A 72089-nucleotide genomic window follows, 5' to 3' on the forward strand; every position below is an offset into this window, starting at 1 on the left:
GTGTAAATGATAAATTGGAGAGGGGGGGGGGCGTTATTGTCAGTACTCGTAAAATATTCAAATCTTAATGTAAGTATCTAGAATAAACAAATTAATTATGCTCCATCTATGTTTTTTTTGTTTTTGTAAAGCTGTTTTGACTGCGAGGTTCAATTCAGCAATATTTTGAGTTTTTTAAAAAAGATATTGCCTCACGCCATTGCGACTATAAACACGTACATATGATTTGAAATGTGCGAGTATAATTAGTTGAGATTTGGGGCAGCACCATTTCTAAATCTCTTTTGAGTGTTGGTGGTGGTTATGAAAAGAACCAGTGGTTGACTACTCAATGTTTTAATCAGTATGCTCCGATCGTCTGTATTCTCTGACGATCAGAGCATACTGATCGAAAAGTCAAGTTGTCAGCCCCCAGTTCCTTTTCATATTATGCCTGTCATAGGAATGTGTGGTGTTGTTTATAATGTACATTGTTTGTAAATATATAACGTGGTGTATATAATGGATTATTTACATCAATCAAGGTACCCTAAGGAGTCAAACATTATGGGCCCAATTTTTAGTTTAATCATGACATTTAGAAAATATGGTTGATTGTTTTTGTTTTGTTGTTTTGTTGGTAACGTTATTAGAGTGGCATCTTATGTTATTTAAAGTCACCTGGAAATATAATTTTTTTTCTTTCAAATATAAGAGTATATGCTTACGAACAATAAAACAATTTTTTTAGTAATTATTTGTCACGATTTATATGGTTAAAAAAATATATAAAGTTGTTTGGGGGGCTGACTCCGCCTACCCCTTTTGTGACGTCAATCGAGGCAGACTTTGCCTGCAATGGGTATAGTAAACACACGTGCAAAGTACATGTACGTCCAAGTCGTGAGTTGGTACATTTCAAAAAGTGTTTTTCTGCGTTCAGTAGCAATACACCCGGTCAGCATTGCCAGAAAAAAACAAAAGTTTTTTTTTGAAACGTACAAACTCACGATTTGGTCCGTACATGTACTTTGCAGTTGTGTTTACTCTACGCATTACAGGCAAAGTCTGCCATGATTGACGTCAGGAACAGCGCCCTCTCGGGTCGGGGTCTACTCTTAAATTTGTAAATAACATAAGAACTGATGTTTTTAAAACCTTAGTTAACTGTTTATTCACATTCCACTCATCAAAACACATCTATTAGTGACAAAAGCTTTATTTTGAAAAAATACCACTTCCAGGTGACTTTAAGTGTTTTTTTTTACTTTATGGACATGGTCATTTATTATAGGAATCAAGATCTGTGACAATCATTATTGAACTGCATGAAAAGTGTTAGAACATTTTCCCATTTTAGAAAGTTGTGATCACTGATCAGAAGTGTTTGTCGTAATGTTACAACCTCCAGCCAACTCCACATGCACATGCGCAACACGGTAGGGATTGGGTTTGTTGGGTCTTGCTAATGTCCTATTATTCTTTGGTCCAAGTTGAACAAAGAAACATTGTGGGGTCCATTGGTCTGATTTGGAAGAACCTACATGGACCCTCCTGTAAACTAAGGACCTATCTTTGTTCTCCAATTGTTTGGACTTTATACCTCTTAAGATTTTGCAAAATTGAAGGGGTTGAAAATGCAAGTGATAATGATAACTCTATTGAAAAAAAAAAAGTCAAATTAGAATATTCTAGTATTTAATTCCCACAATCATATTAAGCAGATAATGATGTAAATAGATATAGAAATGTAAACAACGATGTATTTTCAAAAACCATGTATAGTTGATTTTTATTACTTGAAAAATAAACATAACCAGTAAAATGAATAAATGTCTTCAATGGCCGTCATTGTTTTAAAAAAGTGCACAATTCTGTGCACTACCTTTGGAGCTACAATGGTAGTCTGGTGGGTGTCTTGTCTCACCTTCCACCTATGGGACCCCGGTTCAAATGGTTGGTTTTCCCTGGAATAATCATTATCTGGGGTTTTCCTCTCACATCTAAACAAAACTGAAATTTCTTCATTGTCTTCTCTTCTTGTTTGACTCCAATAACAGCGTTGAGAATTCACATCCAGATATAAAATATTCTGTCCGAACATCCAAGGAAATGATACATGACTTATTGTTTATGCCTTTTCCTTTGTAGATGTACCCTTTTTAGCCTGTGTTAATCACTAATTGATTAGTTTTTCTCCCTCTTCCAACAACTGATGATTTTGTCTTTTGTGCTTCCAAACTTTTGTGGTTAAAGGCAGTGGACACTATTGGTAATTACTCAATATAAGGATTGGCATAAAACCTTTCTTGGTGACGAGTAATGGGGAGAGGTTGATGGTATAAAACATTGTGAGAAATGGCTCCCTCTGAAGTGCCATAGTTTTCGAGAAAGAAGTAATTTTCCACGAATTTGATTTCAAGACCTCAGATTTAGAATTTGAGGTCTCGAAATCAAGCATCTGAAAGCTCACAACTCTGTGTGACAAGGGTGTTTTTTCTTTCATTATTATCTTCCAACTTCGACGACCAATTGAGCTCAAATTTTCACAGGTTTGTTATTTTGTGCATATGTTGAGATACACCAAGTGAGAAGATTGGTCTTTGACAATTACCAATAGTGTCCAGATTCTTTTAAGAGCCAATAAAGGATGATCTCAATATGTCAACTATTACCTTTTTATGGCCAAATAGACATCGTAGATACCGGTTAATAACCATTTTACTCTCAAAATTTGCATTTAGTAACAAATAACGAGTCAAAAATGCACCAGGCCGCGTGGCTTTTTCAGCCGAGAGTCAAAAACGGCTTATCAATTATGATGACCTCTTGACGCCAGTGACGATATTCCCCTAATTGGTTGTGAACACACTTCTCCAGCTTTGGCAAACTGAGGGCGCTATTTTCCACACCAAATAGCCGCCACTGACGTCACGATTCCTTTGTCGCGCATGTTTGTTCGACCCCACGTTTTTCAGAAATTTGGCTAGCAGCGTTCTGTAGAAAAACCCTTTTTACCATGTTTTAACGTGAGGTAAGAGACTCGTTATATTTTTGTTATGTTTCCTATGGACTCCAGCTATTAGAAAATATGTAATATCTATATATTTGAGATCATCCTTTATTGGCTGTTTAAACCAGCACCATCCTTTGCTTTTTCTATGTACTTTCCGTCTCTCCCTCTTTATCCCTCTCTCTCTTTCCACTTGACCGTTTCTCTTACACCAATACTTGTTGTGTCAAGGCCTGGAGTTTCATCTTTGAACATGTTGAAAGGGCAAGGCCATTTTAATTTTGCAAAGGGCATTTCCATTTGAAAATATTAAAAGTCAGTGGGAAACTTTTGACAGGCACCAAGGCCAAGACCAGGGGCAAAGGGGGCCATGGCCTTCCTGGCCTGCATGTCATTCCTGGCCTGTGTGTTGTCATTTAGCAATCGAGAAAGACTCTGCTAGGGTCCAATAGTCAGGCCATTAATATTTTTTGCAAAACAGTTTATTTTATTTATTTTTTAGTAAGGAGACAAATCACAAGACACAATTTTTGGCTTCATCTCAGATTTTTATTTCCTTCCAGAAAAATTGTGTCTTCAAATATTTACAAATTGCCCACATAAGAATATGCCTATATTCCTTGCAGTTAACAAATATACACACACAAAAAGAATAATGTCCATTTAAAATGAACAAGTTCAACAGTATCTAAGGTGTCGCTTGCAAATTTGTAAAGCTACGTCTGAAACCATTCTTCCTAAGTTGAACTAAAAGACAAGTTTGAAAACAATTTAAAAATGTTCATTTAATAGTCAAGTTTAAAAAAAAAACAAGTTTACACAGCGAGTGTATTTGTTCCCACTGAACATGTTGAATTTGTTGTACATGTAGATACTAAACCAATTTGAAATTAAACAAACGGTTGGCCTTGGGCCAAATTCAGTTCGTGAATGGCGATCAAAATTCCCTCCTGTCGAAATGGAATCTCCCTAGAGATAAATTCTCCTCAGTTGCCCCGGAGACGTGATCATGTTGCATTGTGGGCATAATTTCTTGGCTCCCTGTAGGGGAGCGGGGAAAAAAAGGAAAACAAAGAATGGTCATGAATGATGGCACTACTGGTGACACAATAGTGTAAAAACGCAACCACAATTCCAAAAAGGGAACCAATACGTTAGGTAATCACTCTTAAAAGACAATGGACACTATTGGTAATTGTTGTAAACCAGTCTTCTTACTTGGTGTATCTCAACATAATGCACACGAAAATAAATCTGTGAAAAATTGAGCTCAATTGGTCGTCAAAGCTGCGAGATAATAATGAAAGAAAAAAAAACACCCTTGTCACACCAAGTTGTGTGCAATTAGATGGTTGATTTCGAGACCTCAAATTCTAAACTTGAGGTCTCGAAATCAAATTCATGGATAATTACTTCTTTCTCGAAAACCATGGCACTTCAGAGGGAGCCGTTTCTCACAATGTTTTAGACTACCAACCTCTCCCCATTACTCAAGTAAGGTTTTATGCTAATAATTATTTTGAGTAGTTACCAATAGTGTCCACTGCCTTTAAGACATGAACGATGGATTAATCAAAACTTTTGGTTAGACGCCTGCACCAGGTTTCGATAGTATAAAGCATTTTGAAAATCGTTTCATTTCAAAGTAACGTGGTTATTGAAAAACATTAGTTTTTACGTGTCTCTCAGATTGTGTATTCCATATTCAAATATTCTTCCTGCGTGGACATAATCACTCCTGTTTTCGGCAGTAGAGAGGTTTCGCAGAGTCACCGATACTCTTACGTGAATGGATACGTCATAATACGTCATCACTTTTTGAGGTCCATGTGACGTATAACCGTTGTACACAAGTTAGAATAGTCACTCAAAACGGGAATCTGTCGCCATACACGTAAGTAAACAACGAGTATATTTTGTTCATGTTTTTGTAGCGAATTGTTGTTTTTTAATGTACCAGGTTTTCACCATATCTATTAGAGGTATCATACATGGATGTAGTTGGAAATTTGTTAACCACCATGCTTCAGAAAAATAGAAATGGCGATTGTCCATGGGTGCAGCCATTTGGTTAATAGTGCCCTCTTAAGCCTCAAGTTGAGCGTATTCGTTAGAATTTTGCGAAACAAAACTACACAGCTCACTTGACGCGAACGCATACGGTTCGATATCTGTATGCGTATTCGTATACGCGACTCTGCGAAACTTCTCTTATAACTCAAAAACACGACAGTACCTTGAAATAAGATTAAAACAATAAAACGGTTCCAAATACCACATTTGATCTGTGATGGAATCTTACCAGTGTGCGGAGCCAGCATTGTTGACAGTGTACGTGCCAACATTGGATGGACACTAACGGAACACTAAATGAATCCTGTAACATCAAACAGATATTTTATATTTTATTGACCAAACCAACAGCGGACGAGCCGCCAATTACAGGAAAGGATAAAAAACTATTAGAAATATTCATATAGCCTATATAAATGTACAAATTTAACAATTAAAATAGAATCATCTTAGGAAAGAAAATTAAAGCATACATTGAAGATTAAATAAAATAAAATAGGGAACAGAAACAGACCACCATGAATGACTGTGAAAATATATTTAAAATAAATTTTAAAAGCAAAAGCCTACACTAAATTATAAAATAGAATAAACAATAAAAGACAAGATAATAAATTTAAAATCAAATAAAATATAAACAAAAATATAAACAAATCGATGTAAACAATACCGAATAAAATAAAACAAAACACTGTAAATACATGTATACATTAGTTACTGGAAGAGGATATGGCACGCAAAACCCGACCATGAAAGGAATTAAGAGAAGGGGCTTCGAACACATCACAAGTACCATGGATACTATTATATGTGGAGGAAATCCTTGACAAAAAGCCACGCTTTGTCACATCTACCCGATTCCTTGGCACATATAAGATGTGTTTAATAGACTGTCTAGTATCAATGTTATTAGTTTTTGAGTTTGACAAATCCTTGAAGATGGTGCCTTGTCAAGATATTTTCACTGACTTGAACCATTCCACTGTTCTTCTAAGGAAACGAAACAATTACAATTAATGAGAGCACTAACAAAATGGCAGGATAGCGCGATACGTCATGTAGGTTGAGCGCTGGCATGTTAATCCAGAGTTCGTTGATTTAAATTCTGCTTTAGTCAATTTATCTTTGTTCAACCCCAAGATCATTTTGGCAACCCATTGTTGGTCCCAACGCGGAGTCCCATATTTTTGACTCCCATAAATGGCCGACCGTGTTAGTTTGCGACGTAAAAGGAAAACCGTGCAATTTTGAGTGATACTTGTGTGGATCATTATATCTACTTTTAAAACATCTTTCTAGCCATATGCATTTTATAACAAAAGGTTTTCAAACGCTTTTTATAGACCAACTCGTCCGATCCAAGGCAACGTGTTCCTTTGAGGGTAGTTCAAACAACAAAAACCAGCAAAATTTATCCACATATTTAGTAGTTATTAAAAAAAGTATAAAGCTGCAGCCGTTTTCAAGAAGTGCTAGGATTAATCTTATCTTGAGTTAGGATGGGTTCAATGCATTCTTATGTCTTCAGATACGGAACTTAACTCGTCCTAAGTCCTAAGATTAATCCTAAGTTAGGAAGAGTTGGGTGAAATTGACGACTAGTACTTCCACTCACGCCCCTCGGCTACTCCGAGGGCTAATTAAAACGTATGATGTCAATGATGAGTAAGCAATACTCACCATACATATAAGGCATTTGATTCTCGACGCAGCAGCAGAATCCACTTGTTCTTGTAGCTCTCGGACTCTCGTCTTTAAACAATCGATGATCGTCTCTGATTGGGCTGACATGCTGCCTGTATTCATTGTTCTGTTATGAGAAGAATACGATGTACATATAGATGTTAAAGCCAGTGGACACTATTGGTAATTGTCAAAGACTAGCCTTCACAGTTGGTGTATCTCAACATATGCATAAAATAACAAACCTGTGAAAATTTGAGCTCAATCGGTCATCAAACTTGCGAGATAATAATGAAAGAAAAAATACCCTTGTCACACGATGTTGTGTGCGTTTAGATGGTTGAAATCAAATTCTTGGAAAATTATTTCTTTCTCAAAAACTATGGCACTTCAGAGGGAGCCATTTCTCACAATGTTTTATACCATCAACCTCTCCCCATTACTCGTCACCAAGAAAGGTTTTTTGCTAATAATTATTTTGAGTAATAACCAATAGTGTCCACTGCCTTTAAAGGGTTGGGGTACTTTTTTATACGACACAAAATAATACGAACATCCATGAAAAATAATGATGGTCGAAAGCTTCCCTTAAATTATTACTTGATGAGGTGCTGTGGTTTTTGAGAAATTAGTTAAACAATGTCACAAAATAATTGTTGTATCAGAGAGACGAAAATTGTTTTAGCATGAACAAACGTGAATTATTTCACTTCAAAGCAATATGGTTAAGTAAAACATTTTTTTTCCCCCAACAAATTTGAATCTGAGAAGCTTTTCTGTCATAAAATGTTCTCAGTTTGTGTATTCCGATTATTGGTTATTCTTTCTGCAGGCCATAAACGCTTTAATATGTTCACAAGTTAGTTTTGTTGTAATATCTACATTTATACGTAGGATTAAAACGAGCGAATTGTTTAAGAAAACAGAGGTATTCATTCGCATTAAATTAAATAATATAATGGCATGAAAAGAAATCAATACAAAAGTTATGGATGATTTAAAAAAATTAAAAAAAATCAACGCTGGAAATCAACAAATGCTATTACAAACCATCGACTGTTTGAAATGCAAAATCTTTTTAACAGGTAGGCTACCTGAGCATTTCGAAACAAACTAGAAATACTTCTGCTGTTGACAGTTCGTGTAAAATGACAAAATAGTTTAATGTCATGTGTGGGGAGTTTGCTTTGTTTTACCTCAATGCCGCAACAAAGTCGCTATACAAATTGGAGCTCCCACATATGACGTACCATGAGTGATGACATAACGGGAATTTTCGCAAATCTTTCTGGAAAGCACTGTATGAGTGTATTCAAAATTATTGTTTGTTTACACAATTAAAGACACTGGACACTATTGGTATTTGACAAAGACCAGTCTTCTCACTTTGTGGATCTCAACATATGCATAAAGTAACAAACCTGTGAAAATTTGAGCTCAATCGGTCGTCGAAGTTGCATGATAATAATGAAAAAAGAAGGGAAAAAAAAGCATTGTCACACAAAGTTGTGTGCTTTCAGATGCTTGACTTCGAGACCTCAAATTATAAATCTGAGTTCTCGAAATCAAATTCGTGGAAAAAAAACTTCTTTCTCGAAAACTACGTTGCGAGTGGGTCTTTACAGGTTTTTTTATCATGAGTTCATGAAGGGTGGTCTCTTACCTGTTTGGTAATTTGCTGTCGCTTGACTGCTCACTACTGGTGGAAGGCAACCAGGGATCTAAAAACAGAACAAATTAACATTTTTCAATCGTGAGTGAATTTTCTCTCAAGAAATGCATGACAGGGATAGCATGTTTCAACATGGTATAAGAGCATTTGTAAATATTTATCTGACTTGAGTCAGTGTGAATTGAAGCTGCGACACCCAGGTTGACATGCCGGTGTGGTGAGATTAGCGCCCTCTATTGAATCAAACTCCTTCAGCCAAGCCTCTGTTAATTTCCCAGACGGGGGACAGATTAAGTTACGACACCAGGGCCCAATTTCATAGAGCTGCTAAGCAGACAAATTTGCTTAGCATGAAATGTTTTCCTTGACAAAAACAGGATTACCAACTAAATTTCCATGTGATTTTCAGAATAAGCAAACAACAGCTGAATACCAGTAACAAGCAATATGCATCAAATGGAAATTTGGTTGGTAATCCTGTTTTCATCAAGGAAGAAATTTCATGCTAAGCAAATTTTTGTGCTTAGCAGCGCTATGAAATTGAGCCCATCGCTCTACCAACTGAGCTACCTAGCCATAATGTTGACAGTCTCCCTTATTTGTCAATATCGTTGTTTTAGGGTGCCATTTATCCATGTAACTGCCATATAGCTAGGGGTCAAACCTGGGGAGTGGCAGGAGAGGGAGCACCTTAAGGTGATAAGACTTCAAATATCAAGTAATAAACCACAAGGGAAACCGACTGCTAATTGGTAAATACATTTTGGTTGAACAAAGAAAAACATAATAACTAGATTAGGACTTGAACATGGGTTATCTGTGAATATATCTTGGGAATTCAAACTCAAAATTGCGGAAGATTTTTTACTGCAATATGCCCATGACTTGTACTGTCATGAATTTACCAAACAAAATTGCCCAAACCCATCGGACTATCTGCTATAAAGAGCAAAATCTTGATTTTCATTCCGAGTCAGTTTTGATGCTTACCTGGAACTGAATCCAGGGGGCTAGTTCTCCCATCATTACTAAAAAAGGAAAATCAAACAAAATAAAACAAACTTAATGCATACTTGAAATGGAACTTTTACATTTGATGTTTTTGCAAAGGTCGTGGATTCGAATCCCACCCCAGTAATATGCCTGTGATTTTTTGTTCACACAGAATTCGGGTAAGTACCGAGTATACAGTGATAACACACATCGGTGTATATGGGGAAAAAAACACAAATAATATTCTTTATCCCCGATGCAAATTTAACATCTTTTTATAACCGTTTGCAGTACCCGCTCCAAAAACATAGGAATCAAACTGCCTCTGGCTACCGGGAAATCTCAGTGGTCTAGTTGGTATGATTGGTGATGTACAGTGTAGTTTGTCAGCTTGCACTTTCCATGGTCTGCATGCAGCGTGTGTTTGTACATGCATGTATAGTTTTTTATTCACTATGTAATATGTATACCTGCCAACATGAATGTGAGTTGAATTTCCTTCCATGGTTGGCAAAATTCTTGATTGTTTACAAGTAACCGGAAACGGAGGTCAAGTCTTTTTGTCAGGTTTTCTTTGTTGACTTGTAAACTTTGCGTTAATTACTTTCATATATAACAAAGCTACCCTCTGATATGATATCATTTTTACAGCCATAAACAATGTTAAACTAAAGTATTTGAAGAAACAGAATCGCACACACTTAAAACTGAATTTGGTTGGGACCAACTTAGTCCCGGAAGTTTGAATCCTCACGAGACTTGCACAGTCTACTACACTATTCCCTCACCCTACAACAGCGTCCCTTAAAGCTTGTCGTTGCTTATCTTCGGTGGAATCGTCTGACGGACACGGGATGATGTCGGCCTCCGTAAACTGCTCTGGTCCAAACTCTGCCGTGTCGTCATCGTCAACATTCAATTCTGTGTCACAGTCGGTTTCTTTACGACCAACTTCGAAGCCCGCTTCTGATGAGTAAAAAGTGAAATTTGAAATTTTCAGAGTACAGTAATAATCCAGTGAGAACTTTATCATGGTGAAGCAATACTGGGTCAAATTTTCATAATCCATCTGCTTAAAGGAACCGGACATCTTTGGTAAATGTCAAAGACCAGTTTTCTCAATTGGTGTATCCCAAAATATGCATAAAATCAAAATCTGTGAAAATGTTGACTCACTTGGTCATCGAAGTTGCAAGAAAAAAATTTGAAGAAAAACTACCCTTTAGATGGATCTTTTTCAGATTCAAATATTTTAGTGAGGAATTACTTCTTTCTCAAAAACTACGTTACTCCAGAGGGGGTCATATCTCACAATAGTTATGTTATCAACAGCTTTCGGTTGCTCGTTACAAAAGAAAATCTTATGCTAATATATGTTTTGAGTAACTGCCAAACGTGTCCAATGCCTCTATAGTTAATGATTAAGAACCTACCACTGAATCTTGAGTCAAGCATTGATGTAGCACGTACTCTGGTTTGGCCGCACCACGTATACTCCTCAAACCCTTCCTCCTCCTCCTCCCCATCAACATCGATGTCTTCATCAACGTCTTCCTGACCTGGGTTGACCTGCCAACAATAACAAAGACAAATAACAATAATAATAAAACAGTATTTATATTGACCCATTTCACCTGACGTCATCATAAAAAAAAATCTTGAATGCGCCATACTGGTGGGCAATTTCACTGTACGTTTTTATATATAACTCTATGATGTGCGTTATGCAGCGAAAGTGCGCGTTTTAGGCAACGCGGCATTAATACACGTAAACTTTACTGGCCCAGAACAAAATGAAAGGGGTGTAAGTCATTGCTGACAAAAAGGTCCGAAAACCAAGCTCCAAATGTCAGACATGAAAAGTTCTGAGTTCCTATAAAATATTGAAACTTCTCATTCCTGAATATAAAAAGCCTTTACCTTCCTGAGACAGGCCACAGCGTGTGTGTTCCTATCCTCCGCCGACCCAGTCAAGACCTCATGGCATATTGGACATAGTGCAACGCTGCTCGCAATCTCATCTGACGATCTCTTTAGGCCCTTGCGACATCGACCAAGACGCGCTGTGATGCAAGGCAGGATAAAGTGATCGTTAAATAATAACACATATAGCACTTTCCACACCCAAAGGGCATCTTAAGGGCAAAGTACACATTTGGTTTTTTAGAACGGGTACTTGTTTACAATCAAATTAACCTTTGAAAAATCATTTAAAAAGGTGGTAAAAAGGAATACACAGTCTATTCTTAGTATTCTAGTTTTGAGGGATAAAAAAAAAAATAATATCTTTTTCCATAACCGTGGTACTTCAAACTGAAATGTTTCTCAAAATGCTTTGTACTATCCAACGCTGCTGTACGCCTCACCGCATATGTTATGTCTTTAAAGTGCTTACCACTACTTTTTAAAAATATTTCTTAAGTTTTTCTAAAAAATAAATAATTACCGTTCAACCGTTCTAGTCTGTTGCGCTTCACTCTTTTATGCTCCTGCAATGAAAATGAAAAAGTGAAAACATAAAATTGAAAAAAGTGACATACTACAGTACAGAGGGCTTGAATGTTGGGGTCAATATCCACTCAATTAGCTCAAAATTCTTTCCTTACCAACATTTTTTTATGCAAGACCTGAGCCCAATCTCATAGAGCTGCTAAGCACAAAAATTTGCTTAGCATGAAATTTCTTCTTTGATAAAAACAGGATTACCGACCAAATTTCTACTCGTTGCATATTGCTTGTTACTGGTATTAAGCTGACATTTTTTGCTTATCCTGAGTATCACATTGAAAGTTGGTTGGTAGTCCTGTTTTTTTATCAAGGAAGAAAGTTCATGCTTAGCAAATTTGTATGCTTAGCAGCTCTATGAAATTGGGCCCAGAATATACCTCGGTTACGATTGTCCTTACCTCGTGCCTACTCTCTCTGCTTTCAAGAACGTCGTCATTACTTTCCCGCCTCCTCTTCGTGGACGATGCACTTGGGGTAACCTACAAGAACGATTGGATTGCAATTGTTTAGTTGGAAAGATTTAAAATATGAGCTTCGGGGACAATATCCCAAGGTCTAAAAGTAGATTTTTGGGCCCAATTAAAGGCAATGGACCTGTTTTGGAACTGCCAAAGACCAGGGCCCAATTTCATAGAGCTGCTTAGCACAACAACTTGCTTAGCATGAAATTTCTACCTTGATAAAAACAGGATAACCAACAAAATGTCCACGTGATTTTCAGGATAATCACACAACAGCTGAGTACCAGTAACAAGCAATATGCAACAAATGGAAATTTGGCTGGTAATCCTGTTTTTATCAAGGAAGAAATTTCTTGCTAAGCAAATTTTTGTGTTTAGCAGCTCTATGAAATTGGGCCCAGGCCTCATTGTCACAAAGCAATCAAATCCATCATTGGACAAATTGTCAGTTCAATATCACCAAAGTGATTTGTATTGTGACATCACACTTTAATTCAGCAGCTACGACTGATTTGCAGTTACGATCAATCTTTAGATCTTGGGAAATCAACCCCAGGCATGACATCTTAGTAAGCAGTATCATTTAATCAGTACAACAGCTGACCTGCATGTATAATAATGAATGGTGTAAGCTTCAAAGACACTGGACACTATTGGTAATTACTCAAAATAATTATTAGCATAAAACCTTACTTGGTAATGAGTAATGGGGAGAGGTTGATGGTATAAAACATTGTGAGAAACGGCTCTCTCTGAAGTGACGTAGTTTTCATTATTATCTCGCAACTTCGACAACCAATTGAGCTCAAATTTTCACAGGTTTATTATTTTATGCATATAGATCAACTGTAAAGACTATTCTTTGACAATTACCAATAGTGTCCAGTGTCTTTAAGAGACTTTTCAGAGTATCAAATCACAAAATAAAACAATTGGATTTGAGGCATTGCATAGTAAGGTATCCATGTATATTTGGTTTGCAGTAACACTTAATGGGTAGATTATGTATATACACAGCAAGTACATGTTTCCAAAAACCAAATGTATTGTTCTTGTCAAACACAAAGACGACCCTTTTAGCTTCTGCTGAAAGTTCTTTGAATAGATTAATTAGAAATACCTTTCTCGATTGACTTGAAGTTTCCCTGCTACTCTTTACTGATCTAAAAGGAGCAACAAAAAACACCAAAAAAATACAAAAGCGGTGAAATCTATAATCATAAGAAATCTATTGGTGAAAACTTTCATTTTCTTGTCATTATTATTTTTGAAATAGCACAATGATGGACTGGCTAGGCACCAGTCTAATTCAAGAATCAAGCCTCACTTTGCATTCCATAGTCTTGTATTTACGACACTTGAAAGTCTGGTAACTAACCTTGTTATCTTATTGAGTTTCTCTATTTCAATGGCAAAATGAGCAGGGAGTTCCACCGGCCGTACTGTTACTCCGCAAATCGTACAAACAGATCCGACCAGATTATTGGCTTTACGCTTTCCTGAAATAACAAAAACACAAAAATCAATGATTGTTCACGACATTTCCACCCTGTCCGGTGTTAGTAATACACTAAATAGGAAAACCGATTCCAAATCTTTAATCAACTTCTGCGGTGCAAACAATTTCGGAAAAACCTAATTCCGGTGCCAAAATAGAGAATACTTGTGACGCCCGAGACCCCTTGAGACAAAATACTAACTTCATCTCTGTGTTATTTTCCCGCCGAGCTGCGGATAATGTACACATCAAAAGCAGCGGCAGGGTTTGCTAACGACACCCATGGGGTACCCCAGGAAGTGGTTTTGTTAATTGAGCCATTTCTTGGCAAGTTGACATAGGCCTACTTCACACTCAGCATACCACGATTCTTGTGAAAATCAGAGAAATTGATGATGTGACTTTGGAAGATGTAGCTCGGTCGAAAAGGAAAGTTCCATTTGTTAATATTTGGCCGATAAATTTACCACACTACAGTACATTTGACAAAGCCATCACAAAACCTGTTGTGTTTATTTCTCATGCTTATTTCTGCTTTTGTTATAATGCTTATTTTGTTTTTACATGTGTTTTTCTTTGTTTTTGGTGCTGTTGCCCTGGTTTACTATAGTCTTTACAGGACAACAGCACCATGCACTTAGAAACGTAGTATTAAACGTGGTATAAATTTGTGTTGTTATTATAAACCTTTAGAACAATATTTTATATGGTCAGTCTGTTTAAGTACCAGTTGATTGTTTAAATAACCATAACTGGCCAGATGCTTTGTTTTAAAAGGGCAAGGGCACCAAGGCATATTATTGTATTCTCCTTCGTAAAGTAAACAGCATCTTTATGAGGACACTTTTAATATTTTATTGGAACATTTCAAGGGGCACCAAATCCTGTGTGTTTTAGCAAGACCAATTTTAGTCATTTAGTGGTGGGCTTTAAATCCAATTCAATCCACCGAGGGTAAGCGGTTTAACAAAATTGTTCATGTTTAGGTCTGGGTCCATCATTGCTGAAGTGCAATCAGGGGGGAATCTTTGCTGGGCAGCACAGTGTATTTTGCTCAGAGTGCTGGACAAAATTTGTAAGTTCTGGGCAGGCCCCCCCCGGCACCGCCCACCGTGGCTAAAACACTGACCAAGGCAATGACCAGGAGCAACTGAGGTAATTGCCTCCATGAAGTACCAGGCCACTGCTGATAAAGGCATCAACTTATTGAGCTAATTTGGAAACACAATTGGCTATTCGGAAACAACAACTGTACATGTACGTGTTAATAAAACCTAATATGTCACCAGCACAAGCAAAATCTACACTTTTGAATTACACACTGTGGAATCCGATTAACGTGCAAATTACAACCAATTATGGCCGTATCATCAGGAGTCACTCCCAGGAGACTGGAGTCGTTTACCCAACACCATCTTCATTTACGGAATCTTCACTCGCCTGGAGCAAGCGGCTGTAATGGAGGCAATGCCCATGTGGGTTAGCTCAAGATGCCCCATGGCGTCCAGGACGGTAATTGCCAGAATATTCAGAGTTCCCCCCCCCCTTCTTTTAAACTGGTCATGGCTTTCAAAGACTAAATAGTTGCATCTACAAACGGGAATCGGTTTTAAGGCAAAGTGTCACGGTTGTGGTATGATTGGTCGTAGACAAACCTGTCCATTAGTTCACGTCACGTTCACCTAGCCTATTACGAGAATGGTTTTAACGCTGGAGGTGGTGTCGCTGTCGTAACAAAAGAACTGATCCAATGAATCATGGGACCTACTGTATGTACACGGATTCCTAAAAGAGAATAGTTTTTAATTTGCTGTTCCTTGCCTCCCAAGACTAGGGCCCAATTTCATAGAGCTGCTAAGCACAAAAATTTGCTGAGCACAAAATTTCTTCCTTGATAAAAACAGGATTACCAACCAAATGTCAATTTTTTGCATGTTGTTTGTTACTGGTATTCAGCTGTTGTTTGCTTATCTTGAAAATCATGTGGACATTTGGTTGGTAATCCTGTTTTTAATAAGGAAGAAATTTCATGCTAAGCAAATTTTTTTGCTTAGCATCTCTATGAAATTGGGCCTTGGTCCTCACCACACCCCCCTTTCACCCAATCATACAATACCTCAAATGACTAAACAATAAGGTTTTTCTGTATAATACTGCCTTCATTTGACTTACTAGTGATTGGTACGTCTGCCATATGATTGCTCTACGGTCTTGAGGATGGATACTTGATAGACCATTCAAGTGGAAGTGTCGTGGCCAAGCAGTTAAGAGCACCGACTTCAAACTCTGTTGTTTCTGATCAGCAGAGTGTGGGTTCGAATCCCCAGCCATGACACTGTGTTCTTGAGCAAGACACTTAACCATTGCTTCGTCCTTCGGATGTGACGTAAAGCTGTGGTCCCATGTATGTGTAACGCATGTAAAACAACCCAGTGCACTTTTTTAAAAGAGAAGGGGTTCAACCCCCGAGTTCCTGGCTGTGGCTGCTGTATGCGCCGAAGCACCTTGTTAACCCTTATAAGGTGCTAAAATAATGGTGTCTCAGAGTTCATCACTGCAATAACCTATCCTCCTATCTCAGTGCCTTGGGTACCTTGTTTGGTACTACAGGGGTATACCTACGCTATAAAAGACTTTATTATTATTCAACTTTTGAATACAAAAAGAGTGACCTATATGTAAATTCATTTCAGATTTGCTCTACAGGCAAGATACGTATACATATTACTACCGCAGCGACCCGAATGTAACCATAGCTGTAGCCGCCATTTTGGACACTGCCTTACATGTAAATTTTACCTCACACAGAAAATCCCACAGACACTTTAGGGATGGAAGGATGACATTTTTTATTTGTTCACTGAAAACATTTACACAAAGTTACCAATTACAATGTTAACATTAAGCTTGGGCGATATTGAATTATTTTATTCACGGTATATCGCCGACAATATATCGCGATATTCGATATAATGTAATCGCGATTAATTAAATTTGACATCATCAAAAACTCCCAGTGAAAGTTGTAGAAGAGACAGTCATAGCATAAGAGAGGTGTTATAATGACCTATTCTTCTGGTTTTACTCCAAACCTATGGGGTGCAAGATGTCTCAGCTAGGAAATACATCGCGATATTGCGATACGTAATCGATATCGCGATATATCACAATATATCGCGATATATCGATACTTTGATAAAAACCAAATCGAACCGATATCGAAATCGTTTCCAAATTAATATCGCGATATTCGATAATGTCGTGATAGCACCCAAGCTTAGTTAACATTAAAACAAAATTGAGTGAAAAGTGTTTTGTTTCTTTGGACGAACTTAGCGAATCTTTGAATGAAACAGAAGGTCTGAAAAATTCAATATTAATATTATTATTGTATACTTTTGTTTCTTCCCAAAAAAAATGTACAGACTCCATTCCGGTCTGAAGGAGTACAAAATTGCCTGAGGGCTAACTATGTAACAATCTCTACTTTGCTGTTCCAGAGCACCGTAATATGGCCACAGGGACGCATTTATGAAACAAAATCCTGCATTTATTTAAGACGTATCTCACTACTGAGGTTCAATGACCACGACGAGGTCCCACGAGGACTCACTTTACTTTAAGTCGGCGAGCTTATTTATTCCTTCGCCATTTTCTCAATTTGAAAACAGAGAAACTTGACGGCTTCTTTTTAAGTTGGGAAGCCGCTAATGAGCGACATGGGGGCCATGTCTCGGCTTTTTAAGCGAATTCCTGGATTGTTTATGGGCTGTGTTTTTGACACATTTAAAATTGAAGCAATTTATTAGTATTTCTGTTACAACACACAGTGTGCATACACAAGGCCCTTCCATGGTAAAAAAACCTAAATCAAAAGATGACATTTTGAGAAAAGCGAGAAAAGTTGTTTTGCCATAAAAGGGATGAAAGTGTAAAAAGAAGCCGATAGGACATTCAAAACCATCAGTTATCATGCCTATTGAAAGTTTGAAATGAAAAAAAAAAAACCTCAACTTACCCAAAAATTATCTTGCATAATTTAAGATTCATTGTTTTTGTTTTTTAAAAGGACCGCAATAGCTCTGATATTTCACTTTAGGCAATCAACTTCATGGAACTTGCCACTCGCCTTGCAGCCCCTAGTAGAAAAAAACTGTCTTGCCCAAACAAAGTGTCAAGTCTGTGTACACTTACATGTACCTGTAGGATATGAACAGGATCACTTGCAATTTAAAATGCATTTTGCTTAATAAATCACAGCTATAAATGACTGTAAGGCACTTTGTTGGGCCCTCGTCTTGGCTTGAAAAAAACCCAATAATCATGGACACATTATTAAAAAAAATACGCTGATACCATAGACTTTCCACAGACTTTCCACGCCTATGTTAGTACTAGAAACTTGTACATGTACCCAACGTGTTAGCTAGTGAGCCTGCACGCCGTGTTAGCACGGCCAGTTGGGCTGAAAACACGGGCAAAAATTTGATGCACGGCTTGAGTGAAGCCGTGCTGTCTAATAATTTCAGTGAAAATTACTGAACTTCTTTTATTATTTTGTTGTTGTTGAACAGTTTAAAAACAGCAGTGAGTAAAATTAGATTTGGTTTTACCAGATTTCCTTCTTCTTTTTGAATCAAAATTTCAACAACGCAACCATAAAACAATCGCTCGAAGTTGCCTCGAAAACGCTGACCACATTGCGACCACACAAAACACAACGCACAAACAGTCAGTCGTCGTCACCGACCGTCATCAGCAGGCAGCATGAACCCCATGCACGCTTGGTATGATAGAGGCAAATTCACACGCGTTTTCGTTCAGATTATTTTAGGTACCAATCTCATCTCCACGATCGTACAAACCATCGCGCACTGGATTTTTCTACTATGACGTCAGTATCGGTAAGTGAGTGACACGCGGTGCAGTGAACCTTTTACCGCATACATTCTGCAGTTGCTTTGTAGATTGGTTCCGCAGTTTTTCCCAACTCGACGGCGGCAAACATGACGATCTTTTTTCCTTCTAGAAATTCAAGGGCACATCGTTTGTTCGTTGTAGAGTTTGTTTGAAACATCAAGACTTTTTTGGATTTCAATGTTTGCATCTCTTGGGTGTTAATGCAGTTGACAAAACGATGTTTATTTTCCGCTCAAAAGGTTTAAAAACTGGTTCATGTTTCTTTACAAATCTCAAGTCGGTTTTGCTGTAGACCTCCCAAATTTATTTTTCAATGCATGGTACGTTTTTTTGCCCAGTTGAACTACTTAAATGGCACTGTCTTTCGTAACTGTTTGTTCTTTATTCTCCGCAGACTGTTTACAAATTGCCTTTGACCCAGTTTCAACAATTAAACAACCTATAAGACTTAAACGTTATGAAACCTAAACAAATACTAAGGAAAATATTAATTACCATGATCAGTCAGTTTAAATTAAGCAAACAATTATGGTACATGTAAATCACTCTTGGCATTTTGATTGGTTGCAAATACTTGTGTGAATCATTATTTTACATTAACTAATTGATTTGTTTAAAATAAATACAAAAACTATTATCAGCTTCTTGACCTTAGGCCTATAGTTCTTAAATCGAATGGACAAGAATGGATAGAAAATTTACATTGCCCATTGACACTGTCCAGTGCCCATGATACAATTTGATGGACAAATCAGTTTCTTCAAGCAAATACAATGTATGAACTTAAATAGATTACAGCTCTCCTTTCCAAAGTTTCCAAATGTTTAAGGCATTTAAAGCATACCTGGACCACATTTTTGTTTGCTTTCAACTGGTGAGCTGTAAAATGAGCAAAATAGTAAGCATTTCAGCAGACAAAAAGTATTTTTAAAACCACATTACTTGTAGCTTTAAAAGTCAAAGGAGAAACATTACTTACGTTTCGATAATCTTTTATCTTCGGTAACTTCTTCGGCAGCTAAATGTGAATGGAAAGGTTGACTTCCATTCGTTGGCGTCAACGTGTTTGCAAATTGTTCTGTGTTGCGATGGATGGCGAGTGGTTGGACAGGATGGAACGCACCTGTCCCGGGTATATGTCCGCTCAACCTCCGCGCTCCTTCTAGACGGGACCCGCCCGCTAGGGAGTGTGACGATCTCAGTATCGGTTTACCGTAATTGGAAATGGCAAAGGCTGGTTCTCGGTCTTGTCGGGTGGAGAAGAAGGGACTGTTGGTTGAGGTGGTGAGAGGTCGGTGGTGGGATTCTAGGGGTTGGTGCTGGGAGGGGAGGAGCGTTGCTGAATCCATGTCCTGATGCTTGACAGAGTTTGACGGTGCCCCTTCCATCAGAAGATAAAAAGGCTCTTCTTTCAAAATATTTCCATCCGTCAAGGTGAGTCACTTGATTCTCTGTGAATTGTAGAGAGTATACATATAAAATTTGTTTTTATATTGCACGAGACACAGGCACACAATTCTTCCCATATAAGGTTTATCGCGATTCTGAAACGCAATGCATTGTCGGAAGGAATATGGGGCGGTTTCTATGCTGTTTCTACGACTCGCGCACGCACCGCCTATACCTTTGTGTGGGTTCAACAGCGCCCTCTCTTGATATTTTGCTATTCGCGATTAACCTTAAATGCTTCAGTTCCCTTACAGTTTACATGGCGATATGCACAACATTCTGCCAATACAACAAATATTACGTCTATTTTTTATGATATAATAAAAGTAATTTTTTTTCCGTATGGCACCACCACTTTTTCACTCATTTTTACAAAAAGGGATATCTCATGATATTATCGAATGATACAAAAACTTTCCCAAACTTTCCTTGATTTGTTAAGGAAACCTTTATGATGTTAATAACCAAACACTTTTCTAATCATGGAGGATGATAGGTCTAATGACAATGTTGTAGATGGAGGAAGGAAATTACAGCTCAGCTGACCTAGTTTTACTTAGGGATTCCTTACTTAGTTAGTTAAATTACTTAACTGAATCACAATTTCACATAAAATATTTCTGCAAGTCATAATCCTCAATCATACTCATAAGTTGTAGAGAAGACATTCTACCTCCATCTGAAGCTTTGCAGAGTTCCTAAGTTATTGGGAAGATCATAAGCATCAACAACAACAACAACAACCTATCAATCATGCTCCACGGCCCGCAATACCGTTTTCAACTACCTACTCAAAAAAGTAACTCATCATTGATGTTCATTACTCACCGATTACTTCAATGTCTCTCTTTGACTGCAAATAAAGAACTCAGGAAGCTCCCTCAAGTTTCCATGACTCAATACAACCACGGCCTGAAGTAAAAGAAGAGCGATCGCTTCGATCGGTTACGATGCAAATGACAACAAATTATGAGAATCAAGAACTCACCGTCACAATTTTTGGACCCCGGTAAATAACACTGGCGAGATTGTGTCAATTGGTGGCGCAATTCTACCACTTTTTGCAGTTTTCTTCTTATTTTTTTTCCCAGCAACTTCATTGGTGGCGCCATTTATGAGACCACAAATTTTGGGTGAAACTTTTCGTTCATTTTTACCGTCTGCTAATTTTCCACCGCAAAGACACACACATCGGCCAGCAGGTTGCTGCTTTTGCTGCAAAATGACGAGAATTCTGGTGTCTCCTGTCACTTGAGAGTAAGTATTTATGTTACCTGTATGTAGCCTTAGCGAGTGGTATTGTGGGAATAAAGAACGTTTTCGTTTTTGAAGAGTAACTGAGTGTCTGTAGTGTAAGTTTAATTTGTTTTCTCTCGGTCACTTTTCTGTTGTTGTCACACTGACCGTGCGTGAAAAACTGTAGTCACTTCTGTATGTCACTCAGCTCTCTGTCTGAGAGACTTTAGCGGGGAGATACAACATGTTGTCAGAACATAGTTGTGTATAATCTTTTTGTTTAGAATTAGAGAGTGTGAATGTACATATTCAATTTGTAATTTGCCACGGACTGGTTGAGTTAACAGATAAGACTCTTTTAATTTAGTCTTACTTACTTTCTTAGAGTCTTACGCTACGGGGCCACTACACTAGGCCTAATTATTCGACAATTTATCCCTCTGCTGGTCAATGAAAATGATGGCATCAAGAACATATTGTAATGAATTGTTTTACTAGTTAGCTATAGGCCTACTTACTAGGGGTTAAAGTACGTATTCTGTTTTGTATGCACTTATTTTCCATTTGAGATAGAATCCTCATGAAATAGGAAATTTAACCTAGTCCTAGGCTTAACTGTTCATATGTAGTATTCCTGATCAAACTGAAGTGGAAATACTGGAATTTGAATTGAAGTGAAAACTATATTTTACTTTTTAGCTCTGCAGTCAAAATTAACTTTGGATTATAACATTTTTTGTTCATAGTTTTAGTGGCCTTTTCAAACTAAAACATTTAGTATGTTATCAAATATTTCTCAGTGACCTGTTACGTTAGGTTTATTTTGTTGTTGAACCTGCACTGTAAATATTTCTTTCATCAAGTTTTATAATCAATATTTTACTGATAGCTAGACAATATCAATAAAAGCTTATTTTGTGAAATTAAAAAACAAAACTTGCATTTTCAATCAGAAATTATGGTTAAAGGAATGTTTGCAGAGAAACGTTTGTTGCGCTGGTTGAATAAAGACAATTATGTGATGATGTCATTGTTGTTTTTCTTCGAAGTCTTCTCCACAGATTGATTTTAAAATAAAAAATACAAATATTTGTACCTCCCTGAGTAATGTTTTCTTGTCCATTAGTAATAATCTCCAATTCTATTTTTGTCAATTGTTTAGACACTCATAAAAAAATGGAAGAAGACCAAACTCCAGAACACAACACATCATTGCCTTCATTGTCACCAAATCTCACCGTCATCCCATCTTGCCGAACACAACCAACAGTTCACCCAGTCTCAGATGCACCTCTTTGTGCCCAATGCAGAGACCTTCAACTTGCCTTCTTTGACCCCCAGTGCCCTGGATGTTGGTCCCTAGCACAGGATACTAAGAGGAGTGTTGGAGAACTCTTTGCTATCGTCAGACAATGGGTGCCCCAAGTGCAGAGGAGTTTATGTGCAATTAGTCAGGAGGTAAGGTCAACTTTTAGCCAGGATCAGGTCAACTCACACTGGCAAAAACTAAAGGATGACCAGCCCTTGGTAGAGTGTTTGGTTCGAGGCCCAGTCTTGACACTTGTGTGACATTTGTGTCCTTTTAAAGCAAGACACTTAACTATTGCTTCCTCCTTCGTAGGGGACTTCAAGCCGTTGGTCCTATGTGTTGTGTAAACGCATGTAAAAGAACCAGTACACTTTTCGAAAAAGAGAAGGGGTTCACCCCGGTGTTCCCGGCTGGATTGGCAGTATATTGCACCACAGCACTTTCGTTTTTTTTACATGGTGCTTCAAAGGGTTAGGTCTCATAATTCAAACTTTGTCCCACTCACCTCACATGCAGTAAATACTTTGCACTTTGTATCCTTTGGAAAAAGGCGCGTTATAAATACGTTTATTATTTGGTACGAAACAGAAGCTGGTAGGTATTTATAATCTGGCCCCCTTTTTTCCAAAAACTGAAGCATCAGGCCTGCCATTACCAATTATACTGTCTAAAATACATCTGGTAATCATTCTTAAAGGCAGTGGACACTATTGGTAATTACTCAAAAAATTATTAGCATAAAACCTTTCTTGATTACCAGTAATGGGGAGAGGTTGATAGTATAAAACATTGTGAGAAATAGCTCCCTCTGAAGTGACGTAGTTTTCTAGAAAGAAGTAACTTTCCACGATTTTGATTTTGAGACCTCAAGTTTAGAACTTGAGGTCTCGAAATCAAGCATGAGAAAGCACACAACTTTGTGTATCAAGGGTGTTTTTTTCTTTCATTATTATCTCGCAACTTCTACAACCGATTGAGCTCAAATCTACACAGGTTTGTTATTGTATGCATATGTTGAGATACACCAAGTGAGAAGATTGGTCTTTGACAATTTACCGATAGTGTCCACTGTCTTTAAAATGAATGGCAATGAACAAATTTTTATTAGAAGCCTACAATGTACATCAGCTTTTTAAAGTTTATATCATTTTTAATTTTGTTATACTCCGAAGTAATGTGGCTATGTAAGAAATTAAAAAATATATTATAAATAATTTTTTTTTTATTAAACCTTTTGAAATAAAATGTTCTCATAATGAGTTTTATTGTATGACATCTGCATATGTATCTGACTAAAACAATCAAATTGTTCAAAAAAACCAAAGGTACACTTTGCCTTTAATCCTGACAGTTTTATTCCAGACGTCCGTTATTTACAAAATACCAAATCAAGACAACGAAAACATCTCCAGGCGAGCGGGTTTCCCAATCTTCCAGTAGGGGGCCAACCAGCAACTAGCTCCACCGCGGAGCCGTGCTGGCGTCCTCTACTGGCTGATTGGCACGAATGTTACAGTATACATCTGGTTATTATCACTCTTAAAATTAATGACAATGAACAAATTTTGGTTAGAAGCCTGGGTAGACAGTTGAGTTTACAGAAGCTTTTTAAAGTGTATAAAGCATTTTGAGAAAAGGTAATGTGGCTATGTAAGAAATTCACAATCATATTTTAAATAAACTTTTTAAAATTAAACCTTTTAAAATTAAATTTTCACATAATGTGAGTTTCATTGTATACATCTGCATTTATATAGGACTAAAACAATGGAATGGTTAAAAAAAAAAAAGTTACACTTTGCCTTTAATCCTACAGATATTTAAGCGTGACTTCCATGTGGATGATCGTGACGGCTTAACGGATATGACGCTCCTTCACTATGCCTCGAAAGCAGGATCTGAAGGTATTAGTGACAGATTGGGGACCCTCCAGCTCATACAAACACTTCTAGATAACGGAGCCACGCCAGAGTTACAATGTCGCTGGACGCACATGACAGCTTTACACTACGCAGCATTTTTCGATGTGGTTCCAGCGATCCGACTTCTTTTGAAGGCGACAGAGGTTAAAGGTGAGAGCTGACTCTTTGGAACACTTTTTTTTAAGCTCCAGCATGACACAATGATGAAAGTTAGAAGATTTTAACTACAGTTAATAAACTCAAAACTGTTTGAGGCTGACTGTTTTAAACCGGATTCCCAACGTCGTATAAAAAAGCCTCAAATGATGGCAAATTCAATATTATCAAAGAATCTTTTAGATAGGCACTGGCAGTGGCCACAATAGTTGACAAAAATAGTGTCTGAAACTCTCATCACTTCAAGACAGTGGACACTATTGGTAATTATCAAAGACCAGTCTTCTCACTTGGTGTATCTGAACATATGCATCAAATAACCAACCTGTGAAAAATTTAGCTCAACTGGTCATCAAAGTTGCGAGATAACTGTGAAAAAAAAACCTTTACAGACGAAGTTGGGTGCTTTCAGATGCTTGATTTCGAGACCTCAAATTCAAAATCTGAGGTCTTGAAATCAAATTCGTATTATTATTATCTAAAGTAATCGCACAAGATCGATAAACAGTATTGTCCAAAGGCCCACACTTCGTGTATCAAAACTTATATATAAATAACAAACCTGTGAAAATTTATGCTCAATCGGTCATCGAAGTTGGGAGAAAATAACGGGAAAACCCACCCTTGTTTCCGCACGTTTCGCCGTGTCATGACAATGTGTTTTAAATAAATCCATTATTCTCGATATATCGAGAATTGATAATTGTTTTAATGTTTTCTCAAAAAGTAAAGCATTTCATGGAATAATATTTCAAGGGAAGTCTTTCACCATTACCTTCTATAAATCCTGTAAGTTATTTGTAAATCTGTGAACTTTGAATTTTTGAAGGTGTCCGATGGCTTTAACCTTCCACAGATATAGAGAATAAATGCAGTGAGTTTGACAATGGCACGGCACTCCATATAGCTGCATCCAATGGTTGCCTTGAGTCAGTTAGATGTCTCCTACAGCTCGGAGCTAACTGTCGAGCCAAGGATGACCAAGGTCGTATTCCACTCCTCTGCGTTCCTGACTCAAACGATTTCATGAAGTCTGGTTGGGAAGTAACCGCTGGTAAACTAAGGCAACTGCTTCATCCAGACTCGACGTTTGAGAGACCAAAGTATGCACCGCAGACTTACGATGATGTGCCGAGTAAAGTTCTGCTGTCCTCGCAGGGTCTCAGAATAGGAGATCGAGTGTATGTAGGTGACAGTAAGGTAAGACACATGGTTCAATATCTCCTGTCTTATGAGTTCTGGGGTGGATTTCACAAAGAGTTAGGACTAGTCTTATCTCGTGTTAGGACCAGTTACTCGTCCTAACTTAGGACTATCCATGCAATTTGTATATCTCCTAGGACTAGTCCTAAGTTAGGACTGGTCCTAACTCTTTGTGAAATCGACCCCTGTGTCCCTTATCCAATGAGGCTGAAGGTCGAGTTGGATATGGGACACAGACGCGCTATATTTTCCGTTTTTCCATGAGCGCGTGTGATAGCATATTTATCTTCAAGCAAACTTGGCGTGTGACACAGAACACACAAGACGCAGGTAGTGATATTAGCCGTGCAATATAGGTTTTTCTCACCAAGCTCCATTCTGCAATTCTGATTGGTGGATTAGCGCGTACTTGAAGATAAATGGTATTCTGATTGGTGGATTAGCGCGTACTTAAATGGTATTTGAGGCATTTCATTTGTGGTAACACCATGAGTGTATCTACTTGCCAGACTGTAGATTATGTTCTTATATTATGACAACTTGTCTTGCTTTATATTCGACTACTGCGGAGTAGATTTTGAGAATTCGGGAGTCTTCTCATTTCTGAAAAAAAAAACTGTCCTGCTTTTTTACTTCCACCTGGGCAGAAGGTAGCAAATTGGCAGGGACATCTCCTTTTTAGTCTTTTTATATTTGAGTGAGAAACTTCCCCTTTCTATTACCAAGCAAGTTTTTATACTAACACTTACTTTGAATAATTACCAATATAATAGTGCCCATCCCAGTTCCTTTAAACAGTATTATTAGCTTAAGCTCTATAAAATTTGCCCCAGCTTGAATCCGGTGCTCTAAACCTCCCAGCCACTACACCCCACATTATATGACCCTAAAGTTTGTGCGTGACCCCCAACTTGAATGTAAGGTCAGTTGTTTAGCGTCCTGCCTTTTTGAAAAAAGGAAGGAGGAGGGCCTTTTTTTTCTTTTTCTTTTTCCAAAGACAAGTGGCTGGGCTATCCAAAGACAAGTGGCTGGGGTATTTAAGAAAAGAAAAAAAAAATATATATATATATATATTTTTTTTTCCCTTATTTATATCTTTGTTGTTGCCAAATTTTGTTCTGTGTAGATTGGTACGCTACAGTTCTGTGGGACGACACATTTTGCTTCAGGATTATGGGCTGGAGTTGCTCTTGACGAACCAGACGGGAAGAATAATGGCTCAGTTGCAGGAATCTCCTACTTTGAATGTCCTTCAAATCACGGTACTGTGTACAAACCTTATACAATCACATTTCCATTTCTAGTAGTGTGTTCAGTAATTATGATAGTTGCCAGCGGTTAGGCTGCAGTTTGTCTGCATTTGGGAGGATGGGTGGCGCTGTTTCTTTTGATTCGCATTGTTAATCTCCATATTTTAGCGCAGTGAATATTTTTTTTCTAGATACCAGAGCTTTATAAGATTTATTATTATTATTATTTAATATTTTGTGTGGTTGGCTGTTAGGATGTTTTAATTCCTCTTTGATCTTTTGTAATAAGTAATAGGCCTTTTGTTAATTGTTTTCCCTTTTTACTGGCCTTCTGACAAACTTTTTGTGTTAATTTATTTTGGACATATTTTTTATATATTTTGAGGGCCCTAGCTAGCTGTGCTGAATGGGTCACTCTGGTTAAATATTATTTTAAATAAATAAAAATATGGTTAGTTTGTGAGGTTTTCTTGTGCAGTGATTGTTATGTACATTGTTATATTATGTCATGTATAGTTATGTAACAACCCCAGCCAGGCTTGACCGTGGTTGGGCGACAGTACAACTGTTTGCAACTGTGTGTTTACCATGCGACTGTGTTTAATACTTATAAATATTTACCAGCAGGTACACTCCAGATGTTCGCATGGTAAAACTTTTGCTGTGTAATTTTCGTACGATATTTGTTACTGTTTATGCAACCTCGAACAGGCTGGTCCTGGAGAGAGAGCAATATTGTACAAATAGAACATGGTTTGAGGGTGACTAGTCGTAGCTTCCCGAGGTATTTGAAGTTGACAAACTTTGCCTCGGGAACTAGTCAACTTCCGAGGGGAGCTCATCGACTAGTCACCCGAAATAAACCATGTTATATTTGTTTTACTATACTTCATACATATTCAGTTAGCGGAACATGAGTTTTGAGCAAGAGAAAATGATTACTGTGAAACAAAATGCACATGATAAGTTTGTTCATGTGTTGGATGGCGCTTAGAGAGTGCTGTTCGTGCGTGTATACAAAACGGTGCCACGATGGATAGCGCCGGGGGATGACGTCGCACAATGGTAGTGCCCATGATAAGTAGAATAGCTCCCGGGGAACTATTACTTATCATGCGCATTTACCACTTGCGTGAATACTCACGTGCGTGCTTGGTAGTTAAAATTAACACCTGGCACGCGATGATGAATGGACCAATGAGAACTCGACTCTCTGTCATGAATATGTATGAGGTACAGTAATAGTTAATATAGTACACTTAAGAGAATTCCCCCCTAGTGCAGGAATTTTTATTTACATTGAATTATGTTATGTAATAGACCAGCCAGGCATGGCTGTGGTTGGGCAGCAGACTCCGTTGCCGCCGTGAAGTGTCAGGCCTGACCTGGTAATTTTTTCATGTGGGTCATTATTTGACATTGTAAATTTGATCCCACAGGTATCTTTGCACCTCTGTCCAAAATCAGCAAGGACGGTACCCTATGTGTTTGTTCAACCCCAACTCTTAAAAAAATAAATTACCCAGTCAGTTTTTCCATATGGTGACATTTGATGCATGTATTTCACATTTAATATTTTATTCCACAGGTATCTTCGCACCTCTGTCTAAAATCAGCAAGGACGGTAGCCCTCGACCTGGTACCCCTAAGGCTGATTCAGGAGTCCCTCTTGCTGTCATTCACCGCAAGATTGATGTCTCACATGTTTCCCCGCGTGTTGATACTGGTAAGCCAACTAGTTATTATTTATCAACTTGTGGGATGTCGTGGCTGAGCACCGAACTCACTAACTCTGGTGTGTTTTTTGTTCAGCAGAGTGTGGATTCGAGTCCCGTTCATGACATTTTGTGTCCCTCATCAGCAAGACGCTTAAATATAATCGCTTCTCTCTAGCCAGTGGTAAATGGGTGCAGTGAGGGCAGAGATGGTTTAGATTGATTTAGCTTAGTGCGCTACATATCTGATAGCACAGGCTGTATATACTCCCAGGGGAGCTGAGATGATTTAAAGGAACACGTTGCCTTGGATCGGACGAGTTGGTCTATAAAAAGCGTAAAATGCAAATGGCTAGAAAGATGTTTTAAAAGTAGAACACAATGATCCACACAAATTTGCCTCGAAATTGCGTGGTTTTCCATTTACTGTGCGAACTAACACGGTCGGCCATTTATGGGAGTAAAAAATTTGACTCCCATAAATGGCCGACCGTGTTAGTCGACGAGGTAAAAGGAAAACCGTGCAATTTCTAGGCATGTTTGTGTGGATCATTGTATTCTACTTTTACAACATCTTTCTAACCCATATGCATTTTATAACGAACGGTTACAAACGCTTTTCAAAGACCAACTCGACCGATCCAAGGCAATGTGTTCCTTTAAGGAATGAACTAAATGGTCCAGTGATAGGGAAAACAATGTTTGAAGAACTTTAAATTATAAATCCAAACCAGTTTGATGAACTTGTGGCATGTCCTGGCCTAGCAAATCAGAACAAGGGACTCAAGCTCTGGTGTTTTCAGCAGAGTATAGTTTGGAGTTCCAATACACTTGTGTTATAGTTTAATTAGTATTATCATTTGCATTGTGAAAGTTGATGTCAGTTGCAAATTTACAAATACTATCTGCTTTTGTTTAATATAGGTCTTCGTACAAGGCTGTTTTCCTCAATCAACAGAATGGACGATATTGAAATAGGAGATAGGGTTACAGTAGCTGGTCAGGAACCTAGACACGGCACTGTAAGATACAGTGGACACACTCAATTCGCTTCAGGTACCAGATTCTTTCCCAAAAGAATTTATGTCCTTTTGGTCATCTGCGATTGCAATAATTTTCAAAACCACTTTGGAGACAAACTTTTACACAGATTAAATGTTGATATTTCCTTATTCTTTCACACCTTCACCAAACCAAGTATAAAAACAAAATAATTGTGGAACCACCATGGCCTAATTTCACAAAGCAGTAAATCAGAAGAAAAAAATACTTTGCAAATTGTATTGCCAAAGCCGCAATCACGTTCGGCAATAATGTAGCCAAACGGGCTGTAGTGGGCGTAGTTGTAACTTTTTACGGTCTGTTTACAAATTTTATGGAGGGACTCGGGCGGTTTTGATCGCGATGGTGTTCCGGATATCCGGGGACCCTAGCTACTTTTATTAACAATATGAATGTTGTTTTTTCAGGATGGTGGTTTGGTATTGAGTTGGATAAGCCACACGGTAAGAATGATGGCTCAGTGGCAGGTGTTCGCTACTTTACCTGCAGTTTACTTCATGGAGTCTTCGCTCATCCTTCCAAGATAACAAGGTAGGGTGTTTCATTCTGATGTTTATGATTACTGATGAAAGGACTTTAATACAATGGTTATTATTAATATTCTGATAACACACCACAGGGCACTTTTGGGATAATTTATTATAGGTTTTTCCACTGACCACCTTATTAAGTCCTTGAGTGAACACTGCACTAAAAGTCTGCCATATGGCTGGGCACAGTCTTAGGACCACTAGTGTAAACTAAGCCAGGGTTCAGTAGCTGGTCAGAAACCTAAACACGGCACTGTAAGACTGCACTAAAAGGTGCCATCTTAGGACTGAGTGTGTGCCGCAGGGCACTCTCATAGGACCATATGTACAGTGCTACAGAGACCATCTTCAGAGTATAGAGTATGTACAGTAAAGAGTATGCAGAATATCCTCCTCTTAGGGCCGCTCCTGTACAGGGTGCCATATTGTTTGGTACCATCTTGGGACCACTTCTGTAAGCTAAGCCATTGGGCACATTTTTGCCACCGCATGTTATATCAGGGCCTCATTTGCACAGTGTGCCACAGGGCACCATCTTAGGATCACTTGTGCATACTAAGCTATTGGGCACATTTATAGGGCCATGATTAAAAAGACTACTGGTGCTGGTACCAACTAAGGGCAAAGAGGGTACAATGTATAATTGCCGCAGAATGTCATTATCAGGGCCTTTTAACCCAGCTACCTGCACAGTGTGTCACAGGGCATCATCTTAGAACCAGGTATACTTCGCCTCAGGGCACCATCTTAGGACCCCTTTTGTATTTGCCATTGAGCACATCCATAGGGCCATACCTAAAATAGCTCCATTGTGACGACCTAGGGCAAAGAGTGTTTGCCTCAGAAGGTCATACATGTATCAGCGCACCATCTTAGGACGACTTGTACATACTGCCCCACAGGGCACCATCTTTGGACCACTTTTGTATACTGCGCCACAGGGCACATTGATAGAGCCTTTAAATAGTATTAATGTGACCATGTTAGGGCAAAGAGTGTGTTATTTTTGCTGCAGAATGTCATCAGGGCCATACCTGTAAAGTGTGCCACAGGGCACCATCTTAGGACCACTTGTGTACAGTGTGCCATAGGGCTCCATCGTATGACCACTTGTGTTCAGTTTGCCACAGGGCACCATCATAGGACCACTTCTGTAACTAGTAGTTAAGGTGGACTTAGTGGACGAGTGTGTTATGTTTGCTGCAGAATGTCATTAGGGCAGCAGGGCCACACCTTTACAGTGTGCCAAAGTGCACCATTTTAGGACCACTTGTGTAATTTATTTCATAGGATACATTCATAGGACCGTAAAATAGTACTAAAGGAACCACCCAGAGACAAATTATGTACCAGTTAAGGTCCACAACTGAAAATTCAGCCAGAGGATGCAGCACATTTTTAGTGTCTTAGTTATTTGTGTACTTGGCTGTAGGCACCATCTTATTTCGTGTATTTGTAATTTGTGCCATACTAGTTATGCCATACGCTACAGTTTTAGGACCACAACTTGAATATTTAGCTGCAGCGCACTACACATCTTAAGGCTTACCAAGTGTTGCATTAGAGGACTTTGTCTTAGGGACACTTTTTGTTAGTTGTGTCACACCTTAGTGCATAACGCTGAATATTGTGCATAGGATACTGCTTGTAACGTAAGGTTTTCAAAAATGTGTTGTGACATAGGGCACAGTCTTAAGGATATTTGTGTTTTAGGATTTTGCTTTAAGTGTATCTTAAGGGATTTGTTGTGTATTGACCCAAACGGGACTATCTATAGAACACAGTGTATTGCAATATGGCGCTATCTTACATTAACAAGTGAAGATGATTGTGCACATGGGAGCCATTCATGACCCTTTTGTGCAACAAGGTGCCATATTAGGGTCATATGTTAGGGTACCATTTCTGAACATGCTTTTTTATTTTGCCGTAGAGATCTTTGAAAGGGCCATGGGCATCATATTTTTTAGGGACAGGCTAAGCTAACACATGCACAAATTACATCAAACATTTATCATTTTAGCTTTTAGTGACTGATTTATACACACAACAATACAAGCTACATATGAACAAACATCATGAAGGGCCTATTTCTTTGATAAAATGTTTACCCAATTGTTTTTGCCCAAATGTATTTTCAGATGCAATCTATCTCTAAGGGATTCTTGTGAAAGTTCGGTGTCTTGTGAAGGCCTTGAGAAAAAGGCTGCCATCGAGAAATAAATAAAACTTGCAAGTTATTCAACTCTCACCAAAAGTATTCGTATGTTTACTACTTGTAGATTTTATTATTTATTTTTAGAAACAAACTGAAATGTAAATTATCTTGACACATAATATGCAACTCAAAAAGAATATAATCATGATTAAGAATAAATATTTATTAAACTGAGCGCATGCAATAGATTAATATCTGCACGAATAGTATACACATAATGAATGTTTATGAGTGCAATGGTGCGAATATGTTCATGAGTTGAAAGATGGAATGTTCTATTCAACGAGGCGGAGCCGAGTTGAATGGAACATTCCAGCTTTCAACGAATGAACATATTCGCACCATTGCACGAATGAAAAACATTCATTATTTGTTTTATATAACATCCAAGTAGAACTTTGTCATTTTGATTGAAAGAAACAACTTTCAAAACAAACAATTTCAACTGTAGAAGCCGAATGCTAGTAATTTTACTATGCCTTCTTGCAGTAACACCTGCTGCGTTACCAAAGACACGCGCACGCAGTGCTGTTTTTACTCAGCTTTTTCGTTCCATCCGAAAAGTACCATTGCACGCTGGCAGTGCCAGCGTGCAATGGTACTTTTCGGATGGAACGAAAAAGCACGGCGAGTGACTCAGCGTGCAATGGTACTTTTATTTGCTATCACGTGACGGAAAATCCTCCAATCAAATGGCAAGGATCTGCTTGGGTGTTATATAATATTCAATTCATGTCTGTACTATGGAAAGCAGTTCACTTTCAAAAGACTGGCTATTATGGACGTTTGATTTTATCTTGACTTTATTCTCGTCGATCTAGTATTCATGGTTTTGGAGAAAACGTTAAGTGTGTATTTCTTGAAACATTGTGTGAATGTTTTCAGGAACATTTTTACTGAATTGCCAAATTCTTGAGTTCAAACTGCAAACCTCTGTAATGTATAGGCCTACGGTGCAACAGGCTGTCATATTATTAGCTACACTGCCATTTTTACTGGAGTTTAACTGCAAACCTCCCTAATATATACTGTGCAACAGGCTGTCATATTCACTATGTGGCAATTTTTACTGAAGTTGAACTGCAACCCTCTGTAGTTTATACTGTGCAACAGGCTGACATATTATTAGCTACATGGCAATTTTTACTGAAGTTCAACTGAAAACTTCCCTAATTTATACTGTGCAACAGGCTGCCATATTATGGTTATATTTAGAAGTTCAGGGCACCATCTTTTGAACGTGTCGCAGAGATCTATTTTAGGGCCATATGAGAATTGTGTTTAGGGTGTGATACCACCTGTTTAGTTGTTGCTACAAGGAGTAGGGGTCTGGTAACAAGACCAAGGGTTCATGATAAAGGAAGGCTGGAGAGGACACAAAAGTCGTCATGTTAGTTATGGATTGTAGGAAAGTAGAATGTAAGAATTTATTGCCTAGAAACAGTTAAAGAAAAGTGACAGAATTGGCCCTTGCTAACAAAACCGTTGCTGGCAGTGTAAGCACTGACAAACCTGTAGAAGTTTGAGATCGACCAGCTGGGTCACAAGAAAATAGTGAAAAACGATTACACATTTTGCATGACATGCATCGATTGAAAAGAAATTAATAAAACGCTCAGTGAGCGATAAAATCCAAACAGTAACTTCGTTGTTTATTTCTCATTAAATAAGAAATTTCTTCTACTATCACCATCATAAAACCGTGTAAGTTTTATGTAAATCTGTGATCTTATACGAGTGGACACATAACAAAAATACACACTCATAAACATTCACTATTTGTATATGCGAAGTGAATAATACAACAATGCTTTATGTTGGCCTAAACACCATCATGCATACGCTGCATGCAGACGATGGAAAGTACAAGCTGACATCACATCATCTCGGACTAATCATAACGCAGACATGGAAAGCTTATAGTCACAATCACTGCATTGCCCTTGCGGATAAAGACAGGGTTCCAGGCTAGCTAGAGAATGCAATTTTGTTTCGTGAAAAAAAATAACAACCCATAGATATAAAAAGAACCCCCATAATAACTCTCCAAATTAATTAGTTGGAAACAATGCCACTGCTTCTAAGAAAGTAATAGGGGAGATTATTGACTGTCACGCACACGGAGGCCTTTATAAGAGCGCGAGATGTTGGTGCTGCACTAACTTAGCTCCAAGACGACATGTTGAAGATGGTTGAATACAGTTAAGAAGAAGATGACAGATCTAAGAATAAGTATCGCCGTTCGGCCGTGGGCCTTGTTGGCTTTAGCTTGCATCGCTGCCTTCATTAACCAGCATGCAGGTGAGTTCAATTGAATTAATGCATTTTTTCCTCAATGTTGGTATCTTAAAGTTGTATCCGTATCTCTAGAGATATTAAATATTGTTTTAATTTGTCTGCTTTTAAAACTCTTTTCTTTTTCTTTTCGTAGAGTCTTTTCGTACAATATTAACATGAGATTGAAATCAAGTAACTGTAACTGGTATAAATATCAGCAAATGTGATTAATTATAAGACGTTTTATTATTATTTTTATATATTTTGTGTTGACCATGTTTGGCAATTTAAGGGCTGCTTGAAAATCTGCAGCGTATAGGGGGAGGCACACGAGACCCCCCCCCCCCCTTGATCTTCAAGTACACCCGAGATCCCCCACGAATAAACCCAGAAACATAATTATGCTCAGTGCCTTAAAAACGGTGAAAACATGACACTGGCACCTTAAAAAGCATTTAGACGGGTTCATTTTTAACTGCATTTTCTAACAATGTTTGTGTCATTTTCCAAATTTTACGGCTATAAGATTTTCAATTTTGTCCGAAAATTGCTATCGAAAAAAGGATTTTAAAGCAACAAATTTGTCTTTTACCATTATCCTTCAAATTGTGTGTAAAACATAATGGTTGTCCCTGGTCTTGTCTGTGGATCTTTCTTTGCTATTTCGAGCCTTTACTATAATAACTCAGTATATTCTGTTTAAACGTGTATATATTATTATTGTATCACTTTGTCTATGGAAACAGTTATCATCCCTTAGAAAATGATGTGAATCGAAATTATTTTTTGAAATTATACTGGTCCTCGTCAAATGCCATTAGAAACGTACTTGTGTATTTGATGCTATGATTGTTTTTGGCAGTCGGAGAATACAGAGTGTTTATTTTTGGTTTACCCAATAAAGTTATGATTATTGTTTATCCACTGCTTTCAAGTCATGCGAATACAATCCCAAGCTGTTTGGTCGAGAAACGAACCCATGACCAAGCAGTGCCCAATTTCATGGCTCTGCTTACCGCCGAATTATCTGCTTACGATCACGATTCCCTGCTTACGTGCAAGCGCCGAATTTCTGTGCTAGCCTTGTAAGCGTAGAATGCCTATTGACGTGGAGTACGCACGCGCAGAAGCCAAAATTCGCTGCTAACCCGTGAAATACGCTTGCCGTAAGCACAGAATTCCCTGCTTCCGTAAGCGCCGATTCTGTGCTCACAGTAAGCAGAGCCATGAAATTGGGCCCAGATCGCACCTATAGATCACCGAGCGTCCCCGGTGACGACGGGGGAGTCCATGCCCAGAATTGGCGGCGAGTACAAGAGTGAACATTCACTCTTTTGTCCGACTGGTGTCATCCTCGCTCTTGAATGAAAGTAAATCTGTGTCACTCTTTTTGAGTGAAATTGGAACGAACTTCACTCTAAATCGAGTTGAGGGTACCGGCGTCTTTCGTCCTAAGAGTTGCCCGCCATATGAATCTGTGCAAGATAGTATGGCGGTAAAACGAGTGTTTTGACACTATACATTTAAGGCACGGTACACTATTGGTAATTACTTAAAATAAGTGTTGACATAACAACTTACTTGGTAAAGAGCGATGGAGATAGTATACACAAAATGAATGTTTATGAGTGCAATGGTGCAAATATGTTCATGAGTTGAAAGATGGAATGTTCTATTCAACGAGGCGGAGCCGAGTTGAATGGAACATTCCAGCTTTCAACGAATGAACATATTCGCACCATTGCACGAATGAAAAACATTCATTATTTGTTTTATATAACATCCAAGTAGATCTTTGTCATTTTGATTGAAAGATACAACTTTCAAAACAAACAAAGCGTAGGCCTCCAATTTTTAATTGTAGAAGACGAATGCTAGTAATTTTACTAATATGCCTTGCTGCGTTACCGAAGACAACGCGCACGCAGGGAGTGATGTTTTTACTCAGCTTTTTCGTTCCATCCGAAAAGTACCATTGCACGCTGGCAGCGTGCAATGGTACTTTTCGGATGGAACGAAAAAGCACGGTGAGTGACTCAGCGTGCAATGGTACTTTTATTTGCTATCACGTGACGGACAATCCTCCAATCCAATGGCAAGGATCTGCTTGGGTGTTATATAATATGTAATAGTATAAAACACTGCGAGAAATTGCTCAAGTAACGTAGTTTTCGAGAAAGGGGTAATTTCTCACTTAAGTTATAAAACGACTTGAGCTGAAGCCTTTTATTATGAATCTGAAAGCACAGAACGTAATGCAACAATGATATTTTGCTTTCATTATTCTCTTGCAAAATCGATGACTACATTGAGCCAAAATTTCCACGGGTTTGTTATTTTATGCATATGTTGAGATACACCAAATGAGAACACTGGTCTTTTACCAAATGTGTCAAACAAAATAACTGGCGTAATGACTACATATTATATTGATGTGCCCGATGCTGTCATATTTTGCCCCACATTAATACTAATTTTGCGATTGTCTAAAGTAATTGGGAGTGTTTGTTTCTCTATGGAAGGACTCAATAAGCGATTTGGGGAAAATCTTGTTTTAGTATCGAAGCGGTACTGAAATTAACTGTTGTTGTAGAATTGCAAAGGTCGTGGGTTCGAATCCCACTTGAGTAATATGCATGTGATTTATTCACATAGCTCGGGAAAGTACCGAGTACAAAGTGCTCACACACAAAGGTGTATAAATGGGTTAAACCTAAATCAATATTTTTATCCCCGATGCAATTTAACATCAGTATGAATATTATACTTTGGCAGATATGTATTTGCAACTGCCAGTCTTAGTGATATGAACAAAACAACAAACCTGTGAAAATTTGAACTCAATATTGGTCGCCGAAGTTGCGAGATAGGAGTACAAGAAGAAAAAAAACCTTGTCACACGAAGTTGTTTGCTTTCAGATTGGTTTTCGGGACCTCAACATCTAATGCTGAGGTCTCGATATCAAATTCGTGGAAAATTACTTCTTTCTCGAAAACTACATTATTTCAGAGAGGGCTGTTTCTCACAATGTTTTATACTATCAATAGCTCTCCATTGCTTGTTACCAAGTAAGTTTTTATTCTAACAATTATTTTGAGTAATTACCAATAGTGTCAAGTGCCTTTAAAACGTGTTCTGAATGTGGAAAACAGCATCATCTGGACCCAAATTTCACAGAGCTGCTTTCTATAATGGGTAAAACCGAAATAAATATTCTTTATCCTCGATGCAAATTACAGCCTGTTATATTATGTTGTAGCTTATTTACGATTTAATACTTTTTGTTCACTTCTCCCTTTTTTTCCCAGTTCGGTCGACAGAGATTGCATCGGGGGAATGTGATGTGCGGGTTACGCATTGTGGCCCACTATTATGCTCTCCCATAGTGTCAATCCAACCAGATTTGAATACAAACGACACCCGGGTAAATTGCCGTTGCGATCGAAGGTGCGCCTTGTACGGCGATTGCTGCGTTGATTATTCAGAGCACTGTGTTAACGAGACGCATCCACCTGTAGTGAGTTCCAGATTCTCTTCGTATTTTAAATGCGTCACCCCTTTGGATGAAAGCAATATCCTAGAGAGTGTTGTTGTTGTTGGAAGTTGCCCAGCCGAATGGCCAAGGGATACCGTCCGCAACAACTGCGAGAACGAAAGTTTGGCGAGGTCTCAGAAATTTTTGACGATGCTTGTAAACGGGCCAGATGAAATCGTCTTCAAGAATGTGTTCTGTGCAGTTTGTCACGGCATCCCGGATGACCAACTCGACCCATGGCATCTTAGTTTATCACGTTGTTTCAAATTAGCAGGTACCACACTGTTCAATTTCGACCGCTGTGCTTCCTTTATAATGTCTCCTCCATCTTCAGTGAGCAGTTCACCTCACCATTGCTACCCGAACGTTATCGACAGCTGTTCCCCCAACGCTACGGAGTCCCAAACGGCACTATGCGAGAATTCTACTTCGCGTGTTTTCAAAATAATTGAGGGTGAGGCGATATCGTACAAAAATCGCCATTGTGTAGCATGTAATGTGAATCTTGGTAAACAGATCATAATATGCCGAGTCCACTGGAGACCGTTATTCGACCCGTCATTTTCTTTCACTCTGCTGTTTGATTTCACAGAACTGACAGTCATGGTGGAGCAGTCTTTTATTCCGGGACAACAACCTCAGATCCTGGGATCATGCAGCTTTTGGCAGATCTATGACCCTTTCCTGAATGTTTGCAGAGACCTGCGTTGCCCCATCGGCGGCACCAGACTAAATACCGGTGTGTGCGTCAACGCAGCGGTAAAAGAGATACCGAACATCAACCACTCGTCACAGACCTGTCTGCAACATTTCCTTTCGCAAGTCTACACCCTCGATTCTGCACACAACTTCACATCCAATGATATCGTCCAGGGAAACATTATTGAGGCGTACTCAATCGAGATCCATGTTAATTTTTTGGTTGCTGCATACTTTCAATGGTCTCTTGAACAGATTATTTTCGACAACGACACTTGTTTTCCGTGCAATGCTACGTCACTTTCGGTGCTAGCCTTCTCTCGAGTCGGCACTAACGACTCTTGGTTGCCAACTCTTGGTTGTGAGGGAGTTACTGTAGACAACATCAAAATTGATGAAATAACCCTATCAGATGGTGTTTACTACTACAACAGCAGTGGCGTCGTCTACCATTACCAAGCAATGGAACTCGTGCATCTTACAATGTATAACCAAACGGCAAATAGAGGATCTATTGAAACATCCAGGCAAAGTTATTTAAGATTGTGTAGTCCTTTTGGTAATAGTTGTCCTGTGGCAGTTTTCAATCGGAACGAATTCGTTGTTTTAGGTTCTGGGCAAGATACCGTTTTTGTACACAAAGCCACGGAGAAGTCTTTCCATTCGGATGACGTATGGCAGTTACCCGATCAAACCTTACGTATATGTGAGTTCCTATTGGACAACGAGTCTCCTCCAACATGGCTGACTAAACTCGCTACAGTAAGTTTCATCGGCAGTGTCTGCTCGTTGATTTCTCTGTCTTTATCTCTGCTGACATTCGTCATCTTCCCTGTCCTGCAAAACCAACCAGGAAAAATCATAATGAATCTGATGGTGGCTTTCATCCTAGCGCAGGCTGTCCTAATGGTTGGTAAAGTGTCCGTGCACTGCCTATGTGTCATGCGGGCTGCTCTGCTTCATTTCTCGTGGCTGGCTGTCTTCGTCTGGATGACTGTGATGGCGTCTGATTTGGCGAAGAGCATCACATCCAAATCGCCTCCTAACCAGCGCAGTGGGTCCAACTTGAAAGTTGTGAAGCTGGGTATAGTGGCTTGGGGTACCCCAACCATCTTTGTCTGTGCCTGTTACTTGATCTCCAGGTTGAGTGAAGACCAATCATGGGGGTGGCTTGAATATGGTGGCGATCAATGCTGGATTGTAGACTCCTTCCATTCCCTCCTTGCATTCGGTGTGCCCGTAGCGGTTCTTCTGATCATCAACTGCATGTTGGCTGTGTTCATGATCTACAAGGTTTCTTCGAATCGGAGAAGGCTTGCTGCTGCACAGATTTCGTGCAATTCGAAAACAGAACTTCTGTTGTGTTTTAAGGTAAGAAATGTACCCTTCAAGCTTTCCTTGTAGCTACAGGAACTCGTCCCTCCCTAACTTTAGGCTCGCGGTCTAGTTAATGAAGCGAGTTGATCATATTTTACTAAATAGTGTACGAAAAAGAAAGAACACACTTAAAAACACAACTACTTTTGTCACGATGCACTTGCAATTTGCAACCATTCTTCCAGGCCAAGTGAGTTCTACGGGCCTTAATTTGTGTTGGTTGCCTTAATTTGTGCAACACAAATTAAGGCCCTTAGAACTCACTGATCGGGTACCTTTCTGTTCACCTTTATATAGGTTGTCATGACCGAGTGGTTTTAACTGAGCACAGAATTCAAGTTCTGGTGGCTAAGTCATCAGGGTGTGGGTTCCGATCCCGGCCATGACACTTGTGTCCTTGAGCAAGACACTTTACTGTAAACTGCTTCTATTCACCTAGGAGTAAATGGGTATGTGGGGGCTGATTTAGCTTCAGTGTGATGTGCTACATAATTTGGCAACACAGACTGTATCTTCCAGGGAGCTGAGACGGCGAAATGACCAGGGGTCGGTTTCACAAAGAATTAGGACTAGTCCTAACTTAGGACTAGTCCTAGGAGATATTTAAAACTTAAGGATAGTCCTAAGTTAGGACCATTAACTCGTCCTAACTCGAGATATGTCTAGTCTTAACTTCTTCTGAAATCCACTCCCGGGGTAATGTACGAGCACAATGAACGTCACTCAGTGATGCCGGATTCGAGTGCCGTGTTATAAGAAGCCACATTTATATACTTATTTAAAGTTTGCCAGATCTCAATCTTGCTCATTCTCTTTAGCTCATCGTCATTACTGGAGTCACGTGGTCACTTTTCTTTGCTGCTAACTTGGTGAACAGCCCCATCCTCTGGTACATCGTGGTTGTTGTGAATTCCCTACAGGGCGCCCTCATCGGCATGTTGTTCTTACTGAAGAAGAGGATGATGACGCTTTGGAGGAATAAGTTAACCGTTATTTTCTGCATCTCATGTCGACGTCGTCACCGAACAAAGAAAGGGGCAGAACCGTCCCCCGTGAATCTAGTCAGCGTCACAGTAACGCCAGGAGATGCGCCACAGATGCAAGATGAGCGACCGGAAATTGATAAGCTTAAGTAGAATAAACTCGTGGGTTGAAATCTATAGCGTATCGGTCTAAACGGCATTTGCTAAAGCCTTGCCTGGACCCTTAAAGGCAGTGGACACTATTGGTAATTACTCAAAATAATTATTAGCATAAAACCTGTCTTGGTGACGAGTAATGGGGAGAGGTTGATGGTATAAAACATCGTGAGAAACGGCTCCCTCTGAAGTGCCAGAGTTTTCGAGATGAGTAATTTTCCACGAATTTGATTTCGATACCTCCGATTTAGAACTTGAGGTCTCGAAATCGAGCATCTAAACGCACACAACTTCGTGTGACAATGGTGTTTTTTTCGCAAGTTCGATGACCGATTAAGCTCAAATTTTCACAGGTTTGTTATTTTGTGCATATGTTGAGATACACCAACTGTAAAGGCTAGTCTTTGACAATTATCAAAAGTGTCCACTGCCTTGAACCCACTGTCGGACTTCATTTGGCTAATTAAACACGTTGTAATTGCTCTGTGTACAGTATGAATTGAGTTAAAATCCTTTTTTTTCCTGACTTCTAAGAGAATACGCCTGAGAAATATAATTTTAAGTTTGGCTGGCCCGGGCAAGGTAGTTTACCCGCCGGATTGTTTACAACATAGAGTGGTCCGCTGTCGAGTTAGATGTTACAAAAGTGTTTCATCTGGAGTTTAGTAAAAAGTTTGGTGACTTGGTAGTCTTCGACTAAACATTCGATTAATTAAAAGTGTGTTCATGTCATGTACTGTATTTATGTACGGCAATGTGAACAAAGACTACATAGTTTCAGTCGTTGACGCTGAAAAAGCGTAGTTTAGTTGGAACTTCAATTGTCTGTATTGTAAAATGGAGTAATGCCGTACCTTTTGTTTGTAACTTATGGCAAGTTGTTGAGGGTAAAGTCATCAACACTCATTGTATGTGGGGTTTTAATCAACACTCATTGTATGTGGGGTTTTAATCAACACTCATTGTATGTGGGGTTTTAATCAACACTAATTGTATGTGGGGTTTTAATCAACACTCATTGTATGTGGGGTTTTCTTTGTGTGGTCTGTTTGCAATTGTTTTTTGACTTGTCGGTCCATCCATAAATCGAAGCATTTAACTCTTTTTCATTAACTTTAGACCAGTCTCTGCAAGGAGCGCTGTCCTCTAACTCACTTTGGTTCAAATGAACAGGGAGAAATAACACGATTAAGTTTCGTAATTTGCCGATAATTCAGTCTGTTCCACCCTTTTAGTAAACCACTCCAGAAGTAACCATAGTGATTAGTAGACCATGTATAAACGATACCCCTGAAGATAATGGGCCATAAGGGACGTCCGTACCGGTAATTTGGTCCCGATTGCTTGGATGTACAAGGCTGGATTTAATTTAGCTTTTCCAGAGTTATTATAAATCGAAAGTACTTTACGAAAGTTCAATGTTCGCAAGAGATTTATAGGATTATTTTAAAGTTATTTACCTCACGAATACTTCTTGTAAATAGTATGCAAGTACAGTTATGGTAAATCTTTATCTTGCTGCCACCATCTTGGTTGTGTTATCTGTGTTCAGTAACAGTAATGGATGCTTATATTCATCGTACACAACAGGAATCAGACTATTTTTCTCCCAGCCTCGGTTTGGTTACGTTGGGTTGTATATGGGAGAAAATCAAGATGGCTGCGCGATGATAACACAGTGATCGCTTCTTCTAAAATAAATAGCACTTGGTTTTATTCCATGTCATAGTGCTATTGTATGTGTAGTAACTATTCCATGATATGTTGTATTTTTGTTTGCACTGACAGATAACACTCGGAAAGGATTGATTGAATAACCTGTATGAAAATCTTACTTGTTTCAATTCTCTCTTGTTTCAAGAAATGTAATCATCAATCATCAATCATGGAAGTGTCGTGGCCGAGTGGTTAAGAGGACCCAACTCAAACTCTGGTGTTTCTGATCAGCAGAGTGTGGGTTCAATCCCAAGCCGTGACACTTGTGTCCTTAAGCAAGACACTTCACCATTGCTTCGTCCTTCGGATGGGACGTTAAGCTGTCGGTCCAATGTGTTATGTAACGCATGTAAAAGAACCCAGTGCACTTATCGAAAAGAGAAGGTGTGCGCCCCGGTGTTCCTGGTCCGATTGGCAGCAAATTGCGCCACAGCACCTTGTGAAGCATTACATGGTGCTATCAGAATTAGGTCTCATAATTCAAACATAGTCCCACATCTTGCAGGAAATACTGTATGTTACAGCGCCAGGAGCGTCACTGGGTGACGGACATGTGCGCTATATAAGAAGCCACAATTATTGTTATTATTATCAAATTTCAAGAACGCAATTTATCTATTTCTTTCAAAACGTAATCACCGGCTGATTGAATTTGCATTTTGTTGTACATGTATGCATGAAGTAAAAGCATAACCCCTCGCACTTACTAGGGAATCCACTTTTTTTCTTTTTTTTTTAAAGCTGAAAACCATGCACAAACACCCAACTGTATATTTAACTATTATTGGTTTTATGCCTCTGAAGAAGGTCCGGTTTGGATCGAAAGCTAAGGCCATCTATCCTACTTATTATACTATTAAATATATTAATATAAATCAAATATTACTATTTGTGGTTAAGTTCATCCTCATATCGACGCAAACAAAAAGGACAAATTAGTAATCCTACCCTTTCATGTCTCCCTGCATTGTTGTCAAACAATACATTTACCACTTTTATGGTCCAGTAACCCTTCCTTTCATTCTAAACATCCTTTGTCCTCGCCACTTCACTCCTATTGGTTCATAGCCACCAATATTGTTTCTGAAATAGAAACTTTGATTGGCTGTTATTTTCCCGCTTCTTTCTGGATCCTTTCCTTAATCCCTTTCCCCCTCTCTTTTTCTATAAATGGATATGTATTTGTTTGTACTTGTTTTATGCCTCTGAAGAAGGTCCGGATTGGATCGAAAGCTAAGGCCATCTACCCTATTCATTATATATATATATATAGAGACATACATCAATTCGGTTAACTCCGAGGTTCTTAATGCCCCCAGTACCCCTACTCCCAATAACCTCCCCCAAGATGAGCGGCACGCCCTTACACAACTCCGCCAATCACCAGATATAGTGATTAAACGGGCTGACAAGGGGTCCGCAGTTGTAGTCATGAACACACATGACTACATTGCTGAGGGCCTTAGACAGCTCAGTAACACTGACCATTACATTGAATGTGCTTCTGATCCTACTGAATCTTTCTCCCAAGATATCAGTGACACCCTGGTTAGGATTTATAACGCCAATGGTATTGAGAAAGACACATTTAACTATCTCCTCCCACATGACCCCCGTACAGCAAGGTTCTACCTTCTACCTAAGATACACAAGCCCAATAACCCGGGGAGACCTATTGTATCTGGGAATGGTAGCCCCACAGAGCGCATTTCTGAGTTTGTCGATAGCTTCCTCAAACCCTTAGTCTGCCGTATTCCTTCCTTCATCAAAGACTTTCTCCAAAAACTAGATGAGGTCAAGCACCAAATACCTGACTCTGCTATTTTGGTTACTTTCGATGTTTCATCACTGTATACTAACATACCCCATCATGAAGGCATGAGTGCATGTGTCTCTGCCCTCAATGCTAGTAATCAGTCCCGCCCCTCAGTGAGTCATATTAAGGAACTCATGAGCAAGTTGCATCATGATGCAACTAACAATGGTCAATTAATAAGAATAGCAAGATCAAAGGTATGATGATTTTAAAAATAGGTATGAGGGACCTGTGGAAAAAAAAAAAAAGAAAAAAAAAGGGGGGGGGGGTACTTACATCAGATAGTTACAGTGATGAATTTTTAAAAACAACTTTAAACATATAATATATATTAATTCTTTATGGGTCCAGTAACCCCCTTAACCCTTGCACGAAACATCTTTTGTCCTCGCTACTTCACTCCTATTGGTTCTTAGCCACCAATATTGTTTCTGAAATAGATACTTTGATTGGCTGGTATTTTTCCGCTTCTTTCTGGATCCTTCCCTAAATCCCTTTCCCCTCTCTTTTTCTATAAATGGATATGTATTTGTTTGTACTTGTTTTATGCCTCTGAAGAAGGTCCGGTTTGGATCGAAAGCTAAGGCCACCTACCCTATTCATTATATTATTAATTCTTTACATGGTACAGGGATGCAATAATATGAGGCTGGGGGTGTTTGTCAACAAAAATGTCCTGTGAGTTCTTTGTTGAATAGAACCTATGGTGTTTTTGTGATCGATGATTTTAACTGAAAGTTTGTTATAGACCGGACGGTTGTTGAATATTGTTGTAGAACCATAGAAAGTCCGAGGTAGAAATAACAACTCTGCCTCCATGAAATAACCTTCTCAATAAACTCATATAGCATTCATAAAGTGCAAAGTGTTAAAAGAAAAAAAATAATAATAATACACTACAAATATGTTGAAGTCCCACAGCTTTTAAAATTAGAGGGGAATTTGTTCATTGACTAATCATAATGATGCTCAGTTTTATAGTGGGAGTCCCAGTGCCCGTCGAGTCATTTACCCACCCCCCCCCCCACCGCCCCGCCCCTTCCGCCATGAAATGACCTTATCTCTACCTCCATGCATCCACCCTTCAAATAAAAACACCCCTAAACCAATGTAATTTTCCAAATGTCCGAGCATCAATCATAAAAAATGTCCATACGTCTCCCGGCAAATTTGACTATTTATCCCGTGGCCATAATATGTCATCCAAGAAACCTTAATTTCGAAGTCAACAACCCAAGGCCATAATAATTATAGACCTTTGTTTTTAATACCCCGTAGCTCAAATCTGTCCAGATTAGAACATTTGGAAAGCCTACAAAACAATAACGAGGATGACGCTCTGATAATCCCTCTATTTAGTGGGGAGTGTATACCCCTACATGACGAATTAATATGGCAGATGGCCGGTGGGGGGGGGGGGGGGTAGGGGTGCCTTTGATGACACAATCAAGGAACTTCTTCTAAGGCTTAATGTGACTTGCGTGTAATTTGCATGAATTTCTTATATTGCTCTTGCATATTTTGGAGTTCCTTGTAAATGGCGTGTATTGATCAAGAGTCGTCTCAGCATATACCCCAAACAAAACAAAAATTCAGTTCCTAAGTGAAACTTGTATTTGTTGATATTTTTTTTTTTCTTTTTCTTTTTAAATTGAAACTTTCGTTTATCTACCTTTTGATCATTACACGTATTAACTTGCGGTAATATGGAGGTTTAGCTGCACGTGAGCAAACACGTGAACATTAACAAACTGTGTTGTTTCTGATCCGCTAGTGTGACGTCACCACTTCGGGCTTATTTCATGTTGTGTGCTTTCAGATGCTTGATTTCGAGAATTAAATTCGGTGAAAATTCCTTACTACGTCACTTCAGAGGGAGCTGTTTCTCACTATGTTTTATACTATCTACCCCTCCCCATTACTCGTAATCAAGTAAGGTTTTTACTAATAATTATTTTCAGTAATTACTAAATAGTGTCCACTGCCTTTAAGAGCCCTGTATGAAAAATTTTTGAGGTATGGCGGACGTCACGATAGGAGTGTACTGTTTAGTGTGGGCATAGCTCCATGGTTTGGGTGTATACACAAATTAAAGGTAGTGGACACCATTGGTAATTGTAAAAAACTAGCCTTTACAGTTGGTGTATCTTAACATATGCATGAAATAACAAACCTGTGAAAAATTGAGCTCAATCGGTCATCGAACTTGCGAGATAATTTTTGAGAGAAAAAAACACCATTGTCACACGAATTTGTATGCGTTAAGATGGTTGATTTCGAGACCTCAAGTTCTAAATCTGAGGTCTCGAAATCAAATTCGTTGAAAATTACTTCTTTCTCGAATACTAAGGCACTTCAGAGGGAGTAGTCTTGGTGCAAGACGTTTCTCGTTCCCTTTTCACGCACACTGCGGCCAATTCACCGACAGGCCGGTGAGTGGACTATAAGTCAGGTGAGTCGGTGCGCGCGCTGTCGGTGAATTGGCCGCGGTGTGCGTGAAAAGGGAACGAGAAACGTCTTGCACCAAGACTACAGAGGGAGCTGTTTCTCACAATGCTTATACCATCAACCTCTCCCCATTACTCATCACCAAGAAAGGTTTTATGCTAATAATTATTTTGAGTAATTACCAATAGTGTCCACTGCCTCAAACCTTACAGTGTAGGCTTCTAGATGACATGTGACGAATAGAGGCAGGTTGTTCCAGAGGCCCAACTCCATCACTACCTGCCCCATGTACTGTTGTCAGAATACAGACAACTTAATTGATGAACTTTGTCTAAAACCAGGATCCTATTATTATAGGCTCGAGTTGAAAAGGCTGATCCCTCTTGGATAATTCTTAACAAACAGCTTTATCCCAAGTCATCGTTGAATAGCCTCATCAATTACGGTATTGAACCGCAATATCCCTTAGGTAACCGTTAAGCCAAGGGTATTTGCAAGGCTATGTTATTGTATGGTTGATTACAAGATTCAACTTACAACTTCCTCTTATCGTTGTAAGTGGTTCGGGCTTTAAACTTGCAATATTCAACACAAAGAACCAACAACAACGAAACTGTCAACAGCGATAATTGTTGAACTTTGTTGAACTTTTTAAATTCCGAGTGGTTCGCAAATTTCGCTGCAACTTTATGTGAGTGATTATATACATGTATACACGTACAATGTATTTAGATAAGAGTATTCGAAACCAAGTGGACACTAAAATAGAGAAGCCATACATTGCTAAAGTTATTTCATTTTAAAGTTTTCAATCTTTAATGACTCTCTCTATATATTCATGTATTTCCAATGCTCACTTGTGTTACACTTAGTTCTGTTCATGTTTGCTGTGTTTTCATTTATAGCCTTCGAGAAAGACTCATTGTCAAAACGTCAGGCCATTAACTATTTTTGGGCATGTTTTACCAACCTTTTGGTTGGTCAGTTGTTTGCAATAGCTAACTATATTTTCTCAATCTTTAAAGACAACCAAAAGATCGATTGAAATTATAAAAATAGCAGTGTTTGTCTGATCGATTGAGCAAGAAAGATAATGGTATAGCATTGGATTATTTAAGTATAAGGCCATTACCGTTCTTGTTTAATCTTGAATTTTTAAGGCAACTTAGAAACATCATTAATTTTTAATCTTCAGTTGTTAAAGGCACTGTACACGTTTGGTAATTACTCAAAATATATATTAGCATAAAACCTTATTTGGTAACGAGCATTGGGGAGCTGTTGATAGAATGAAACATTGTGAGAAACGGCTACCTGTGAAGTAACGCAGTTTATGAGAAAGAGGTAATTTCTCAATAAAATAATAAAAGACTTCAGACAGGATGCCTTTTATTCCTACCTGAAAGCACACTATTTTGTACAACATGTGTGTTTTTTCTTTCATAATTTTCTTGCAACTTCGACGACCAATTGAGTTCAAATGTTCACAGGTTTGTTATTTTGTGCATACTGGTCTTTGACAATTACCAAAGGTATCCAGTGTCTTTAAAAACACCTAAATTTGTCATACTTGTAACAAATTTGAGATTGGATTAATCCAATAATTTTGCAGCTTTAAGGCAATTTAAAAACAGCATTTATTTGTCATATTTACAGTTGTTAAAGGCAGTGGACACTATTGGTAATTACTCAAAATATTTATTAGCATTAAACCTTTCTTGGTGACGAGTAATGGGGAGAGGTTGATGGTATAAAACATTGTGAGAAACGGCTCCCTCTGAAGTGCCATAGTTTTCGAGAAAGAAGTAATTTTCCACGAATTTGATTTCGAGACCTCGGGTTTAGAACTTGAGGTCTCGAAATCAACCATCTAAACGCACACAACTTCGTATGACAAGGGTGTTTTTTTCTTTCATTATTATCTCGCAAGTTCGTCGACCGATTGAGCTCATATTTTCACAAGTTTGTTATTTTATGCACATGTTGAGATACACCAACTGTGAAGGCTAGTCTTTGACAATTACCAAAAGTGTCCACTGCCTTTAAATGAATGTTTATGTTATTGTTAATCACCCTCCTCCGATGGCACACGAAGATATCTACACGCTTTGAGTTGTTCAAACTGTGCCTCGAGGGACGGTATGCCATTGGCAGTGGGTGATTCGGAACTGTCTAAGCTCAACTGGTTCAACCGGAGTTGGCTGCTCCTCCTTCGACTATTTGGTGTGCTGGGCCCTTTAGATGGGGGTAGAGTAGGGTTCAGAAGGACCGGGTTGTAAGAAGAGTTCCGGAAAATACTATTCCTATCATGTTTAATGGGTAATTCTGCAGAGTCAACCGTTGCACGGCGGACTTTAGCGAGGTTTGAGGTACTTTTAGCTTTTCTGAGTGGTAAAAGAGCAGATGTTGACTTTGTGCGTTGTTTCCCTGTTGTTACATCCTCATGTGATCCACTGTCTCTGATGATGGTTGGGTTAGAGCCAGCTTTATTGCGAGACAGCTCCGATGGGAGGCTTTCAACTGATGAGTTGGCGCTTTTGGAGTTCTGGAAGCTTTGGCGCCTGGCTTCGGCACTGGTTGTTGCCGAAACGGGGCATATGGCTGACTTGGGCCGTACCCGCGGCCGTCCCCGGTCGAATTCGTTCATTGAACGGGAACGGTGAATGGGTTGCGCCGGTGGGGTCGGGGCAATCAAGGATTTGGTTGATGAGGTGGTTTCTGATGATGAGCCACCCAGCCTGGCTTTCTCCGTCTCTGGACTGGTGATGAGAGGGGGTAGAGACCCGCTTCGTTTACGGGTGCGTTCTGGCAAGGCGTCACCGGTCAACAACCCACCAGCATTGGTGTTTTTATCTCCCCATGCTGATGTCACAGTGATCTCAGGGAGTAAACTCGCCTTCATTTGCAGCATATCCGATCTCATCTTGTTCTGTTGTTTCTCCAAGTCTTTCAGTTTCTTGCTCAGCTGTTGCTCTTCAATGCTGTTGACTGTCTTGGCTCGATTCATATCAAGCGTATACATTGGGTTCACTACTTTGCGTCGCACTGATGGGGGCAACTGCATTGTTGGGTCCGTCCCATGCTTTGCTTTCACCGATAGAGACGACATGTCTAGTGGTATTACAATATCCTCGTATGGTGTCTGTGGGTTTTGCATTGAAAGTCACTCTAATTGTTTGTAAACACTGTTTGTATGAAAGAATCTAGTCCATTAGCGAGATTTATACAGGCATGGGGTCCGCCTTTTGTAATGGATCGAAGATGGCACCATACTGACCATTAGTAACATAGTAAGTAAGGCTATTGAATCATTGAGGAAGGCTCTTGAGTAGATCATAGAGCAATGGTTAAATCGAGTGGTTAAGACAGGCGAAACTCAATAACTGCATCATTTTGTTCGTATCACTACTTTCATATCTATAAGGTTCAGGTATATTTAAAAGTTACCGAAATGTACATTATTGACAGCACTTTTCATGTAAGAATCCCTTTACACGCAGCGAATCTCCGGAGCATTTCCAATTATCAACTCCCCGGAGCTAAAAGTCCCCTTCCTGGGATTCGAATTACATTCAAGGATATACCCGTCGTCACCCGCTACGATATTCTTGAAATAATGTTGTTTTGAGTTAATAATCACATCTGTGATGTCATGTGAGCTGGAAATTAGAAACAGCGGTGGTCACACTACTTTTCCGGTATTGTTTTCCTTTCTCGGTGTTTGATCAAACTGTGCAGGAAATCTCCCCGTGTAATTGAAGCTCCTTCACGGCGTAAATTTTGTCACCTTTTCCGTCAACTTATTCCATCTAGGAGGTAACGATAAACGAGTCCGTGACTTGACGTCCATGTTTCAAACGTGTCAACATGTCCTCTGCTGAAACGAAGTTGTTGGTAGTGATAGAGGGTAGCCTAAATACAAATGCAGTTTCAACTTCCGACCCTTCAGACCCATGTAATCTTTTCGATCGCACAGTTCCACGATCAATGAATGGGTATTTGATTCAATATTGCATTGATCCAGTTCCCGATACCCACGTTGATCTAAATACGCGGGGGTTTAACCTACCACAAAGCACAGACTAAGAGCCGCAATTCGTGTTCAACACAAAACAGACAAGGCCAACTCTGCTGACGACGAGAGAACTTTAATTATCAATGCTGACCCCCCTTCTCCCTCGTTGGATTGAGAGTTTACAGGTAAAAGCACCCCCTGGCAGCTGTCAACAAATACCATTGGCTCATGTCGTTCTGCGTCACTACTCGCCGGTGAATACCAACTTTTTCTTGGTAGGAAAATAATATATGGACCTGCATGGCTGGAGGTTATTATCCACACTGGTCAGAACCCCTTGACAATATTTTTGGTCTGCGTGACCTAGACCAAATTTTTTCAAATCGGTCTTGAACACCCCTACCTGAAACACCTTGACCCTATTAGACGTCATGGTATGTTTATTGAAAGCAAAATTTCGGAGAAGGCACTGAGACTTTTTTCTGAAAATGGGTGAATGGGACTTTTTTTTGAGAATGAGTGAATGGCCTACAACAATTTATATTTCAGTATGCAATATTATTCGCTGTTTTAAAGGAGGTGTTTTAGGTCTCCCCCTTGGTCTTGGATATGCTGGTTTTGGTCTTGGTCTCGAGTGTGTATACCGGTCTTGACTGCAACACTGTTTAGGCAAAGTATTAAAGTTTGCTACCTTTTGTGTTTCTAACCATTCGGTTTTTTAAATTTAATCATATCCAACGTATAAATATTATACGATAAAGTTAAAGGAACACTTTGCCTTGGATCGGACGAGTTGGTCTATGAAAAGCGTTTGAAACCGTTTGTTATGAAATGCATATGGTTAGAAAGATGTTTTAAAAGTAGAATATAATGATCCACACAAGTATCACTCAAAATTGCACGGTTTTTATTTTACGTCGCGAACTAACACGGTCGGCCATTTATGGGAGTCAAAGTTTTGACTCCCATAAATGGCCGACCGTGTTTGTCGACGAGGTTAAAGGAAAACCACGCAATTTCGAGGCATATTTTGTGTAGATCATTGTATTCTACTTTTACAACATCTTTCTAATCATATTAATTTTTACAACAAACGGTTACAGGACGCTTTTCAAAGACCAACTCGACCGATCCAAGGCAACGTGTTCCTTTATAAACCTGTGAAATGTTCGGGTCACATTTCCGAAAATTTGGAGCACTTATGGTCATCGAATGCAGGAAGAATATTCCGTTATTGGAATGCACAATTGTATTTAAATGTTTTTTGGAATAAAAACTGATATTTTTCTTTCCACAACCGCATGACTTCAATGTGAAAATGTCAAGTCGTGAACTTCATTTGAAAAGTTTTCAACGAATAAGGAAATCGAGTCATATGATTATAAATAGATTTTAATTGTGTAAACAAAACAATCATTTCGAATACCCTTATCCATCGCTTTTCTGAGAGATTTGCGAAAAGCTCTGTACGTAATCACTCTCAAAACGTCATAGTTGGGAGCTCCAATTTGTAAAGCCGCCTTGTTGCAGCAAACTCCCACAAATGACGTCAGCGGCATTGTCCTATCACGCGCGCCGTCAACGGCAGAAGTGTTTTTAGGTTTTCAAAACCTTCAGGTCAGGGCCTGATTTTGTAGTCGATAAAAGGGAATAACAGTGCGAGGATCCTGTCTTCATTGCGTCGTAATGACCGGTCTGCCCGCTGGCTGCTGTTCACGGGGGCAAAAATACAACCATAATTCAGAAGCAAGCTCGTAAAATTTTCAGTCAAAGTTATTATGTTGGTTGCACCCCAGTGAGTTGACCCGTAGGGCGAAACCTGTTGTTGTTGGGATTTATGATGCCAGTGGCTGATTGGGTCAAACAACAAATTTCAAACGAGGTTGATAACCTGTACTAAATAGCGTGCACACCGGGTTACATTATGATGGATAGGTCTCCTTGCTGAATATTCGCCTGAGTTTCACGATTCATGGCTCCTGAGAAAACTGACTATCTCGGGTTTTTCATTGAACATTACTCTATATTTTGCTCGTGCAACTGTGGTTGTATCTTTAAAAAAAAATCAAAATGGGGAAATTACAATTATACCATTTTAACTCTTAATGGTGTTTTTGATAGTTGTTGTCATTGGTAACCATACAGCCATTGTTCAATGTACACAACCTAGCTTGATTTTTTGTCACAGCAAAAAAGAGATTAATGGCCGACGTTTTGACTCGTACAGCAGATCCATTTTAACTCTTAAGAGTGTTTTTGATAGTTGTTGTCATTGGTAACCATACAGCCGTTGTACACAATCTAGCTTGATTTTTTTGTCACAGTTTTGCAAAAAAGAGGTTAAAGCCATTGGACCCTTTCGGTTCAGAAAAAAAAAAGTTCACAGATTTACAAATAACTTACAGGGTTTACATAAGGCAATGGTGAAAGACTTCTCTTGAAATATTATTCCATGAAATGCTTTACTTTTTGAGAAAACAGCAAAACAAAATAAATTCTCGTTAACGAGAATTACGGATTTAGTTTAAACACATGTCATGACACGGCGAAACGCGCGGAAACAAGGTTGGGTTTTTCCGTTGTTTTCTCCCGACTCCGATGACCGATTGAGCCTAAATTTTCACAGGTTTGTTATTTGATACAGAAGTTGTGGTACACAAAGTTTGGACCTTGGACAACACTGTTTACCGAAAGGGTCCAATGGTTTTAATGGCCGACGTTTTGACTCGTACAGCAGATCGTCTTTGTTGAGGGCTTCGGGAAATACTCTGTCAACGTTAGGCATCATTTTGTTGTTGCATAATACCATGTCCTTTTTGTTGAGCAGTTTTCAACAGCTATTTTTACTCATTTTTATGTGAATGCGTTCTTTATGTAGATTTTTATCTTTGAGAACTTGACTTGATATTTATTCTACTGCCGCGGAGCAGATTTTCGGAATTCGGGTAGGCCAAACCTTTCTGACAAGAACTGGTTTTAAGGCAGTGGACACTTTTGGTAAAGTTATCAAAATAACACAAAACCTTTCTTGATTACGAGTAATGGGGAGCTGTTGATAGAATAAAACATTGTGAGAAACGGCTCCCTCTGAAAGGAAGTAGTTTTCGAGAAAGAAGTAATTTTCCACGAATTTGGTTTCGAGACCTCAGATTTAGAATTGGAGGGCTCGAAATCAAGCATCTGAAAGCACACAACTTCGTGTGACATAGTTCTTCTTTTTTCATTATTATCTCGCAACTTCGACGACCGATTGAGCTCAAATTTTCACAGGTTTGGTATTTTATGCACATGTTGAGATACACCAACTGTGAAGGCTAGTCTTTGACAATTACCAAAAGTGTCCAGGGTTCTCCCCAGGATTTTTCAAAACTGTGGGGCTTTTAATTTTGGATGTTCACAATCCCAGCATGCGAGCGCGAAGCGCGAAGCCCCCTACGGCGTGGGGTCCGGGGCCCGCTTAAGGTGCATTTTAAAAGACTCCAGAGGCATCTGAAATTACTTTTTTATCAAGGATTTTTGTGTGTGTAAGCACACTTAAGTGAGCAATAATTCACAAAATAAATAACAAAATTGCAAAAGGACAGGTAACACAGTTTACCATTTAGATTTAGACCACCCCCATCCTCCAAAAACAAACTTACCTTTGATGGATTTGCTCGCGAATTCACCTCCTTTTTAGAGCTGGTTACATCAGACAAACATCAACCACTTCTGATTGGAGATTTCAACATTCAAGTTGATAATGTCTCCAACAAAGACTCAAAGACGTTTTCCGACATCCTGTATGCAGCTAGACTTCAACAACATGTCTGTGATGTTACGCATCAAGCCGGACACACCCTTGACCTTGTGATCACCAGGAAAGATGGACATCCTCTACTTGATACGTCATGTGTCTCAGGACTACCTTCCGATCACAAGGCTGTTGTCTGTTCAGTTAATTTTGCTCGTTCACAGTGTCCCAAGAAACTGATTAAATGTCGTAAGGTGAAAGATATAAATTTGGACCAGTTTTGCGCAGACTTACGTAAATCCATATCGGCATTACCCAGCAAATCATGTCCATCTGAACTCGCAGTGCAAGTTAATACTGTACTTCAGGAACTGATGGACAGTCATGCTCCCGAGAAGACTATCCAGGTATCCCAAAGACCATTTGCACCTTGGTACGATGACAATGTGGCAGAATCCAAACGCCAAAAACGTCGTGCAGAGCGTCGTTCAGCGAAAACTGGATTGATGATCGACAAAGAACTATACAAAGAAGCGTGCAGATCCTACAGCAAGACTCTATTCCAATCGAAATCGCAATATATGAAGCAGGAAATTGAACAGCTCAACAACAAAGGGCTCTTTCAATTCGTACACAGACTTTCCACCCAATCATCATCCCGAACCTTGCCGAAGCATGACTCAGACAAGAAACTGGCTAATGACTTTGGAATGTTCTTCTACAGTAAAGTCCAGAGCATTGTGAACAAACTTAGTAGCCAGTCAATGTCTGAGGAAGGTTCAACAAAACTCCAGCTGCAGGCCAGGTTTTCAGAATTCCAAACGGTGTCTGAGGATGTCGTAAGGAGAGCCATCAAGCAAAGCCCGTCCAAGTCTTGTCGCCTGGACCCAGCCCCGACTTGGCTTGTCAAGACCTGCCTCGATGAGATGTTGCCCCTCATCACTCGGGTTATCAACCTGTCATTGTCAACTGGAATAGTCCCATGTATTTTCAAAACTTCTCACATAACACCTGTTCCAAAGAAATCTCTCCAGGATCCTGATGACCTTGCCGGTTACAGACCTATTGCCAACCTGATGTTCCTCTCAAAGATCTTGGAAAAGATTGTTGACAATCAACTGCGTGCTTATCTTCGAGAGCACAACCTGTTTCCAGCCATGCAAGCGGCATATCGTGCAAATCACTCGACATAGACGGCTCTTACTAGAGTCTACAACGACATCCTTCTGGCGGTTGATAAGGGTCAGGAAGTCATCCTTGTTCTTCTCGACTACTCTTCAGCATTCGATTCCATCGACCACAAAAAGATCACTCGGTGCTTTCAGCAGTCTTACGGCATAGACGAAACGGCCCTTAGCTGGCTTACCTCCTACCTCATAGACAGAAAACAAATCGTAGTGGTTAATGGTACTATGGGAGATGAGTACCCCCTTTCTTGGGGAGTTCCACAAGGATCAGTAATGGGGCCGCTTTACTTCGCCATGTATACTGGTTCTATATCTAACACTATATCTGCTCATCCGGGTGTTAATCACATAATGTATGCTGATGATACCCAATTGTACATCGTCTTGAAACAAAATGAACTTGCATCTGGAGCTTCAATCCTTGAGCATTGCATTACTGATGTGAAGTCCTGGTCGAGTCAGAATAGTCTTCTGCTGAATGGTGGGAAAACTGAGGTGATCCATATCGCGTCACAGTTTCGTAAAAGAAATCCATCACCAGATCTGATCATTGATGGTGTGCGCATCACTCCTTCCACTTCTGCAAAGGACCTCGGGGTTATAGTTGATAATGCCGTCACTATGAAAGAACACATCAAGAAAATCTCTCGCGCCGCATCCTTTGGAATATTCAAAATTGGAAAACTTCGACAATACCTAGACCGTACCTCCACAGAACGTCTCGTCAACGCACTAGTCACCTCCCATCTTGATTATTGTAACAGCCTCCTGATAAATCTCCCTGCTTCTCATCTCGCCCCACTACAGTCCATCCAAAATACAGCAGCTCGCCTCATCACTCGGTCCAAGAAGTTTCAGCACATCACCCCAGTACTTCACTCATTACACTGGCTCCCCATTCCCCGTCGCACCCAGTTCAAAGTTCTTCTCCTCACCTACAAGATATTGCGTAACCATGAACCATCATACTTAGCTGAACTTTTGTCTTCCAGAACACGCCCCTCAATCAACCTTAGATCTTCATCATCATCCCAGTTTGTACCAGGTCCCCGTACCAACACACGATACGGCGATAGAGCCTTCTCAGTATGTGCCCCCACATTATGGAACAGTCTCCCCTCCTACATCCAGAATGCTCAGACAATTGGCAGTTTCAAAACACAATTAAAAACCCATCTTTTCAATGGTTTCCATCAGTGCCAATGAGATTACAATAATTTTTCACATAGTCTAATGATATTTGTCTCTTCTAAATAGCCTGTTATATATTGTATATTTCGTGTACCTTTTGTATTATTATTGTATATTTCTAGCTTTAATTTTCCCGTTAGCTTACTTAATCGTTTATATTTACTTTGTGAAGCGCTTAGAAACTTATTTTTAGTATGAAGCGCTATATAAATGTATTCATTATTATTATTATTATTAGATACCAGCCAGTGTTTTATGTTCTTCAACCCTAACTTATTTTGAGTATGTTAAGTTCAGATACAAACAAATAAAACTTAATAAATTAATACAAAGTCTCTTATAATCTGTCCTTTTTTTTTTACAAGTGAGCTGCATTTTTAATGAAAGAAAACTTTTTCACACACAATTCACATTACATGTATACAGTCAATTTGGTAAAGAATGTTTAGACACAAAAAACACAGTTGTTTGGCAGCCATTGTTAACGCAGGTCTGTGGCAAACTCACGGCTTGCGTAACATGTTATTTTGGGTGTGCGTTCAAACGTGGGGTTGAGCGATCAACATTAATTTGCGGTCGAAGTTGTTTTTAAAAGCTGGTACCCGTCGTCGGATAACGGTATGCAACGGCAAAATTGCCTTCTTCGGAAGGAAACCAGTTACACTGTGCACCGCGCACGCGATCATCAACAGCATACATGTACATGTACATTGCATGCATACTCGCATGCATTATGCACGAGCTTCCATTGTGGGTTTTTCTGTTATGTCTACGTCGTCCGCTGTGTCAGTTGGTCTTTTTGCGTGTGATTTACCAGCTGGGAAACGACATGCAGCTGATGATTTAGAGTGACTTATGGGATGATAAAAATTCCATTGTCTCGCAGAGGATTTTGTATCCAATAATAAAGGTATTCAAAAATGGGTAGCGTATCGGGTGGGAAAAAGTGTGATCGGCAATTTTGGCAGCGTATCGGCCAATAATTTCTGCGTATCGGCCCGATACGCTAGCTTGTACGTGGGGAGAACCCTGGTGTCAGTGTTTTTAAAACTAAAGTAGCCTCCTCGAAAGAAACACGTTTTATAATGTCAACAGCTCTCCGCAGTGCCCTTTATAATTAAGGTTAACGTTCATTAATTTTATACAATGCCTTTAAGCAGCAAAGCTGAGAACCGTAACTGCCAGTAACGATTCTTCAAATTTGAGGGTCGGCAATAACAACTTTTATTTATATAATATACTTTTCCGTAACCACGTTATCGAAAGCTGCTGCACTTCTAAAAGATAGTAATTTTGTGACGAGTGGTCATTAGTTGTAAGAGTGATTACCAAAACGTAAATACCTTCCCTTTAACGTCGAAATTAAACTGCTTGATTACTAGGGTTTAGATCAATGGTTTTTTCTTAGATTAAAAGAGCTTAACTTTTTTTTTTACGGAATTGAGAGGATGCAAAAAGGAGGTTACGTCAAGTGTTGTCAGGACAACGTGGGGGTGTATTCATGTCAAATATTGAGTTCGGTTCATGAGAAAAATAAGCAGTTTAATCCTTTATTCCGGTTCTTAAAGGCACTGGCAACTTTTGGTAGTTGTCAAGGAAGGATCGTGTACTCTCACTCGGTGTATCCCAACTATGCATTAAATATCAAATCTGAGAATATTTGGACTCAATTGGTCATTGAATTGGCAAACGAACAATGAAAGGAAAAAAACACCGTTGTTGCACAAGTTTGTCTGCTTCCACATGCCTAATAAAAGGCTTCATGACGCTTGCTTCCTTTTGCCTAATAAAGGGCTTCAGGGTGTTTGCTTCCATTAGACTAATTAAAGGCTTCAGGCCTGAAGTATTTTAATAGTTAGTAAGAAATTACCTCTTTCTCAAAAACTATGTTACTTCTCACAATGTTTTCTTCCTACCAACAGCTCTCAAATAACTTCAGGATGTCTGCTTCCATTTGCCTAATAAAAGGCTTCAGGCCTGAAGTCTTTTAATACATGAGTAAGAAATTATTACTTTCTCAAAAAACTGTGTTACTTCTCACAATGTTTTATACTACCAAGAGCTCTCTTTTGCTCATTGAACAGACTTTTATGCTAACAAATGCATTGAGTAATTACCGATAGAGTCCAGTGCCTTTTGAGTCTAACACATCATCGTGAGAAGAGCAACCTTCAATTTAACTTAGCAGTCTCTCTCTCCCTTAGACAAAATAATATAAAAAATGGTTTGCTTCATTCGATATTTTTAAAAGTTGACGCTAAAGCACACATCCAAATTTAATTGCCAGCAAGGTAAGTCCTGTAGGTTTGTCGCTTTTCAATTCTGCAACTGAATGTTTACTTGCTGACCTGATCGACGTTGATTTGTAACTATAACAATACAACAAAATAAAGAAATGTGCATACAATCGCAAAGCTTTCACTCCATGTTTACTGTGATTCTGACAATTGCAGTAACCTCGGCCTGCACCAAGAGCGAAGAGCTATACACAGACAAATAATAGTGGTGCATCCATTTCAAAAAGACTTCCTTCAAAAACGACATTGTTGCATTTTTCTGTGTCGATGAACATATTTGACAATCTCCCATAACATTAAAACCTTCCCCCCGTCATGTTGTTGCAATTCGTAATGTCTCTCTGGTTGTTTGATAAAAAATCTCTCTGTTTGCAAGACGCAAATGCTGGTAGCTCTGCACAGTTATTGGGACAATTTCTGGATTATCTCAGTTAACTTACAATCATAGCGACTCATGGTAGATTTGTTCTCAGATTTGGGATGATTTGTACAATAACGTCCTATCAAAAATCAGATGAGGGTGTTTGTTCGGTCGGCCAAAAGAGGGCGGTATTTAACTGTCGCGCACAGCAGCTAGTGGCACACCACTAATTATTACTGACAATAACAATAAAACAGTGCAACTTGTTTATATTCAACAGAACAAAACACACTTATTATTTTCGAAGTCTCGCAGCTTTTGACAGCAAAGGAGAAAATATCCTTTGACTCTTGAACTTTTATTCTCTGCTCAATTTGACGTTGGGAGTCCCAAGGCCCGTCGAGTTATTCTCCCTCAACATGAATCACCACCTCACCGGTGTAACTTTTCCAAGCATCCGAGCATCAATCTTGAACATTTCCATACACCTCTCGGATAAGGACCATTTATGTCAGAACCTATTCCATCATAAAAACCTCTAGTTGGAAGTCAACAACCCCAAGGTCATAAGTGGGCAAATGTTTTACTCTGTACCCCTTGCAGCGGCAAGTATTGCCTATTAGTATTGTCATTTTCAGCACTCTGCCGAAGCAGTAACTTTTGACACCTTTTTTTTCATGATATGTGATGTTCAAGTTTTTTTGGGTTGGGATAAACCATAGAGCTAGGACCAACAAAGATGTGTCCTTTTACTTTCATAAAAGTTTAGGAACTACACCCCTACCACCACTGATCCACTTTGCTAACGTAGCAATGTTACCAGGCTGTGGCTAAAAATGAAAACAACGCTTTTTAACTTTTCAAAAACCATCGACATTATCGACAGCAATAATCAGTAACAATCAATGCCATTAAGATGTTATTTATATTAAATAATTATAAACAGAGTTAATTAAAATCACAGTTGGTTATCAACTGGGCCTCGCAAATACCGGCAATTTTGAAGAACTTTGAACTGCTCCTCAAGACTATTAGGTTTGATGTCCTTCACGACGCAAGAGTTCTTCTCCTCAATTGGTGCCTGACTTTTTTTAAAGGTGCCCTCGAACTCCGTGGAGCGTTTCTGCTGGTGGCGCGTCCCGGGATCCTCTGGTGCCGTTGCCGTGGACAAATCACTCAGCCTACACGCCCTTCGCATGACACGGTGCCGGAGTTCGAATCCAATCTCGCGCCTGTGCATGTTATTTGGTGATGTTGGGAGTTGCAGGGGGGAAATTATGACGGGGTTCATGTCTAGATCGTTGAAGACTGATTTGAAACTCGGCTGCAGTTTGGTTTGCTTGGTAGATTTTAGTGATGATAGTGGTCGTTGGCAATCAGAAGCAGTGTAAGGCTTACGGCCGAAACAGTTAGCGTTGAGACTTTGAGAACGAGGGGATAGTGCTTCCCTCCCCTCACTCGTGGGGAAACCGCAGGAAATCTGAGGCTCCTGACGGTGGTGGCTTTGGGGAGATCCCGGTAAAGATGAAGTCTGCTTTGCGGAAGATTTGAAAGTAGCAGCAAGGGAAATGTTTGGGCTCGAGTATCTGCGTGCATAGCTCATGCCTGGTGTTGATTCCGAGTTAATATGACACGAGTTTGTTGTAGAGTCAGCCCTTCTCAACAATCGAGGTGAAGATCGACTAGATGGACTCCTTCGATACGATGGGGATGTCGATGGTTGCGTACATCCCGGACGTTTCGCCACCGAGGATATCTTGGTTTCATCTGCCCGGATATAAAGCGATCTGCCCGTCCAACACTCTCGTGGTTCCACGGTTCTCCCCAATTTGTTAATGGTTACATTTGTGCCATTTGCGTTTTGGCAATCTGTAACATGGATGTCTGGTAGTTCAACAGGAACCACACTGGAGGATGCAGTCGCTACTTGAGCCATGCCAAACAAAGTTTCCTCCATTTTCTTTCACGGGGTTACTTATATCTGTACAGCCAACAACCACTGAGTTGCGACACAGAAATGTATTTTTTTAACAATAAACAATGTCATTATATATCAGTGCAGTTGAACATTGGCTTCTACGTCACATAATAATCAAAATACTTAAGATAATAATTATACGAATCTGGTAAATCAGTGACCCTACTCGAAATAATGTCATTATAACCACTAATAAAACAAAATACGACCATTTTACACCAAAGATTTTTCCAGCGAACGCTGTAATAAATTGGGCGGGCTTATTGAGCTTTCAGACGGCGCGGGCTATCAGTTAAGAGCTCGCTGAAGTGGGTTGTTTGTTCGATAAGAGTTCTATTAGTCCACATTGGAGGGGGGAAACTCATTAGTAATCAGGCTTATCGTAGTATAATGGCTAATGATGACAACTTGTTTCGTGACAAAATTTCATCGCCGAGGTTTTTTTTCCCCTCACCGTTTAACCCATGTCAGATTTACACGTATGCCATACCTAACGAATAACTCGGTTGTAATGTTGATTTCAAATGATTTGCAAAGCTCATACCGTTTCCAACGTCGAAGGGACAGTTTGACACAAAAAACCAAACTTAATCTTAAATTTGTTGTTAATGCTAATTTAGTTTACTGTAATACCGCAGAGTTTTTCTGCACAAGCCTATGTATGGTGTTTTCTAACTGGATATTCAGAGCCCAAGGGTCAGAGGTCATGTCAATCGGGCATGCCTGAGGATAGCATTTTTAAGTTATATCCTAGAAAGGTTTTTGCTAAAATTTAAATCAGAGACGAACACTAAACAGCAGTCAGATCTCAGTTTATTCTGATTATGTTTTACTTTAAATACATGCAGTCCAGTTTAATTTGGCGTTTGAAGAACTTATTGATGCTGTACTAAATTTGCAAATCATAATTTAAAATAGTTCAAATCCATTTTAATACCAACAAAAGGCAAACGGTGAAACACTATGAAGCCCGGTTCATACTTCCTGCGAATGCGAATGCGAAGCGAATCTTGACGTCACAAATTCGCAACGAACAATTCGCAGCAGTTGCCCTCTGCTCTACTCCCTTGCAAAAGGAGGGTGTGACGTCAAATTCACGTCAAATTCGCTTCGAATTCGCGTTCGCATGAAGTATGAACCGGGCGGGAAAACATGTTGATGCATTTAGACTCACTGAATTGCCGTCAATTGTGATTAGTTTCTCTGTTTTGTATTTGCATTGCATGAATAGATTGGTGCAGTTGCCATCTAGTGTCGAGGTCCACACGCAATAGTTGTTTACATTAAGGGCAGTGGACACTACTGGTAATTGGTAATTGTCAAAGACTAGCCTTCACAGTTGGTGTATCTCAACATATGCATACAATAACAAACCTGTCAAAATTAAACCTAATGAACCAAGGATACATCATAAGTGAACGTAACTAGCTCGCAAGCTCGAGGAAGATACTGCTTGAAAAATTTCTTTGCTTAGCAAAAAAATGCATGGTGCACAAGTCACAACAACGTAAACTAAATGTAATTTTGGCAGGTAACCTGGCTATGTTAAGCAATACTTTTCTTTGCTTAGCAAATTTGTGTGCTTACAGGCTTTATGAAATTCGGCCCTGGTCATCAAAAGGTCATTTTCACTTTTACGAGTCGGACATTTTACGGAATATCTCAACTCAGTTTGATAAAATCTTATCCGGTCACACTGTTTTTTTTTAGACTTGCCAAAGTAGGCCTATCGATTACATCGAAATTTAGGGAGAAGCTTGCAAACAACGAGTTCAACTTGGGTGGTTGGACCTGTTTCTCTCTCTCTCTCTTTTCACTACACAGAAAGGAAAGCACACTATAGCTTTGCTTTGAAATTGTTATTGGCAAACGCAGCTTGATAACATCTGATCCGGTCACACTCCTTTATTGGGAGATTTTGCCAATCTATAGTTTAGGTAAATATTCGTAAGCACGTAATTGGGGTGGTGAGACATGTGTGTGTCCCTCCCCCCCCCCTGTTTCACTCTCAAGCAAAGCACACTAAATAGAGCTTCGCTTTCAACTCTGCCCTGTCATACTTTGATACAATCCGGTCAATTTCTGTTAGATTATGTCAATCTTTTTAGTATTAAACCATAAATTGTTTTGATGTTTAGGGCAAAATGCGTAGACATGTATCATGGGTGATGAGACCCTTTTTCCAATCCAAAGCAAAGCACACTAAATATAGCTTTGCTTTAAAACTATTATTGCCAAACTCAATTGATGATCCGGTCACGCTCTTTTAGAAAGATTATAGCAATGTTTGATATATTACCGAAAACAAATTGTAACAAATTTGCGTAAAATACACAAACATAAATATAACTTGGGTGATGAACCCCTTTTTCAACCTAAAGGAAAGTGCGCTATATCTTGGCTTTCAAACTGTTGTTGCCAAACTCAGTTGGTAAAATTTGATCCGGTTACCCTCTTTTAGGAAAAATTCAGTAATCTTTAGTATTACGCTTAATTGTTTTGATATTAAATTAGGGTAATCTCGCAAACATAATTGTTATTAACATGGGATCTGTTCCGGTGACACTCTTTGAATGAGATTTGCCAGTAATAAATAAAAGTACCATAAATTGTTTACATGAAGTTTACAAACAATGAATGCAATATGGGTGGTGAGACCTTTTTTCTCTATTCTTGTCACTAACAAGTACAGCTCATGTCAAACGTATGGGCCTGGACGGTTCTATGACGTGACTAAATAAACTGGATTGTATAATAAATTGGATTGTAAAAAATATAAGAGACGAAAAGCTTATTCAAATATCCACAGAGGGTGACCCAGAGAAAGTACGATTGACACTTTTGTTCCGATTGTCGCCAGCTTTAAAGGCACTGGAGAACTGATGTTAATATTGTTAAAGGCAGTGGACACTATTGGTAATTACTCAAAATAATTATTAGCATAAAACCTTTCTTGGTGACGCGTAATGGGGAGAGGTTGATAGTATAAAACATTGTGAGAAACGGCTCCCTCTGAAGTGACATAGTTTTCGAGAAAGAAGTCATTTTCCACGAATTTAATTTCAAGACCTCAGATTTAGAACTTGAGGTCTCGAAATCAACCATCTAAACGCACACAACTTCGTGTGACAATGGTGTTTTTTCTTTCATTATTATCTCGCAACTTCTATGACCGATTGAGCTCAAATTTTTACAGGTTTGTTATCTTATATGCATATGTTGAGATACACCAACTGTGAAGGCTATTCTTTGACAATTACCAAATAGTGTCCACCGCCTTTAAAGTGAGTCTTCTCAATTGGTGTATCCCAACATTTGCATAAATTAACAGACCTGTGAAAAATTTTAACTCAATTGGTCGTCGAAGTTGTGAGATAAATAAAGAAAAAATAACCGTGTTGCACAAATTTGTACGCTTCCAACCGATGCCTAAGAAAGGCATAATGCATTTAAAGTCTTTCTCAGATTCAAATATTTGAATGAGAAATTACCACTTTCTCAAAAACTACGTTTCTTCAGAGGTAACCGTTTCTCACAATGTTTTATACTGCCGACAGCTTTCCATTGCTCGTTACCAAGTAAGTTTGTATGTTATCACATGTTTTAGTAGTTACCAAACCGTATCTTTAAAAAGGTGTAAACCATAATGATAATAAGTATATGATCTCCGACCTCGACCCAATACTATTTATGACGTTTATAAATGAGTGTTTATAAATGTATATTGCAGAAGCCCCGAGGCGTTATTTCAGCGTTGATTCATAAATACACACAGGGTTTCTTTTGTACCAACCCTGGGTTAGACATATTTTGCAAAATCATGCAAGATCTGATGATCAGGAAATATAGTTAGCTGTTGTAAACCGGGCCCAATTTCATAGAGCTACTAAGCACAAAAATTTTCTTAGCATGAAATTTCTTCCTTGATAAAAACAGGACAACCAACCAAATTTCCACATGATTTTCAGGATAACCAAACAAAAGCTGAATAACAGTAACAAGAACTATGCAACAAATGGAAATTTGGCTGGTAATCCAATTTTTATCGAGGAAGAAATGTCATGCTTAGCACATTTTTGTGCTTAGCAGCTCTATGAAATTGAACCCTGCTTACCAACCAAAAGTTCATACGGTAAACAAAAAAAAGGGTGACAAATGGCCTCGTTATGCTGTCAGTTTAGCCTTCGAGAAAGACTCTGGGTCGAAACGTCAGGCAAAAAAAAAACATGTTCGCGTAAAAAATATGGCAAATAAATTATAAAAATAGATGGCAAATTCATTATTGCATTAATTTATACAGGCTTTATTATAGGCAAACAAAAAACAGGACAATCAACCAAATTTCCACATGATTTTCAGGATAACCAAACAAAAGCTGAATAACAGTAACAAGAACTATGCAACAAATGGAAATTTGGCTGGTAATCCAATTTTTATCGAGGAAGAAATGTCATGCTTAGCACATTTTTGTGCTTAGCAGCTCTATGAAATTGAACCCTGCTTACCAACCAAAAGTTCATACGGTAAACAAAAAAAGGGGGACAAATGGCCTCGTTATGCTGTCATTTTAGCCTTCGAGAAAGACTCTGGGTCGAAACGTCAGGCAAAAAAAAACATGTTAGCGTAAAAAATATGGCAAATAAATTATAAAAATAGATGGCAAATTCATTATTGCATTAATTTATACAGGCTTTATTATAGGCAAACAAAAAACATGTTTCCTTAAAAAATATGGCAAATAAATTATAAAAGTAGATGGCAAATTCATTATTGCATTAATTTATACAGGCTTTATACAACTAGAAATAACTTCAACATTATTTGCGTGACCAACACTGGGTAGTTGTGTAAATTACAAAATCTGATAATAAAGCATTTAGGGGTTTTCAAATATACCAAAATAAAAAGTCTAATATGATTTAACAAATTGCATTAATTTTAACAGTTTTTTTTACTAAACAAATAACTACATTTTCTGTCAAAACCATGTCTGAATTTATATCTGAATATAAACAAATTGCTAAGCAGCTGCGATAAAAATACCATAACAACTGAAACATCTTTTTCTAAATTAGCAGTCAAGAACACAGATAATTAAAAATCTGAAGGGGTATTTTATACAGTGTTAATTACTTAATTTCAAATAAAAACAGATCTTCTTTTTACAATATAATACAATTTTCTTCAAAGGAACCCGGATGTTTTGCCAAATTGTTGGGGCATGACACTGCATTTTTAAGGGCAAGTTCGCTTCTCTGTCTCTCCCTATCAAATGACACCACTATGAAGAATGTACACATTTCTACCTGAACACTTAAATAAGGAGCACCAAGTCAACAGAGGCAATTGCTTGAAGTGCCCTTTGAAGTTTCAAGTAAGAATCTGCTTGTTTATTTTTTTTTAATACAAAATTGAGATGTAGACGGAATACAGTTTATTACCAGTCATGGTATTCTTTCGACTTAAGTCTGATTTCCCTTGTTTGCCCCTGGAAACATCAGAACAAATCTGTGAATAAATATTCTGAGTAAATATTCTGAATTAGTATTCTGAATAAAGCCTAAACATCATGATGTATTATGTCGTTCTGCCCTTGCACTCGGTAAAATGTTCCTACTTTTTCACAGTAACAACTATCATGCCTGTATTAAATTCAATCAAGTTTTCAAACAAACTGGATTGAACTTATCAAAGCATTGATGACAAGTATTCTTGAATGGTCGGTGAAGAGATTTGAAAGCAAAGTTTTTAGGACATGCAAATAAAAATCACAGTTTCTGGTTTATAGTACAGTCTAGAAAGAATTTACCAGGATTCCATGGTACCATGATGGGACCAACCCATTTCTGGATCAGGCTGACTTAGAAAATAGTTACAAATTAGATTTTAACTAATGATTATGAGTCAGTTTGAGCCATTTCTTTGACATGTTGTCACAGATTCCGGGTCAAATTGACCCAGAAATTAGTCAGGATCGGACCCAATTCAAATCTTGACCCAAAAGTTTGTTAAAGTGTACCGGTATTCTAGGTACGGGTATCCACATGCGTAATATTTAATGTCTTTAAAACATCCCAAATTTGATCGCTGAATGGTAGTGATAACAATATGGTTGGACAGTGAATGGTGAGGTTTGCGGTATTACCATAAAAAAAAATCTACATGGCAAGTGTATGGTGTTACCTCAAACCCAATAAAAGTGATATGCAAATTATAATTAATAGCTATGCATTTGGCACATCATCGTTCATATTCCAAGCAGCTCTTCTAATGTACCGACAGTTTTTCAGTTTTTCATACTCGTCGTCGTCGAAGCTTGAACGTGTCTTAGTAACCGATCCTTCGGAGTCCGGGGAAGACAGTTTGGCAAGGGGTCGGTTATCCACGGAAACCCTCCACTTTTCAGCGTATTTCCTGGCCAAATCGGGGTTGGTGGTTTTTGGGGTGACAATCATGGGGTTGTAACGGGGATCAGAGAAGATCCCTCCCCGTTGGCGATCAGAGGGTGAGGTCGAGGGTAACGGGGAAAAAGGAAAGCAAGGCTCTGATATCTTGCGTCTTGGCGGGACCGGACGGGGGGATAATTTGGGACTACCCACGGGACGGCTCACTGTGATGGATTTACAAGTGCTTGCTTGAGAGTGGTCCAGAATGATATCAGGCAAGCTCTTTCTTCGCTGGGGCTTCTCAAGGTGACTGGGTGTGGTCACTTTGAGCATGCGGGGTGGGGTGATCTTCCGGGATGGGTTTGACTTTGGTAGTGGTAGGTTGGGCGGACTGATTTTCCGTTGTGGGGTACCGTTGTTAGATCGTGGGTGAGGTGAAGCCAGGTTTGGCACGGATGTCTTGCGATTACTGTTTTTAGGAGGGGCGTGTGGTGGACTGATTTTTCGGGCCACGGGGATGTTGTCCTTTGATGTTGTGGGCTTTCGAGATGTTGAACTGGTGGCCTGTGCTGTAATACTCGGAGGACCGATTTTTTTGAGGGTAGGCTTAGGGCTAGCTGGCAGCGGGAGAGAGTTCACCCGTTCACGGTGTACTGCTTGCTCCACAGAAGGCAAAGACGGTTGTGATGCAAATCTGCTCCCCGGTAATCGCCTTGGTTTCGGTGACGCCTTCTTGGTTTGCTGCTTGGGCGGCGAGACAACTTTTAAATTGTTGCTCCTCATCTTTGGCCTGGTGAAAGGACTATTGACCGTTGTTGAGAGTTTAACATCTGAAGTGATGGGCGAGGGTGGGTCACTTTGATCTAGGTCGAGGGGAACAGTTGCATCTGATGTGTCTTTTGTTTCAACCTCGCTGTCGTCTTGAAGAACCGTTTCTTGCTGATGCTCATCTTGCTTGAGTGAGGCATCACTTGGGTCACCGGACAAGTCGGTACTGGGGCCAATGTTTTGCGTAATGTATGATAGATTGTTCCCTATCTTTGGGCTTCTGTCCCCATCCGGTGGGGCTAACTCCAGGTCCACGACATCTAAGGGCTCTTCGGCAGGATTCTTGAAGACACCGCTGATTGTTAGCTTTAAGAAAGTCTCACTTGGAGCGGCACTCGTGGCAATGACAGGAACAAAGACAGGGTTGCGGAGGCTGAGGCTACCGCCATTATCCTCCTCATTTCCCTCATGCACCGGGGAGAGACTATTAGCTGACCGACTCATGCTGATGGGCGTGTGGTTAAAAGAAGGCTTATAGTTGTTTAAAACCTCTCGCGGTGGACTGGAGCTTTGGCTGAAGACCCCAAAGTCCCGATCAACCAAGGAGAGATTTGGAGCAGAAAACATAACGCAGCTTCACTGGCTATAGGTTAGCGGAAAGTACGGGAAAGTTCAGCCACCAGTGCGTACCGGTCGAAGTGAAAGCTCCATCGTATAAAACCATTGTCAGTTAAATGTTGGGTTGATGAGCTTCAGTTTCGAACAATGAGCTCGAGTTTCTGAGATAAGAGAAACTAAAAAACAAGATTCTTGCAAACCCGGATCTATCCATAAAGTACGCTATGAAGTATTTCAACGGCTCTATATATAGGAAACGTCGTTCAGTTCTGTATCCAATTCTGGAGTTCTGCTGTGCCCTTTTGAAGCAAAATCCGCATTTGAATGCAACAACATCAAGGCCAGGCTTTTGTGGGGGTCGAGGTGGATTTAGAGTGATTTTTTTGTGTTAGTTTACTCATTCGGCACAATGACACGTTCAAGTCAGAGAACGTGATCAAAGTGTGATTTGTTGCCCTGTGATTTCAGATATCCTGATGTGTGTAGAATGACGTTGCTTTTCTAAATGTTCAGCTATAAATAAATTAACTCCAATCTGATGAAATCTTTGTACATAAGAGGGGAAGTGTATTGAACTTTTGATATGTTAGACCTCCCGCACGCAGATTTTTATTTGAAACTAAAATTAACTATATTTTTTCTTCATTCCCTTTGTTTGGTCGATCGAGCAAACAAAAATTTCCACATTGCTGCTTCGCAACCATCCGAGCCCCGATTTTTCTATGGGTTATCTTTCACTGGTTCCCTTTCGGCTGATTTTTCACTAAGTGTTGGTGGTTGACTTTGCCCGAGGATATTATACACATAATGAATGTTTATGAGTGCAATGGTGCGAATATGTTCATGAGTTGAAAGATGGAATGTTCTATTCAACGAGGCGGAGCCGAGTTGAATGGAACATTCCAGCTTTCAACGAATGAACATATTCGCACCATTGCACGAATGAAAAACATTCATTATTTGTTTTATATAACATCCAAGTAGAACTTTGTCATTTTGATTGAAAGAAACAACTTTCAAAACAAACAATTTCAACTGTAGAAGCCGAATGCTAGTAATTTTACTATGCTTTCTTGCAGTAACACCTGCTGCGTTACCAAAGACACGCGCACGCAGTGATGTTTTTACTCAGCTTTTTTGTTCCATCCGAAAAGTACCATTGCACGCTGGCAGCGTGCCAGCGTGCAATGGTACTTTTCGGATGGAACGAAAAAGCACGGCGAGTGACTCAGCGTGCAATGGTACTTTTATTTGCTATCACGTGACGGACAATCCTCCAATCAAATGGCAAGGATCTGCTTGGGTGTTATATAAATCACATTGTACACATGTTAACAAAATGGCTACTCAATTCGGCGTACAAACATAGTCAAAACAATCTAGCAAACTAAATGGACTGGTTAAAGGAACACGTTGCCTTGGATTGGTCGAGTTGGTCTTTGAAAAGCGTTTGTAATCTTTTTTTATAAAATGCATATGGGTAGAAAGATGTTGTAAAAGTAGAAAACAATGATCCACACAAACATGCCTCGAAATTGCACGGTTTTCCTTTTACTGTGCGAACTAACACGGTCGGCCATTTATGGGAGTCAAAAATTTGACTCCCATAAATGGCCGACCGTGTTAGTCGACGAGGTAAAAGGAAAACCGTAATGTGGTAGTGACGAATGTAAGTTTGATTGAACTATTTCTGTGAC

General features: G+C 39.2%; 5 protein-coding genes across 6 annotated transcripts; 3 read left to right on the forward strand and 2 right to left on the reverse strand.

The window, feature by feature from the left end:
• Positions 1 to 3787: 3787 nt before the first annotated feature.
• On the reverse strand, positions 3788 to 21271 carry LOC117297624 (E3 ubiquitin-protein ligase RNF220-like). The gene is made up of 14 exons (XM_033780750.1): positions 21078 to 21271; positions 19780 to 20251; positions 13761 to 13881; positions 13503 to 13545; positions 12320 to 12400; positions 11860 to 11902; positions 11334 to 11476; positions 10847 to 10982; positions 10202 to 10379; positions 9411 to 9448; positions 8412 to 8469; positions 6746 to 6875; positions 5295 to 5369; positions 3788 to 4033 (listed from the first exon to the last, which is right to left on the reverse strand). The coding sequence occupies exons 2-14, from the start codon at positions 20186 to 20188 to the stop codon at positions 3962 to 3964; spliced, it is 1527 nt and encodes a 508-aa protein (XP_033636641.1). The 5' UTR covers positions 20189 to 20251; positions 21078 to 21271; the 3' UTR covers positions 3788 to 3961.
• Positions 21266 to 39356, forward strand: LOC117297625 (CAP-Gly domain-containing linker protein 4-like). Of its 2 annotated transcripts, none has more exons than XM_033780751.1 (9): positions 21266 to 21506; positions 22648 to 22943; positions 24611 to 24866; positions 25729 to 26072; positions 27202 to 27337; positions 28914 to 29051; positions 29965 to 30096; positions 30510 to 30633; positions 39256 to 39356. In XM_033780751.1, the coding sequence occupies exons 2-9, from the start codon at positions 22662 to 22664 to the stop codon at positions 39338 to 39340; spliced, it is 1497 nt and encodes a 498-aa protein (XP_033636642.1). In that variant the 5' UTR covers positions 21266 to 21506; positions 22648 to 22661; the 3' UTR covers positions 39341 to 39356. The 2 variants fall into 2 exon arrangements, with proteins under 2 accessions (XP_033636642.1, XP_033636643.1); XM_033780752.1 differs by lacking the exon at positions 39256 to 39356 and adding an exon at positions 32774 to 33057.
• An 897-nt stretch (positions 39357 to 40253) lies between these two features.
• Positions 40254 to 41911, forward strand: LOC117297333 (G-protein coupled receptor Mth2-like). Its single transcript, XM_033780306.1, has 2 exons — positions 40254 to 40733; positions 41558 to 41911. Exons 1-2 carry the CDS (start codon positions 40269 to 40271, stop codon positions 41873 to 41875), a joined length of 783 nt encoding a protein of 260 aa, XP_033636197.1. The 5' UTR covers positions 40254 to 40268; the 3' UTR covers positions 41876 to 41911.
• A 7977-nt stretch (positions 41912 to 49888) lies between these two features.
• Positions 49889 to 52004, reverse strand: LOC117297939 (GAS2-like protein 1). Its single transcript, XM_033781130.1, has one exon. The coding sequence runs from the start codon at positions 51013 to 51015 to the stop codon at positions 49924 to 49926; it is 1092 nt and encodes a 363-aa protein (XP_033637021.1). The 5' UTR covers positions 51016 to 52004; the 3' UTR covers positions 49889 to 49923.
• A 3276-nt stretch (positions 52005 to 55280) lies between these two features.
• LOC117297694 lies at positions 55281 to 56799 on the forward strand. Its single transcript, XM_033780841.1, has 2 exons — positions 55281 to 55317; positions 55553 to 56799. Exons 1-2 carry the CDS (start codon positions 55281 to 55283, stop codon positions 56797 to 56799), a joined length of 1284 nt encoding a protein of 427 aa, XP_033636732.1.
• Positions 56800 to 72089: the final 15290 nt, after the last annotated feature.

The sequence above is a fragment of the Asterias rubens genome, chromosome 12 (genome assembly GCF_902459465.1).
Source record: "Asterias rubens chromosome 12, eAstRub1.3, whole genome shotgun sequence".
Taxonomy (NCBI): domain Eukaryota; kingdom Metazoa; phylum Echinodermata; class Asteroidea; order Forcipulatida; family Asteriidae; genus Asterias; species Asterias rubens.

Bases quoted from the DNA above. Each gene is read 5' to 3' on its own strand.
- LOC117297333 (XM_033780306.1), top strand. From the start codon at position 40,269: ATGGTTGGTAAAGTGTCCGTGCACTGCCTATGTGTCATGCGGGCTGCT. The intron at 40,734-41,557 runs GTAAGAAATGTA...CATTCTCTTTAG, and splicing joins AACTTCTGTTGTGTTTTAAG to CTCATCGTCATTACTGGAGT.
- LOC117297624 (XM_033780750.1), bottom strand. From the start codon at position 20,188: ATGGAAGGGGCACCGTCAAACTCTGTCAAGCATCAGGACATGGATTCA. The intron at 13,882-19,779 runs GTAAGTAATGTT...TTGTTATTTCAG, and splicing joins AGATAAAAGATTATCGAAAC to GAAAGCGTAAAGCCAATAAT. The intron at 6,876-8,411 runs GTAAGAGACCAC...TTCTCATAACAG, and splicing joins GACAGCAAATTACCAAACAG to AACAATGAATACAGGCAGCA.
- LOC117297694 (XM_033780841.1), top strand. From the start codon at position 55,281: ATGCGAGCGCGAAGCGCGAAGCCCCCTACGGCGTGGG. The intron at 55,318-55,552 runs GTCCGGGGCCCG...CCTCCTTTTTAG, and splicing joins GAAGCCCCCTACGGCGTGGG to AGCTGGTTACATCAGACAAA.
- LOC117297939 (XM_033781130.1), bottom strand. From the start codon at position 51,015: ATGCAAAACCCACAGACACCATACGAGGATATTGTAATACCACTAGAC.
- LOC117297625 (XM_033780751.1), top strand. From the start codon at position 22,662: ATGGAAGAAGACCAAACTCCAGAACACAACACATCATTGCCTTCATTG. The intron at 22,944-24,610 runs GTAAGGTCAACT...TTAATCCTACAG, and splicing joins TATGTGCAATTAGTCAGGAG to ATATTTAAGCGTGACTTCCA. The intron at 30,097-30,509 runs GTACCAGATTCT...TTGTTTTTTCAG, and splicing joins ACACACTCAATTCGCTTCAG to GATGGTGGTTTGGTATTGAG.